This window comes from Nuphar pumila, chromosome 11 (genome assembly GCF_984573655.1).
Source record: "Nuphar pumila chromosome 11, dmNupPumi1.hap1.1, whole genome shotgun sequence".
Classification (NCBI taxonomy): Eukaryota; Viridiplantae; Streptophyta; class Magnoliopsida; order Nymphaeales; family Nymphaeaceae; genus Nuphar; species Nuphar pumila.
This window is the reverse complement of record NC_143259.1, coordinates 114,437,113-114,498,060: the sequence shown is the minus strand read 5'-3', so window position 1 is coordinate 114,498,060 and position 60,948 is coordinate 114,437,113. Positions and strand designations below refer to the sequence as shown.

At 36.6% G+C, this 60,948-nt stretch overlaps 2 protein-coding genes and 1 non-coding gene across 11 annotated transcripts; 1 reads left to right on the top strand and 2 right to left on the bottom strand.

Annotated features, from left to right (window-relative positions):
- Positions 1 to 767: 767 nt before the first annotated feature.
- LOC149822947 (uncharacterized) lies at positions 768 to 31,162 on the top strand. 9 transcript variants are annotated; one of them, XR_016425847.1, is made up of 9 exons: positions 768 to 1,112; positions 7,454 to 7,632; positions 7,867 to 8,150; positions 8,397 to 8,475; positions 8,588 to 8,739; positions 8,965 to 9,046; positions 15,710 to 15,786; positions 27,768 to 28,381; positions 28,529 to 31,162. XR_016425847.1 is itself a non-coding variant. In XM_089980440.1 (9 exons), the coding sequence occupies exons 4-9, from the start codon at positions 7,947 to 7,949 to the stop codon at positions 28,173 to 28,175; spliced, it is 1,002 nt and encodes a 333-aa protein (XP_089836566.1). In that variant the 5' UTR covers positions 768 to 920; positions 986 to 1,112; positions 7,454 to 7,632; positions 7,867 to 7,946; the 3' UTR covers positions 28,176 to 31,162. The 9 variants fall into 9 exon arrangements, 8 of the variants coding, with proteins under 8 accessions (XP_089836566.1, XP_089836569.1, XP_089836570.1 ...); XM_089980440.1 differs by having other exon boundaries at positions 768 to 920; positions 986 to 1,112; positions 27,768 to 31,162; XM_089980443.1 differs by having other exon boundaries at positions 768 to 920; positions 7,468 to 7,632; positions 27,768 to 31,162.
- On the bottom strand, positions 30,550 to 32,189 carry LOC149822946 (chlorophyll a-b binding protein 13, chloroplastic). Its single transcript, XM_089980445.1, has 3 exons — positions 32,008 to 32,189; positions 31,733 to 31,894; positions 30,550 to 31,160 (listed from the first exon to the last, which is right to left on the bottom strand). Exons 1-3 carry the CDS (start codon positions 32,134 to 32,136, stop codon positions 30,651 to 30,653), a joined length of 801 nt encoding a protein of 266 aa, XP_089836571.1. The 5' UTR covers positions 32,137 to 32,189; the 3' UTR covers positions 30,550 to 30,650.
- A 2,318-nt stretch (positions 32,190 to 34,507) lies between these two features.
- Positions 34,508 to 34,581, bottom strand: TRNAI-AAU (transfer RNA isoleucine (anticodon AAU)). Its single transcript has one exon. It is a non-coding gene; the product is annotated as a tRNA-Ile (tRNA).
- Positions 34,582 to 60,948: the final 26,367 nt, after the last annotated feature.

The following is a 60,948-nucleotide window of genomic DNA, read 5'->3' as shown; positions in this document are numbered from 1 at the left end:
TATGTTTTCAACATATTATACTTGTTAGAATTGAAATGCCTTTCTACCAGATTAAGAATAGTTCTAACTCCGTTTTATGAGTGATATAGGTAATGAACCTACGGTGCAAGATACAGAGTAGGGCAACATCAAGATTCAGAGTTTATCCCGACATCATTAGACATTTCATTTACAAATCCAATTTATCTAGTACTTCTTTACTAAGCAGTATTGTTTGTAATAACTAACTTGTTTTGGTTTGCTTAAATAAAATATTTTGGTGGATAATGAATGATTGCCTATGCACTCGTGACCCGCCCATCATCTTCTAAAATCAATAATTAACTGTCATTTATTTTTGTTACTAAAATCATTTTTAAATTTTGCTGAAAAAAAATAATCTATGAAATTTAGACAAAATTTTATTTTGAAAATCTGAGACATTACACCTTGTTCCCCTCCTCCTAGCTCCACTACCATCCCATCCCTACTGTACTTTTTAGTCGGCAAGAGGGACCTAGGATTATGTCACGAAGACGACTCATGTTCCACACACACATTTGATTTTTTTTTTGAAAAATAATATAATCAATAAAAGTTGTTTATATTTTAAGATATAAAAATATTTTTATTAAAATATTATTACAAAGGTATTAACATAATACTAAAAATATAAAATAACGTCTGTGGATGTTAGAAACGCGTCAACACGTCATAGCGTGTCCGACTCGTGTGACTCACTACAAAACAGACCCTGTGTTTTTACACTTATCCACGGAAGCGGAGATTCTTTTTCTTCGGAAATACTGAAAGGAAGAACAGTTTTTTTTCTTTTCTTTCTAGGGAAAACGGAAAGAGAACGATCGGTTTATTCGTTGGCCATGGACTATGATCCACGGAGAGTCGATTCTTTCAGGAAGAGGCTCAGCTTGCAAAAAGAGGTAAAAGTTTTCCTCTTAATTGGTGCATTTTGGAGGAAACCGTTTCTGATGATTTCTCCGTCGAGTGATGATCGATCAGAAATCCAGAATATTCGTGAAACTGAATTGTCGTTTAGAGAGTTAAATTACGAAATGTTTTGCTCGAAAACATTGAATTTCTGAAGCTTTTTACTCATCCGCTTGCAAATAGAGGTAAGTTTTTTCCTGTTAATTGATGCACTATTGGATTTCGCCTTTTTTTTCTTTAATGCTCTTGTGTAGGAATCCGTTTCTGATGATTTTTCCATCGAGTGATGATTGATTGGAAACTCAGTGAATTCGTGGAATTGAATTGTCGTTTAGAGAGTTCATTTTGGAAGTCTTTTACTCGAAAACGTTGAATTTCTGAAGTAGTTTTTAAATAACCGAGTGCCGTGCTTCTGATGTTAGATAAGAACATTGTTCGTTCGCGTTTTGTTTTATTTTTTCTTAGAATTTTCTGTTTCTTTTTAGCGTTATTTATCTGGTTCATGGTTTGTCTTTTTTCTTTTCTTTTCATTGAGCCGATGCAAGTATACATGATGTAGACAGAGCGATGAACGATTTATTTTTATTGCGAAATGACTCGAGTTTTGATAATATGTAAACTGACTTAGGATTGCTGTTGTATTTCACTTGGGGTTGGAAATTTTGGGAAATGAAGGAACTAAGCAGTGTCATAATAATCGAAGTTTTGTGGGACCCTTGACATCATGCCAACATGCATAAAGAATTGCCTTCATCTTCACTAGATATCTTGAAGTGCGTAACCATTAGGCTAGAATGCAGAAAACGTGGATCATAAGTACCAAACTGTTTCCAAACTGCTCACAACATGCATAAAATACCAACTGTTGCACATCAGCAGTATGGCAATACCCATGATGCACACAAACACACACAAGCATGAAGACATAGGCATGATCTTGTGCATGAGTATCTAAGCCAGCCACGCCCTAATGGATATGTCACATAGATACTCCTTTTTGACTGCCGTTCAGTATCCCCTTGTATACTAGTTACATTGGAAACTTCATAAAAATGGCCGTATCTCCGTATCTTCAGCTGTGTCGATGTGACACAGCAGCCATGGCAATGCTGGAAACTAGTGGGATGGGCATTGTCTTCAGGCAGTGGCGGAGCCAGAAGTTTTTCGTTGGGTGGGCAGACTTCGGGTATCGGGAACAATGCTATGGTCTTGAAGGACGATCCATTTATTCGGACCAGTGGTTGAGCCGGAAATTTTTTGCTGGAGGAACAATCGTTCATGGAGAGATAAAACTTAAATAAGCCTTTGAATTAAAATAACAAATGTTACAAACACAAACAACTAAATTTATGAACATAATAAGATAAATCCTTAAATTGTACTTTTAAACTAAAATAAAGATTGTTTACTTAAGAAATACAAACAACTAAATTCATGAAAATTTTACAATTGGCATCTTCTATTTTTCATATTTTTAAAACACTTCATAATTGCATCATCACTGATGATATCAAATGTCTCCTTCTCTATGTAAGTAACCAAAGCATCATTGATCCATTCATCTCCCATTCTATTACGTGGATGACTTTTGATATTGTTCATAGCTGAAAATGCTCTTTCAACACTTGTTGTTGCAACTGGCAAAATTAATGCCAACTTAATCAATAGATACACATGAGAAAATACAATGTGCTTTTGAGTTGCTACCATCATCTCTGCTAGCTCTGCTAAAGATTTTAAACTTGAAAACTGATCACTGTTTCACATTTCTGCAATATATATATATCCAATTGATTTTCAAGTCTAATTATGTTTACTCTAGAAAAGTCCTTAGGGTAAAGCTCAGCAAGATGAATCAACTTATCTTTATCAAAAGCAGAAAAAGAATTCTTTGGACTCAAGCATGACATTGAAAGGAGGAACTCTGTATTTGCTTCAGTGAAACGATCATTCAACTCTTGAAGTTGCAAATCAATAATAGCATAAAACACATCAATAGGATAATGATGCAATGTGGTGATCTTTTCAACCTTACGTCTTGGTCGTCCTTGAGGTGTATATGAGTCCCCTAGATCAGGAATTAGAATATCAAATCTCTTACAAAATATGAACACTTTGTTTATAAGAGAGTCCCATCCATTGTCTCTCAGACCTTGAAGACACTGTTTTGATGTAGTGACTAAACTCATGGCATTCACAATGTTTTGATATTTTCGCTGAAGTGCTTGTGAAAGGTCATCAGTTATTCCCAAAACTTTACACATCAAATGTAAGCAAAAAACAAATTTAAAATCTTGCAACTGATATAAAATAATTGCATTTGAATTTTTCCTTCAATATGTATCTTCTGCAATGAAATCTAACACTTGAATAACAGAAGAATACATACTGAGTAAATTAACCAAAGCAGCGTAATGAGAAACCCACCGAGTATCACCAGGTCGTTTGAAACTTATTTCTTGATTTAATCCTCGTCCTGTTTCAAGTTCACCTAATGCAAGTGCTTCAACAATTCGCATAAATTCTGCTTCTCGAATAAGCTCAGATCTCTTTCATGAAGTGGAAAAAAAAGTTGACAATCTGCCTAATATATTGAAAAACACATCAAACAATGAATTTTTTTAGCAACACCAACTAATGCCAATTGAAGTTGACATGCAAAACAATGAATATAATATGCAGATGCATTTTCATGTAATATAAGACTTTTCAATCCATTAAACTCCCCTCTCATATTACTTGCTCCATCATAACCCTGTCTACGCAAACTTGATATGCTTAATTTATTCTTACAAAATGCTTCTTTAACTGCTTGTTTGAGTGACATAGAACTTGTTTTAAGAACATGCACAAGAGTAAGAAATCGCTCAACCACTCGACCTTTTTCATTAACAAACCATAAAACAATAGCCATCTGTTCTTTAGTTGATACATCATGAGAATCATAAAGTAAAATAGAAAAAAAAGTATCTCCAAGTTCCATGATAATAGCATTTGTGGTTTGTATAAAAGCAGCTTTGACAATATCCTTTTGTATATCAGGAGATATCAATTTGTTATTTTCTGGAGCACTTTTTAATACAACTTTATTTATATCATCATTGATCTTTGCAAATATCTTCAACAACTCAATAAAATTTTCTCTATTAAGAGATTCTTCAGCTTCATCATGCCCTCGAAATACCAATCCTTGACTTAACAAGTATCTGATTACATTAACAGTTGCCCAAAGGCGAAGTCTATATTCATCTTTCTGTCGAACATTTTGTTTATAAAGTATAACATCAATATGTTGTTTTTGTTGCATCAAATTTTGACACTTCATTCGTGCTGAATTATGAAAACTGCTAGAGCTTCCAACATGTTTATCAAACCTCTTCTTGTCTTTCCAGTTATCAAATCCTTCAGATATGAATGCCTCTGCACTAATCTTCTCTGTGCTTTTTGGCCTGAAAAGATAACACTGCAAACTATATGCTTTATACTTGTACTATACTCCAACCAATCCTTATATTCATCATACCAAGCTGGAATGAACCTTCATTTTTGGTGGTTTAGTTGAAACGTACAATCTCGAGGTTGACAAGGACCTTAGATCATATGTGCTCTACGAACATTATCTTGGATATTAGGATGATAACTAGAAATAGCAAGACGAAATGCATGGTCCGCAGGTAACTCTGATTCATCAATTTCTGTTTTGCTTATTTTCTGATTTGATTCTCCTTTTCGAGTTACAGAAGATTTATCAAAGATTGGCCTTTTCATTATAAACTTATTCATTCCTATGCAACGAAAAAAAATAAGACAATGTTCTATAAGCCAAATCTCATTGTAAAAAAAGGATCGAGCAAAATGAAAATGACAATCTTTTATGAGGCTAGTGATATGCCGCTATGCTTAAAACGTTAGTAATATGCCGCTAAAAGAATAAATGCACAAGCATAAGCCAAGCCTTAACCCGTAATCGTATGATCATACGAAGGGTCTCGGTTCCCCGCTTGCAGGCAGCAGAGGCTCCTTGCCTGCAAGCTGCAGAGACAGGGGCAGAGACACCGCATCCTGCTTGCAAGGGTGCCAGGGGCAGGAGCCTCACCCTTGCCTGACAAAGAGCAACAAAGGCAGGGAGCAAGGGCTCCCTGCTTGCCAGGATAAGGAAGGTAGGGGAGGGAGAAGGGACTCCCTGCCGAGCCTGCCACAACAGAACAGGGGGGCGCAACCCCCCCTGCTGGAAAGGCAGGGGCTCCACCCCTGCCGGCAACAAGAACAAGAACATCAAGGAGGTAGGGGGGGTGGGGGTGGGGGGGGGGTGGGGTGGGGGTGGGGGGTGGGGGGGGGGGGGTGGGGGGTGGGGAGGGGTTCACCCCCTGCTGGGAACCAGGAAGAGGGCAGGGGAGGCTTCGCCCCCTGCTGGAAAAACATCAAGGAGGCAAAGGGCAGAGCCCACTGTCGGAAAACATAAGAGGGAAGGGGGGGCCTCGCCCCTCGTCGGGAAACAAGGGGACAGGGGGGCGGAGCCCCTTGTCGGGAAACAACACAAGGCAGGGGGAGCGAAGCCCCCTGCCGAACAACATCAAGAGGTAGGGCCCCCCAAAGCCCCTGCCGACCAAACCCGCCAGCAGGCCGTGCCCTGCCGAAAAATGGAGCGACAGGCAGGGGCTTCAGCCCCTGCCGATCGACTAGAAAAGCAAGAGAGAGGGGGGTGGGGAGGTTACCTGCGACGACTGACGGCTGACGATGGTCGTTGGCGAAAGGAAGATGACGAAGGAGGAGGAAGGTCTGACACCGGCGGCTCGCGTTGCCGGAACTTGCAGCAGAGAGGGAGAAGCTCAGAGGGGGGCACCGCAGGTTCACCGAAGGGAGGCCGGCGGCGCAGTCGCCGGTGGCTGCAGAGCACGGGGGAGGAGCGCCGACGAATGTGGTTGCCGGTGACAGATGCAGAACGGAGGGGCGAAGCAGAGGAGAGAGGGAAAGTGGCGAGGGTTTTACCCCTCGCCCCTTTCGGCCTGCGTCTTTTAAAGACGCAGAAAGATGCAGGCTCTCGAATGATCGAGAGCCCGGGTCTGGCTCGGATCCGATCCGGGTCCGACTTAAGGGAACACCCTCGACACGTGTCTGACACGTGTCCGGATTTTTTTTTCCGACTCGGTTTCTAATTCTGGGGTGGGCGACTGCCCACCCCCAGTGTCTTCAGGGGTGACACTCCCTCTGTTGATACTCAGCCTTGTTATGTCCACAAACCGATGACAACTTGCCTTTTTGCATGGATTCCCTTGGTATCAACACATGGATCAATATGGACCCTGTTTGACCAAGCAAAGCCCTTCCTCTGAACAGCATATTGGCCAATACAGTGCTGGATGGTACCAGAAAATGCTAATGTATCATCTCTGTGACACAATCAAGTGTATGAGTCGATATTACCTTTTGACACAAACACATATGTACACGTACACATGTTTGTGTATTGCATGCATGTGTCAATGTGTGTGTATGTGTACGTAGGTGTGCTTGTGTCTTCATGTGCTTGAGGATGTTGGTGCGTGCATGTGCATGTACATGGGTGTGGCTATGAATGTGTGTATGGATGCATGCATACTTGTTTTCTGTTCTTTATAGTTTCAAATCATGGGTTTTCATAAATCTGAAAGTCAATAAAGTGAGCTTATCTGTTGGGTCATTGTTATATACCTGATTACACGATAGAAAACTATGCATATGTATACACACATACAGATCTTTTCATTAGGTATCGAAGGATTTTCATGATGTTTATCTGGTGAGGCTGTACTTATCTTGGTTGTCCCTCTTCAAAAGACTGATATTATTATTCAAAAATGGAAAGGAGGGGATTGGACATCTCAAAAATCACCAAGATCTTGTATGAGACCAAGACATTGAGCCAATTATGGAGTTACCTAAGGACTCCCACGAGTGTGTATGTTTGTCCTTTTATGGACGTTAAAAGTTCACCACCCTTTTTGCCCCTCCCAAAATTTGAAGACATTATCAGTGGTATTATGCATTAATTGGCACTAAGAATGACATTTTAGTAAATTTATAAGAGAATCAGTTAAATATATCTTGAAATCCCAAAGTGCAATTAATACTTGTCTTTAATTCTTTCAAAGAATTTATGCAGAAAGCCTTGGTAGTAACCATTAATGTATATAACTGATCTGTATTTCTGCAGGGAAAAAAGATATGGTGACATTTATTGATCTTCATGAAGGATGTGGAATTTATATATGTATATTGTGCTTCTGTCAAAAATCCAATACAGATATAAACAAAAAAAAAGTTTATAATTTGATGTCTCATTTTCATGTTGCAAAAGAAGGTTTGTAACATCACTAATCACATACTGATGTTAGGTCATTCGAGAGGAATGGGTGGGTTAGATGGGCTAAAGATGATATTATTAAATGTGACTAATGATGCAAGCATACTTAAGTTGCAAGCTTTGCTGAATTATTTATGCATATACTTTAGGGATTATTGTGTTTAGTTGATTCATCTTTTGAAGAGCAATGATGCTAGGTCCTCAAGTGGATGGAGGACTTCTCAAATAAATTGCAAAAGAGAGCTGATGAGGTTACTGCAGAAGTACATGGGCTGCTGGAGCGGACAACAAATGTGGAAGTAGATTTGAAGAACACTTTCAATTATTTTCGCAGTCTCTCAAGTGTTCAGTTTGTTGAAAATGTAAGTATTAAATTCATGGTTGGAACATGTCATGATTTCTTATTCAATCATCTCTCTGTTATGTTGAAATTTGAACCAAAAGATTGATACTTCAGTGGCTCAATTTTCAGAATTACACTATTTGTTTGAAAAGTGAATTGATATGAGTACCACAAATAGTTGTATTTATATATCATTCTTGCTTCATGCTGTGGTTCCGCTTCCTGACCATTTTGTTTTGTTTCTACTGCAAAGTATTGAAGGGACTCAAATTGATTGCACAATATTCCATGCAGTGCATATGGTGCTTACAGATTTCCTTATAGAGAGTTTGAATGCAGAAGGTATATGATGGAGATGACATACTGGGTCCATCGATGGAAGAACCTTCAAATTCTGTCTATAAGGGACTTCCTGCTCAGAGCTATGAATTAGACATATTACCAAGATACAAGGAGGCCCTGTCAATGGGATTGGATTCCTATAAAGAACACTTGCAAAGAGCAAGTGAAAACTCATCAACAAGCTCTGTTTTCAGAGTAAGTCTTGTAGTCTCCATATGACGCGACTTCACAGATTGCAAGGCTCCTTTTGATGGCATTTAATTTTTTAAGTAAAGCAATTATATCACTCATGGGTGTGTTTATTTCAACATATCAACATATGAACTTTAGGCAGTTTGGTTGTTTTGTCTAAAAGATGGGGAGGGATCCCTTCAGTGGATTTTAAAATGTGTTAGGTTGATTACTTCTATATATTTTCATAAATTGTGTTTATTTTTACAGGGCGGGTCAACATATACTGAACTCCCTCATATATTTGGCTCAGAGGAGTATGTACATGATAACAGTTGTGGCTTAGCAGGTTGTGTTGCTTTAAATTGTGTAATGGTGATAAACAGAATCACATATAGATCCTTCATTTGTCACAAGGCAGTTAGATGACTTCTTCAGTCTGTTGGCTTATTTGTATTCAGATGATTTGGTAATGGAGGTTGAAAAGCTTGATTTCAATCACAGTCTAAAATTTAAGTCTGCGGGATCATCAGGTGCAACTGCAAGGGATTCTACTTCCAGAGTTATGTTTAATGATGATTTATTTTTCAGTGAACAACATGCAGCTGAGAAGGCAAGCAAAGATGTTGTCAGACACACTTTTACCTCTGTCAACTACTGTTTTTCCCACTCCTTGTCTTGGTGTCCATTGTAATTGAACAGTTTTCTATTGTATTTCTGTAGCTCAATAGTTTTCTTTTCTTCTGATTTAAGCTTTTGGTCAATTATTCATATTCCATTTTGAGTTTTTCTTGACTAGTTTTATGCCCCCTATTCTTATTTTTTCACTCATCAACAGGAAGAATCAGGGCCCATAGTTTCTGCTGCATTAGATTTCAAAGCAATGCTTGAGGCTGCACTTCTCAGTCCTTACAAATTCTGTATGCAATCTCTCTCTCTCTCTCTCTCTCTCTCTCCTGCCCATCCAAAATAAAAAATGCTCAAGAGAAAAACCTGGATTGTATGTTCTTAAGTTCTGGATTTTTGTGACTACAACTTGCTTATATTACCTAGTAACAACATTGATGGTGATAGAAATAACAGATCTATGAAGTCTATATTAGACTTGTAGATGGATGTGCATCTCACCGATGGAAGCTTTTATGTGATTCAAAAGAAAATTGTATTTTGCAAATAAAAATTGTTTTGCTATTTAAACCAATCAAGTATTGTACCTTGCTAAAAACATCTAAATGACTACATTATTGCTTGATTGTTGGTTTGCTTTTTTCTTGATCCTTTTCTTTTAGCTTTTAATTATCTGCCATTTATTGTGATTACAATTGATTATTATGATAATTTAGCATTTGCTCAAACATATTTTGATCAGAGCCCCAGTGTCAGTTTGTCATAACTATAGTTGTCTTAAGATAGCGAAATTTGTGACTGGTAAGTTTCTCACCTGCATGAAAGGTGTAACGATCTAGGTCCTGTTAAAATGTAAAACTGTACATATATGTATATATAATAATATTATATTATTATATATATATAAATACATTTTTCATTTCTTTCTTTTCTGTAATTTTTTTCCTTTATTTTTATTTTTTGTCTTTATGTCATCTAGTTCAGTTTGAACTAGAATGACTGTTGCTAGTCAAGTCCTGTCCAGACTTGACTAGCAATAGAGCTGTTGGACTGACACATTCCAACAGCTCTATTGAGTCCTCTTTCAGCTGTGTATATAAAGGGGTGCAACCCCTCTTGTATTTTATTCCAATGCTTCTTAAGCAATTGGTTTTTCATATCAATAAAGAATACATTTTTATTTTTATTTTCTTTCCAGTTATACCCTTTTTAAGGGTTATGCTTTAGTGTCATTCTTGACACTTGCCCTTGTTAATCTAAGCTCGTGTTTCGAAGATCCCCATTTCATTTCATGGTATCAGAGCCGCGGAAGTACTAAATCTTGAGGAAAAGCTACCTCGGTTTTCGTGCCCGTTTGCAAAAGTGTTCGCCCCTTGAAGAGAAGTGTTTTATCACTTCATTGGAGAAGATTTCACATCTTGTTGTATTGTTTTTTTTCTTTCTTTTTCATTTTCCTTCTTGTTTCTCTTCTATCCCTATTCTTTCTCTCCTTGTAATCGATGGATGACAATGATAAAGTCACCATCATGCCTATGAAACTAAGCGATACGAACTATGTAACATGGGCTTCAATCATGAAGCACCATATATGGGGAAAAGGCTTATGGGGGATTGTGGATGGTTCCGATTCGGAACCTAAGCTATCTCTTACTAAAAATGAGGGAGATAAAGAGGTCCCTCTATCGGAAGAAGAGAAAATCAAGGCTATTGCCTCATACGAGAAGAAATGGAAAGAATGAAGAATATCTCATGCGAAGATAATGTCATGGCTTATCAATAGCGTTGACATTAAAAAATGCTCAAATCTTGCCAAATTTGATCATGCCGATAAGGCATGGGAATACCTTAAGAATATGTATTCCCTTAAAGATATTGCACACGTGTGCAACCTCCAAGAAAAAGTTCGAATGATGACACAAGGAGACAAAACTATTCGTGAATATTACAATGGGTTGTCTGAACTTTGGGAAGAACTTTCCCTTTTAGAACCAAAGTGGCATTGTGTCGAAGACATCGAGCTTCGTCAGAAACAACTCGATGCTGAACATTTTTACCAGTTTATCACTGGATTAAGGTCGGAATTTGAAACCACTAAATCGACCCTACTTCACCGGGGAAAAATTCCTTCTATTGTTGAAACTATTGAAGAGTTAACAATGGAAGAAAATCGTCTCCGGAAAGGTTCTTTAAAAATTGAAGATGATTCCGTTTTAGCCGTGTCTAGACCAGGGAATCATGTTCGATCATATAGGCCTCCTCACTTTAACCGACAAAATGGTGACTATGATAAGAAGAAAGTTATTTGTCATCACTGTCATGAACCGGGACACTACAGGCCACAATGTCCCAAACTTAAGGAGCTGAGAGAAAAAAGAGACGCAATTGCTGGATCGGAGCCTAAAGATCAGGATGCACCAGTTTCTCTGGCCCAACTAATGGAGATTCTTCAGCCTCTCATCAAAGGTGCCTCTTCCTCATCTGAAGCTTCAACCTGCGCAACAGCCTAATCTTTTTCTGATCTAGGTAAAATTTCTTGGCTTCTTGACTCTGGTGCATCTTTTCATATGACCCCAAATAATCAAAGTCTATCCAAATGTGTTAAAAATAAAACAAGTGTGTCAAAGGTCTTTACTGCTGATGGGACTTCTCTTGAAATAGAAGGAATAGGAAATTTTGAAAAAAATTATAAAACAATTTTTTTTTTATTCCAGAAATTAGACATGTTCCCAAATTAAATTTAAATCTTTTATCTGTATCTCAAATTTCTGATTATGGGTGTAATATTTCTTTTTCTTCTCATGGTTGTTGGGTACAGGATCGCCAGTCAGGCAAGCTGATTGGGGAAGGCCATAGAGAGGGATGACTCTATTACATGGATTTTTTGGAAATGCCGAAGAAAGTTTTTTGTTATAATTATAATATTCAAAAAATAGAGTTGGAACTGTGGCATAAGAGACTTGGTCACCCACATATAGCCAAAATCCAACATTTTCCAAATCTAGGGAAATTTTGTAACTCTAAATCATTTGATTGTAAAGATTGTATTCTCGGCAAAATGAAAAGATTACCATTTCAGAACAGAACCTTTTTCTCTTCAAGACCACTTGAATTAATACACTCGGATGTTTGGGGTCCTGCGCCAGTAATTTCTAAAGGAGGATTTGTTTACTATGTTATTTTTGTCGATGATTTCTCCCGACATACGTGGATGTACTTTCTTAAACATAAGTCTGAAGTATTTTCATACTTTCAAACTTTTCATAATATGGTTAAAAACAAGTTTCAAAATGATATTACTATTTTTCGCACAGATTCAGGGGGAGAGTTTTTATCCACAGATTTTCAAAATTATCTTAAATTGCATGGCATCACACATCAAAGATCTTGTCCTTATACACCTCAACAAAATGGACATCGCCATATTATAGAAACCACTAGGACTTTATTAATAACAAATCAAGTCCCGAAAGACTTTTGGGCAGAAGCTGCCTTAACTGCCACCTATCTCATTAATATGATGCCATCTTCTTCGTTACAAAATATCACTCCCATTGAAAAACTTATGAACATTTCTCCAGACTACTCTAGACTAAGAATATTTGGGTGCAAATGTTTTATATTTACTGACAAAAATGATAAACTTTCCCCTCGTGCGATTCCCTGTGCCTTTTTAGGATATGCTGAAAACCAGAAAGGTTATAGATGTTTTGACTTCAAAAATAATAAACTATATGTATCTAGAAATGTTTCCTTTCTTGAAAAGGAGAGCTTCTTTGATTTTAGAAAATTAAAAGACGTCACTGAGTACTCCTTTTTGCTAGATCTAACATCAACATCTGATGAATATGACCTTGACTGTAACTTTGATGATGATCAAAGAATTATTGATCTTAATGTTGAAAATAAAGAAGTTCATAGAGATACTAGTATTCAATATTCCAGACGACAAGAGTCTAATCCTCCATGTGCACTTGAGAAATATTCTAACATTCCAACTAGACAATCATCCCGAATCTCGAGGCCTCCAGGAAAGTTTGTATTATACGAGTCTTTCTCACCCACATATAGGGCAGTTATTGCATTAATTCACTCATATGAAGAACCATCCACATATTTTCAAGCAAAAAATGATATCAAATGGATAGAAGCCATGAAAGCTGAATTAGATGCACTTGAAAAGGTTTCTACATGGAATATTCAAGATCTTCCTCCAGGGAAGAAAACTATAGGATGTCGATGGGTTTATAAAATTAAAACCAAGAGTGATGGTACTCTTGAAAGATATAAAACCCGTTTAGTAGCCAAAGGTTATGCCCAAGAATATGAGATTGATTATGAAGAAACCTTTGCTCCGGTGGCTCGTATGACTACTGTCCGAACCTTAATTGCCTTAGCTTCTATCAAAAAATGGTCTATTTTTCAAATGGATGTCAAAAATGCTTTTTTGAATGGAAAGCTACTTGAAGAAGTATATATGGAACCCCCTCCTGGTCTAAGTATTCATGAGGGTAAAGTCCTTCGCTCAGAAAAAGCTCTTTATGGACTTAAACAAGCACCAAAAGCTTGGTATGATAGGTTTAGTCGTGTTATGATTGATATTGGTTTTCAATTCTGTTTAACTGACACTGCTTTGTTTATTAAGAATTCTGATGCAGGGATCATTGTGCTTCTTCTCTATGTGGATGATATGATCATCACCGGAAGCGATAAACAAGGAGTTGAAACAATCAAAACACTTCTTAAATCTCATTTTGAAATGACTGATTTGGGCTTGTTGAGATATTTTTTAGGCATTGAAGTTGCTTATTCTCCTATAGGATATTTATTATCTCAGACTAAATTTGCTTTTGATATTGTTATCAGGTCTGGTATTACTGATGATAAGAAAGTTGACACTCCAGAAGTTGTTAATGTTAAAATGAAGATTGATGATGGAGAACTTCTTGCAGACCCTACTCCTTACAGACAGCTTGTCGGGGCACTTTCCTATCTATCCATTACCCGACCAGATATAGCACATGCTGTTCATACAACAAGTCAATTTCAACATGCTCCTACTTCTGTTCATATGGGAGCAGTCATGCGTATTATCAGATACATCAAGTCCTCTCTTTCACGAGGAGTTTTCCATATACTGATGCTGATTGGGGAGGTGATCCCAATAACAGACACTCAACCACTGGCTTTTGTGTCTTTTTAGGAGAATCATTGATCTCGTGGAGGTGTAAAAAGCAGCAGAAGGTATCTCTCTCATCCACCGAAGCTGAATACAAAGCCATGACAACCACGACCATGGAAGTAGTTTGTCTCCGACGACTGCTTGCTGATATGGGAGCTGAAGCAACAAAGGCTTCACAAATGTGTTGTGACAACAAAAGTGTTGTGACAACAAAAGTGCGATCTACATTGCCAGTAACAGAACATTCCACGAACGCACCAAACACATCGAAATGGATTGTCACTACGTCAGAGAGGAATATCTACACGGGATAATTGATCTGCCATATGTCACTTCAGAATATCAGTTAGCAGACTTCTTTACAAAGCCTCTCGCTGCTCCCCGATTTCACTTTCTCTTAGACAAACTTTCGCTTATTGTACCGTAAGTTTGAGGGGGAGTGTTAAAATGTAAAACTGTACATATATGTATATATAATAATATTATATTATTATATATATATATATAAATACATTTTTCATTTCTTTCTTTTTTGTAATTTTTTTCCTTTATTTTTATTTTTTGTCTTTATGTCATCTAGTTCAGTTTGAACTAGAATGACTGTTGCTAGTCAAGTCCTGTCCAGACTTGACTAGCAATAGAGCTGTTGGACTGACACATTCCAACAACTCTAAATAGAGTCCTCTTTCAGCTGTGTATATAAAGGGGTGCAATCCCTCTTGTATTTTATTCCAATGCTTCTTAAGCAATTGGTTTTTCATATCAATAAAGAATACATTTTTATTTTTATTTTCTTTCCAATTATACCCTTTTTAAGGGTTATGCTTTAGTGTCATTCTTGACACTTGCCCTTGTTAATCTAAGCTCGTGTTTCGAAGATCCCCATTTCATTTCAGGTCCCGCCTCTGAGAGAAGCTTGGTGAAATAGACATGTTTGTGAAATTGCAAACTACCTGCATGTGGACAGAAAGACCTTAGTAAGTGTTACTATTCTCTAGGATTGGCTCTGAGCCTTTTCTGTGCAACTTACATGGAAGGTGGAAAAGGCCTTTTTTTCAGGGTGCACAAGCCATCAGTAAGACACCAGCCTGGAAAAGTTAGAGTTCTAACCGGAACCTGCAGACCAAGAGATAACCCTAGGCAGACAATTTCTATGGGGTGTAAGCCTCTCAAAAGGTAATGGAGGTGTCTAAAATTTTCCTTGTCCTGATGGAGAATGGACAAAAATTTACTTCAAACTATTGAAACTATTTGAGTGTGAAATTTATTTGGTGGTGAATGCAACGGATGTTCAAAAGTCTAATTTTAGGAGGCCAAATTGTTGGGCTACTTACCTCTTTTTTGCTCCCATCATCCAACAACATCACAGTGATTAGAAGCCTATCCTTAAATAGCCTTGAAAATGCAGAACTGAAATGAACGGACCTAATGTGATACAACTTTTTTTTTAATTTTCTTTCATAAAAAATTGTTGAGTCAAATTGTAGGTAAATATGTTAATGTCAACTTTCTATATGTAAAAAATTTTAGATATGTGATTAACATAGCACAGTGGTTCCACTTTTATCCAATCCAGTATTCTTTTCTATGTAGCATTTGTTACACAGACTTGGTAATTAGGGTTGGAGATCTTTGTCCTGTCACGGATGCTAGGTGATGTTCATTTGAAATGGCCTTCAGTTATTTAATTTCAAGGGTAATTTTTGTTCATGTCCTTCACTTGTTAAGGTAGTTATGTGTATTTCTGATTGATATTTGCTACCTTGATGTCAAGCAGATGATGAGGATTATGCATCTCAGTCTGTTGTTGATGAAGGTTATAGTGACAGTGTTACACATACACATCTGCACCAGGTTTGTTATTTCTCTAATTTTATATGAAAGATTATGATGGCACAATACACAAGAAATCATTTTAGTATTATTTACTAGAGGCATGTTTAGATGTTTAAGTCAACCGAAACTCTAGTGGCAGGTGATAGATTGCATTTCATCTTTTAAATGATGTATGTAGAAACTTTGATGGCTTGAAATATATTGCACTAGATATTTTCAATAATGTACACGGATTCATTTCTGCAGTTCATTATGTTGCATCTTTAAAAGTTATCTAGCTTCATTTTTTTCTCCTTTATTCTGTCCATGCACATTTTCATTATGTTGAGTAAATGCAATGTTCTTGTGAGAATCAAAATGGCAAAGAACCTCCCGTTTTCTAATTGCAATGCTATTATGTTGTTATTGCTAACATCATCAAGAGATCATCAAATTGTATGTAGCACAAGTCTGCTGGTTCATTAGAAAATTGTGTTTATGAAATATCCTTGGTATAATTAGAACTATGAAAGCCTTACCAGAAATAATAAAGTTAAAACATTTAAAGAACATCTTTAATAATAACATCACAACTTTTTATTTTGTAGACTATTATCCCTGAGGTTCCTAACTTTTCTAGTGTAGGTGTATGTCACAAAGATTCGTGTACACGAGGCACGAGTTCAACTTGCAAGTTCAATTTTTTTTCAGAAAATAGGACACATGCACATATTTTTTAAAATTTTTAATCAATAAAAGACCATTTTGATAATTTAATAGTAAAAATGTTTTTTTATAAAAAAGAAAAATATAAATATTATTAAAATTATTAAAATAATGCCATACATGTTGGTGTCCGTGTCAGTGTGTCCGAGCGTGTCACGAGGGGCACACACTCAAAATGGCTTGTCCCTGTGCCATAGGTGTAGGTTTTGTTTGCTTTCTTAGTGTTTGTAGAATGTTGGGCTTGATTATACCTTTGAGATTTTTCTTGAGTGCCTATGGACTATTTATCATAGGTTTTATTTTCAGATTTATGCCATCTTTCTGTTATCGTTGGTCCCGTTCTTCTACAGTCCTACAATGAAAGTCACTAACCGGCTGTACTGTATTTATTTTATATCCTTGAGAGTTGGAAAATTTTCAAATATAGATGGACAATTTGAATGTGGTGAAGCGTTACAAAGTAGTGGAATGTTGAAGCCCAAACTGTTTCTGGAAAGAGAGAAGGCTTTTACAATAAACACACTTTCAATCAAGTAGAATACTTGATTGAATCATCAACCCACCCACACAAGGGTCAAATAAGTTTGTTATTGCATAGAGACACTCATAAAAATGAGTTAAAGAAATACAAGGCCAAAAGGGCCTATTTCTAATACAATGAGGGGCCAAAGGGGGCAGCCCGTGTAGCCGTTGGGGCAGCTCCAACAGCCACATGGAGCTGTTCCTTTCATGACAAAAGTCAAAAAACAAAAAAAAGTTAAAAATACAAGAAAAGGTAAAATACAAAAAGCAATAAAATGTCAGCCCCTAATGGGCTGACGCCTATTCAATGAAAAGACTGAAATACCCCTGATGGGTATTTTGGTTTACATAGTTATATATATATAGTTTAACATATCTTAACACCCCCCCCCTCAAACTCATGGTGGGACAACCGAGAGTTTGTAAGTAGGAACTGAAATCGAGTTGACAGAAGCACTTTAGTGAAGAAGTCCACTAGTTGGTACTATGAGGGAACGTAAGGCAATGTGATGGTCTTCTTCAGAAATTCTTCACGGACATAGTGGCAATCCATTTCAATATGTTTTATCCTCTCATGAAATGTATGATTGCTTGCAATGTAGACTGCGCTCTTGTTGGCACAACATAGTCTGAAGGGTTCTGCAATGTGAATTCCTTGATCTTCTATAATGTCGCACACAATGAACAACAAGGTCTCCGTGAATCTTTCTGCTTTGATACCAATTTATCACGGGTATCGAATTTTTTTGCAAACCCGCGATGCGCTAGACTGCCCAGTCTGGCCAGCCTAACGGCCAAAGGTCGTGCACCAACACTTTTCCTCGCGCGCAGCTACCTAGCGGAAGCTGATCAATTGCATCTTCAAATGCTTATTCTATTTAGTCTATGCCACTTAGTGCATAGCCGTCCCATACCAGTTATCACTTCCGAAAAGGGCACAAACTTGCCTTAGCCTTGCGTGCCATGAAGTGTATTGCGACTTCATGCGTACGTTAAAACAAAACCTCGTCACTGAAGAAATAAGACCTTGTGGCCTCCTGTCCAAAGACCAGTTGATGATTGAACACCATAGCGAAGAGCACCACCCAGACTCATTCGCCGGTGTCTAGGCGAATCACCACACGCACCCCCGTGCATCCAACCGCTACGCGTGGGACACTCTTGCAAGTTGAGAGGTCCTTAACCAAATCTTCAAAGGCAACATCCTCTGATCCGCTGGCACTGCTTAATCAAACAACGCTCTACGTTCGTGCTGACACACAATGATGCACTAACGATGATATCGTTGCTTATCGTGTGTTGTGCTTGTTAAAATATTATGTCTCTTTTAACTGTAAACTGAAATACCCATCAGGGGTATTTCAGTCCTTTTACTCAATAGGTGTCAGCCACCCTAATGAGCTAACATTTTTACTTTTTCTTTTTTTATTTACTTTTGCTTTTTACACTTTTTTTTTCTTTTTGACTGTTGTGAAAGGGACAACTCCATATAGCTGTTGGAGCTGCCCCAACAGTCACAAATGTGACCGTTGGGTGCAGCTCCAACAGTCATATTGAGCTGCACCTGTGGCTTCTTTTTGCATTATAAATAGGCCTTAGTGGCCCTTGTAAACATATTCTTTTTTGTGAGTGCATATGCAATATTGTAAAGCCCCTCTTGGGAACTTATGAATTGAAGTTCATTTTGTTTCATGCTGTTGTGCATGTGTATCCGTGCCTTCGTGCACTTGTGAGTGTTCTCCTTTGTGCCTTTGTGCACTCTTTGTATTTCTTGTATTGTGGTGTTACACACAATCTCTTTTTGTAGAGATTTTCACATGGTATCAGAGCAAGGTTGTTTGGAGAAAAAAATTGGTGTGATTCTTCTCAATATCAAGTGCATCGAAAAGCGTGCCTTCAACTTTTTGGTGATTGGAGTGGAGGCTCTTCTTCATTCAATATTTTAGAAGATTACTACAACAAGAAAGATTTAAAATCTTATTGTGGTACGTATTCTTTTCTTTCTTCTTTCCTCTCTAATGGGTGAGAAAGACTTCCATTTTTCTCTTGGTTTCAAGCTAAATGGCTCAAATTATCATGTGTGGGCCGGAAATATGGAAGCTCACATCAAAGGGAAAGGGCTTTGGGGTTACATTCAAGGCTCGATTCCAGAACTCGAGCCTAAAATTACTTTGGTTAAAGAAGGGGAAATCAAAATCCTTGAGGGAGATGAAAGAACTAATGCTCTTGAAGAATATAGTAGGAAACATGAGGAATGAGAAATGAAGAATTTCAAGATCTTGTCTTGGATTTTCTCTTCCGTTGAGACAAGAATTAACGCCAACATCATAAAGTTTAAAAAGGCTTCTCAAGCGTGGGAGTATCTTGAGAAGATGTATACTTCTAGGGACTTGTCCCATAAGTATTATCTTCAAAAGAGAGCGTTAACTCTTGTTCAAGGTGATATGTCTATAAGAGAGTATTTTGCGGAACTCTCTTCAATTTGGGATGAGTTTGCCATGCTTGAACCCAAGTGGAGTGGAGAAGCCATAGAGCTTCGTCATAAGCAATTAGAAGAAGACCGATTCTTCAATTTTTTGAATGGGCTAAGGCCCGAGTTTGAGCAAATAAGATCTTCTCTCCTATCTTCTTTTACCTCTCCTTCTCTTGAAGATGTCTTAACTAAATTAAGTGGAGAGGAAACCCGTATGGGCATTAGCAAGCAAAATTCTAGTGTGCTTGCAATGTCCACAAATCAAGAAGAATGTGATGGTGTTAATGCTGTTTCTAGACCCGGTAACAATTTAAGAACATATAGACCTCCTCATTTTAAGAATCAAAATCAAGGAGGAAGAAGAGATTATAGCAAAATCTCGTGTCACTTTTGCAAAGAACCGGGTCATATCAAACCGGTTTGCCCAAAATGGAAGAAACTTCTAGCAATGGCAACTACATCTCAACCATCCAAAGAAGAATCTTCAAAAGAAGCTCTATCTCTCAATCAAATTGTGGAGGCTCTTCAACTTCTTCTAAAGGGAGCTATTTCCGGTGCCGCCGTATCCACCTCTTCTCCTCCAGGTAAAACTTCTTGGCTCTTAGATTCGGGTGCATCCTTTCATATGACCCCAAACATTTCATCTCTTTCCGAGTATTCTAAAAATGTGTCACCTTCTTTTGTTTCGACCGCGGATGGTACTTCTCTAGTTATTAAGGGAATTGGAAATTTTAAAACCCAAAACTTCTTTATTCCAAAAATTAGACTTATACCAAAATTAAATTTAAACTTGCTTTCCGTTTCTCAACTCACGGACCTTGGGTGTAACATTTAATTCTCATCTAATAAATGTTTAATACAGGATCACCGGTCCGGGAGATTGATTGGGGAAGGCTCTAGGAAAGGAGACTTGTACTATGTGGACTTTCTTCAAATTCCTAAAAACACCTTTTGTAATGTGGCCCAACATAAAAACATAAATGTTTGGCATAAGAGACTTGGTCATCCCAACATTACCAAGTTATCCTATCTACATTTTATTAAAGATCTTTGTAAAAATACTTTATCTTGTAATGATTGTATTTTTGGAAAAATGAGAAGTATACCTTTTGAACCAAGAACTATGTTTAGTACTAAACCTTTTGAAATTATTCACTCGGATGTTTGGGGACCGGCACCTGTCATATCCAAAGGTGGTTTTGCTTACTATGTGATTTTTGTAGATGATTTCTCACGATATTGTTGGATACATTTTCTCAAACATAAGCATGAAGTTTTTTCATGTTTTAAAACATATCATATGATGATTAAAAATCAATTTAATAGTAATTTAAAGATATTTAGGACCGATTCCGGAGGTGAATATCTCTCTAATGAGTTTAAAAAATATCTTGAGGATTGTGACATTGTCCATCAAAGATCGTGTCCTAAGACCCCACAACAAAATGGTTTGGCCGAAAGAAAGCATAGGCATATCATTGAAACCACTAGAACCCTTCTCATTTCCCAAAATATTCCTAAAAATTTTTGGGCCGAAGCGACTCTTGCTTCCGTCTATTTTATCAACCGACTTCCATCCAAAAATTTAGATAAAATTTCTCCCTTTGAGATTCTATATGAAAAAGAACCTGATTATAATAGGTTGAGAGTTTTTGGTTGTAAGTGCTTTGTTCTTACCGATAAAAATGATAAACTCTCACCAAAAGCCATTCCTTGTGCTTTCCTTGGCTATTCGGAAACTCAAAAAGGATTTCGATGTTATGACTCTAAGAATGATAAATTATATGTTTCAAGGAATGTAACTTTTTTGGAAAATGATAGTGGTTTTGAAAAAAATGAATCTCATTTAGAAAATGCCGATTACTCCTTTTTTTTTGACCTTTTATCTAAGGATGATGATATCTCTAGTGATGATGAATCAACATATAATAGTGAAAATGAAATGGTTGTGATCAACAATAACTCTAACCCTTCTACCCCTCAAGAAGAAAATGTATCTAGAGAACCCATCACTTATTCGCATAGAGATAGAAGCACCTTTAGGAGTGCTATTGAACTATATAGTGAACCTAGGGAGACTATTTCCACTCATGATTCTCATCCTAGGAGAACTTAAAGAACTAGAAGGACTCCCTCTAGATTCATATCTTTTGATTCTTTCTCTCCTAAATATCGAGTTTGTTTGAGTGCCATTCACTCTTATTTTGAACCAAAATTTTTTGGAGAAGCCAAACAATGTACTGAATGGAGAGAAGCCATGGAGAGTGAACTCAAAGCTTTTAAGAAAGCTAACACTTGGGAATTTCAATCTCTTCCCAATGGCAAGAAAACTATAGGATGTCGATGGGTGTTCAAGGTCAGGACTAAGAGTGATTGTTCTCTTGAAAGGTATAAGGCTCGTCTTGTAGCTAAAGGGTACAGTCAAGAATATGAGATTGACTATGAAGAGACATTTGCTCCAGTAGCTCGTATGGTTACTGTCAGATGTCTTATCACCATTGCTTCAATTCGAAAATGGAATATTTACCAAATGGATGTCAAAAATGCCTTTTTAAATGAAGATCTTAATGAAGAAGTTTACATGGATGCTCCACCTGGTATGGAAATCCCTAAAAATAAAGTTCTTCGTCTTCGTAAAGCTCTTTATAGACTGAAACAAGCACCCAAGGCTTGGCACGATAGGTTTAACAATGTAATGACTGAAAATGGTTTCACTTCATGCTATACTGACACTGCATTGTTTGTTAAGAAATCTGATGCAGGGATTGTTATATTATTGTTATATGTTGATGATATGTTAATAACAGGTGATGATATCAAAGGAATCAAGAGCATTAAATCTATTTTGACTTCAAAATTTGAAATGTCAGACTTAGGATTTCTGACATATTTTTTGGGAATTGAGGTTGCCTATTCTCAGAGAGGCTATTTTTTGTCTCAAACTAAACTTGCTTGTGAGATTCTTGATAGATCAAGAATCACAGATGACAAGGTCTGCGAAACTCCTGAAATAGTAGGTTCGAAGATGAAGATTGATGATGGAATTCTCTTAAAAGATCCCACACCTTACCGGCAACTGGTTGGATCCCTAACGTATCTCAGCATTACCAGGCCTGATATTTCTCATGCAGTATATGTTGCTAGTCAATTTCAACATGCACCTACTACAGTCCATATGAGCGCCATCCTTCGCATCATCAGATACATAAAGGGTACAGTAAACAAGGGAGTATTTCTATCTTCTACGTCTGAATTAAGTTTAATTGCTTATACTGACTCTGATTGGGGAGGTGACACAAATAACTGTCACTCCACCACTGGTTTATGTATTTTTTTAGGTGAATCATTAATCTCTTGGAGATGCAAGAAGCAACAAAAAGTATCGCTTTCATCCACCGAAGCTGAGTATGGAGCCATGACATCTACTACCATGGAGATTGTTTGGATTCGCAACTTGTTGGAAGATATGAATATTCAAGTTCAAGGGCCCACAAAATTATGTTGTGATAATAAAAGTGCAATCTACATTGCCAAAAATCACACATTTCATGAGCGCACGAAGCATATCGAGATGGACTGCCACTATGTTCGTGAAGAATATTTAAGAAAAACCATTGACCTTCCTTATGTTACATAAGAATATCAACTGACAGACTTCTTCACTAAGGCGCTGTGTTCTCCAAGATTTAACTTCCTTCTTGGCAAACTTTCGGTCGTGACACCCTAAGTTTGAGGGGCAGTGTTAAAATATTATGTCTCTTTTAACTGTAAACTGAAATACCCATCAGGGGTATTTCAGTCCTTTTACTCAATAGGTGTCAGCCACCCTAATGAACTAACATTTTTACTTTTTCTTTTTTATTTACTTTTGCTTTTTACACTTTTTTTTCTTTTTGACTATTGTGAAAGGGATAGCTCCATATAGCTGTTGGAGCTGCCCCAACAGTCACAAATGTGACCGTTGGGTGCAGCTCCAACAGTCATATTGAGCTGCACCTGTGGCTTCTTTTTGCATTATAAATAGGCCTTAGTGGCCCTTGTAAACATATTCTTTTTTGTGAGTGCATATGCAATATTGTAAAGCCCCTCTTGGAAACTTATGAATTGAAGTTCATTTTGTTTCATGCTGTTCTGCATGTGTATCCGTGCCTTCGTGCACTTGTGAGTGTTCTCCTTTGTGCCTTTGTGCACTCTTTGTATTTCTTGTATTGTGGTGTTACACACAATCTCTTTTTTTAGAGATTTTCACAGTGCTATCACCCCACGTCACCGATCAAGTCAACGCATGCCAGACATTCCTGTACTCGATGCATTTTCTACTCAGTAAAGCTCTGCACTGCGCATGCCCCATTCCGAAAGCTCGGTCCGGGACATTCTCCCCCACCCAAACCTTGTCGTCCTCGACAATTCCGGTGCAGTTTAGAACATAGTTTTGACTGATATGCCAGTTTTCCTTTATAATTATCTTTGGTTTACTTCTTTTCTTCACCCTTCTCAACTTGTTCTGGTTTTCATCCACCATCGCCGCAACCTTTAACACGCCAAGTCTCATTTCTTAATGCGCCTCCGATCATTTAAACAGTGGTCTTCCGCTTCATCAACATCGAACATCATTTGCTCATGAGACCTCAGTGTAGTCCCATACACAAGCAAGTCATACTCGCCAGCACGACAAACTTGTCATCTTCAAGCTCATGACTGGGGTACCTTCCAACCCCAGCAAGGGCAATTCCAAGCTCTTCATGGTCCTCGTAGAGAAAGACGACCACCAACACGTGTCGCATGGATATCAACTCCCTGAAGAACCAACTTGCGATTTTCTAACGGTCCAAACTAGTCATCAAGTGGAGGACGCCTACTTGCGTATCACCCCAAAGCGGTCCTTCAAAGCGTCTTCTTGAGCACTCGTCTAATCGGCTTTCCGGACTGAAAATCCTGTATTAGACAATCATTAGATGAAAACAATACTTTGCAACAATGGTCTGTAATTTGAGAAACTGATAAAGGATTTAAATTTAATTTTGGTACTACTCTAATATTTGGTATGTGAAATATTGGATGTTTTTGAAAAATCTCAAAACTTTTGATTTTCAAGGATGTTCCATCGGCAGTTGAAACATAAAAATCATTTGGGTTAAACCTACATTCAGACAATATGGACTCATTTGGTGTCTTATGAAAAGAAGCACCGGAGTCAAGGATCCAAGAGGTCTTACCATGGTCACCACTTGTAGATATTGCCGTTCCCGAAAAAGAAGAAGCTTGAGCTTTAAGCATGGGTTGCATCGCCTCTATTAGTTGAGCAAAAATGACATTGTCCACAAGATGTAGAACTCCGTAAAAACCAAATTAAAATGAAGTATTTCTACCAATTTATTAATGCGCTTAAACCCGAATTTGAAGGAACCAAGTCGGCTCTCCTTCATAGAGGAGGTATACCATCTATAGTGGAAACTCTTGAAGAATTGACTATGGAGGAAAATAGATTGAAAAAGCCTTCCGCTTTAAAAGATGAAGAATCTGTGCTTGCTATGTCAAAGCCCGATAATTATACGAGAAGCTACAAACCTCTTCATTTTGTAAAAAATGAGAATGGAAGAAACTCCAACAACTATGAAAGGAATGAAAAGAAGGGTGATCATGAATACAAAAAAGGTGGAAAAATAATTTATTATCATTGTTACGAACCGGGACATATCAAACCTTTTTGTCCTAAAAGAAAGAAGAATGATTATAAAGAAGACAAAAGAGTTGCTTCGGTTGAAAGGAGTGATATAGACGACTTTAAATGCATTCTCAATTTTTGTAAGTATGAGTTTAAGCGTTTTTTCAGTACCGTCCACCAAACCCCATAGTCCTTTTTCTCATCTTTTGTGTTTCACTATGGATGCTTACATCATATAGTTTGTATCATTTAGGCGTACCAGAATGGAGACTATTACTTCCCTCTTATTCTCCATTTCTTTACAATGTGAAGAGAAAAGATAGAGATAAAAGATAAGAGGAGAAAAGAGAAAGAAAAAGTAATACAAGATTTGCTTGAGAGATAATGCGCTTCCCGATGCAACAATCCACGATTCGTTGTATCCGCCAAGCTCACGATCCTCCTCTTGATATTATCATGATCTTTCCTCTAAAAAATTGCTTTTGGACCACCAAAGCTCTGATACCATGTAATGAAATGGATCCGGTCCAATAAACACACTTTCAATCAAGTAGAATACTTGATTGAATCATCAACCCACCTACACAAGGGTCAAATAAGTTTGTTATTGCATAGAGACACTCATAAAAATGAGTTAAAGAAATACAAGGCCAAAAGGGCCTATTTATAATACAATGAGGGGCCCGCCCCATGTAGCCGTTGGGGCTGCACCCAACTGTCACATTTGTGACTGATGGGCAGCTCCAACAGCCACATGGAGCTGTCCCTTTCATGACAAAAGTCAAACAACAAAAAAAAAGATAAAATACAAGAAAAAGTAAAATACAAAAAGAAATAAAATGTCAGCCCCTAATGGGCTGACACCTATTCAATGAAAAGACCGAAATATCCCTGATGGGTATTTCAGTTTACATAGTTATATATATATATAAATATATATAGCTTTACATATCTTAACATTTTTCATCATATCTATTCAAAATTAGGGATTTCTTACCTTCCATACAACTTGATCCTTAATGAGGATATGTCTTTGGATTTCCCTGACTATTATTAGGATTCATTCTAGTCTCTGGATACTCTGGAATAATTACTACTCTTCCACATCATTATCTATAGTCAACTAAGAAAAGTGTTGGGTGATTGAACGGACAGATATTAGTGAAAGATTCAAGAATAATGATGAGAGAACATAGACCGTAGGAATAATAAAGCAGTTGAACAATGGAATAGCATGTCATGACATGGTATTGGTATCATAAGAGTATGGTCATGCTAGAGTGCAAAAGAAGACAATTATGTGAGATTTTCTAGACATAGGAGCACCCCATCCAAGAGCAAATTTAAGAGAATTAGTACTTTGATTAGTGTGACTCAACACAGGCAAGCACATTTAACAGAATGGAACTAAAATAATATAAGATACGAAAAACAAGAAGAATAAACTACGAAAAGTAGGGAGAGAAGAAAATATAAAGATTTGGATGCTGTAAAATGTGTGTGTTTGTGTGTGCACGTGTATACATGTATATTTTGGGTGGGGATTAGGGGAAGGAGAACGGGAAAGTAGCAGGAAGGAGAAGTACTATCATTATTCTGGTTGACTATAATGTTGAGAAAAGTAGTTATATTTATGGCTAGTGGTTCTATGGTGCTGATTGCTTTATTTCTCATGAGAATAGTCCCTTTTACCCTTTGGAAAATTTTGAGTATATTATAGTAGCTGCAAAGCAGGACACGAGGCACTATTTTAGAACATTGTCATATTCCATGGATTATTCCTCTTACATGTTATGGAAAATCATTCTTTATTGCTGTTGAGTTACAATATGGCTCTTTTACTTGTGTCCTCAAAAGTGTTTGAACTTTTTGAATTCCATCTCTAGTTGCAGATCATAGCTTATGAGCACATTACTTTTAACATTGACAACAACAACAACAACAACAACAACTACGCCTTCATCCCAAAACAATTGGGGTCAGCGATATGAACCAAAAAAGAAATTCATTTTGGGTCTTCCACATGAATCCTTTTCCTCCAATCATTTCTATCCAACGCCATGTCCTCGGTGAGGTTCAAAGCATTCATATCCTTTCCTATCATCTCCATCCAAGTCTTCCTAGGCCTACCCCGACCTCTTTTAACTAATATATTTTCCCATTTCTCCAACCTTCTAACTGGAGCATCATTAGGCCTTCGCCGAATATGTCCAAACCACCGTAAACGATTCTCTCGCATCTTATTTTCAATGGGTGCAACACCTACCTTCTTACGTATCTCTTCGTTCCGAATCTTATCTTTTATTGTATTTCCACACATCCATCTAAGCATCCGCATCTCAGCTACACTCATTTTTTGAATATGATGTCTCTTGGCAGCCCAACATTCCGTACCATATAGTAAAGCGGGTCTAATAGTCGTCCTATAAAACTTTCCCTTCAACCGCAATGGCATTCTACGATCGCACAGCACTCCAATAGCACTTTTCCATTTCATCCACCCAACCTTTATCCTATGATTTACATCTCCATCAATTTCTCCATAATTTTGAATGATGGATCCCAAATATTTGAAATAATCATTCACCGGTATATCTTACTTTTAACATTGACAAGATGCTGTTATTTCTGTAGGATGGGGAAAAAGCTGCTGCATCAATCTTGACTGCTACTGCTGATAACAAAAATCTAGTTATCATTGAGGAAAAGGACATATCTGTAACAGGGGAAGGTGTTCCTCTCCTTCGAGATCCAAACGTTCATTCGAACATTCCTTTTGCTACATTAATCTCTGGAGGATTATTTGATTCTGAAGAAACGCCACCACCTTCAAGTCAAGAACAGTCTATCAATGGTTGTTCCTCCATTGCTCAAGTAAATACGGAAGGCCTTAGTAAATTTCAAACTGAAGAATCTGAATGCACTGAAGTGGAAGAAACATCAGTGTGTGCATTTTCTGGAACAGGGGCTGTAGAGTCTATCTTGCTAGAAAACCCTGATGGACATGATGAAGTTGAAGGTTCTCAAGGGCTTGTTCATTGAAAGGCTGTGTAGGACAATCCTGATGCTAAAACTGACCATCATGAGAAAGAATCTGATGAGAATTTATCTTAGTTGATGCGATCACTGAAGTTGAAACTGGGCAAGAAGTTTGTGCATCTGATTGGTTGGCCACTCAAGTCCCTAGAAGCATTTCTAACTGAAATTCAAGGGAGCTTCCATCTTAATTCACTCCAGCTGTGCTTTTGGTATGCTGTACAGTTTAATGCTTTATTTGCTTTGAAAGGGGAATTTTGATGATGGTGATGGTAATTGTGCTGATCCTTCAAGAGTATTTCCTGCTCTTAGAGCAAATCATGCATGTACTCAAAGGCAAAATCTTGATGAAATTGCAGTTCTTGGTGCCTCCAGACTCGTAAAATTGGTACTTGAGTTTTGCTCTTCGTATGGCATGGGATCAGTTCGCGAGTGACAAGACAAAATTTTCTGGTTTTTCATATTAGTGCATGCATACCATCCTCAGCTGCAATGAAGAATTCTGATAGTTCATACATCATCTTCTGTTCAGCATATGGACCAGACATTCCTGTCTGGTGATTCACCTGTGCAATTAAAAAATCGGGACACATGATTCATGCAACCCAGTTAGGATGCCATGTGTCCAACAGGTGTACATGTATCATTAACCTATATTTTGATTATCTTCAATAGCTTTGAGTGCTAGTGATTGCCCCCATGTTTTTCAAGATATGGGAAGGAGGTGTCTTATTATTTGCTGAAGATATATGTTATTAAAGATGCTATCATGAAACATGTGCGCTTCTCAGACTGCAATAGCTTCTTGAAAATGGCTGAACCATGTGGTATGTTAATTGACTGGACTTCAGATATTAGTAGGCTGAACTGGCGTCAGTAGACTGCATTCCATTTCATCTAACAGCTCATCAAGCCCAACAATCCGAAAGACCAGTTCATCTAACAGCTAATCAAGAATCTGAGAGACTAAGTACTAGTTTCTTGATGAGAAAAAAGATTCGTTCCACTCTGCAAGTGGAAACAACAGTAATTGCATCACTGGTATACTGAAACATCCAGAAGACGTCCACGATCAGAGATATCTTTTACTGACAGATACACTTTTGTGATTGTATAGTTACCTTTAGTGCTGATTATTAATTTCTTTTTTTGGTTGGTATTGCCATTACCAAGTATTTTTTGGGTGCATGATGTTTAACTAGATGCCCCTCGAAGTATAGACATGTTTGAGCTCACATCCTTCAAGTACTTTCCCATCTTTTGAACTTGTAATGCCTCACATCTGCCCACCTTTGATCCTGTTTTTAGCTTTTGTGCATAGCCCAGTAATATGCATATGTTCTTGCTTAGGTTATCACCACTTTTTTCTGCTCTTATCTTTTTCATGGTTAACTGAACAACTGGTATATTTGTAGTTACCCTTGGAATGTCTCACCATTGCTGCAATTTGTAGTAGGACATAACTTCACCTTGCTTCCCTCGGATCCAACTTTTAGCCTTTTTGTATACTTTTCATTTTAATATTACTTTTATATTAGCCTTTATCTTTTTCATGGTTAACTGGTATTTGATAGTTTCATATTTGTGCCACAATCTATTGTGTCAAGAGCAAGTTTTCCTTTGCTTTCAAGCTTTTTGATCTCATCTTACACTCATGTTGAGGATAGCTCATTCTGGAATTACTGTAAATAAAATCCATCAAATGTCATTTCATGTAGCTGTTATTTTTTTATTTTTATAATCCTTTTCTTGGATGTCATATGCATGATAACCTAGGTATCTAATCAAAATCATGTTTTTTTTCATGTTTCGTCCCGTGGAAGGAATAATTTTAGCTTACTAAGCATAATTACCGTGAGAGGGAAAACTACCACATGTTTTAACAATGTTAAAACAATGGGTGAAGACATCTCAAGTAGGAATCTGGTCGTCCAATTGATCTGTTTCTGTGGCATGGCTGGATTTGAAGTCCCTTGCGAACTATTTCTTTTTGATCTGCTACTGTTGGAATGCATCTTACATGCTTGCCGTAATTCCAACACGACAATTAGCTAATCTTTCTCTCTGTTAGTTAATTTTCTTTTCTAGTTCAATACATTATTTCCATGACCTTCTATGAATGTTCCTCTATTTTCTTCTAAATTTATGTCTAGGACATTCAAACTTGTTTTGCTATATGAATTAATACAAAGGAAGCCATCCTTACTCTAGCTTTGAACGCATTTTGCAAAACCATTTTCATCCATGAAAGCTCCACTTCAGTTATTGCAGTGGCAGTTTGAACATGCCAGTACCATGAGGCGGCATCTTTGTTTGGGAAGGTACCAAACACCATTGCTGTTGGTAGTTCAGTTCAAGAAATCTACTGCAAACATTACCATCAGAGCAAGACTAGCTATCTGATTATTACAGTCTCAAATAATTTGATGCCCATACATATCAACAAATTCACATTCTTAAAGATGCAAGGTTTTATCAAGTTTAAGAGCCAGGAACAAATTTGGTAGCATAGACCCAAGCATTGTTAGCAACTGGGTTGTCAAGGTGGTCCAGGAGGTTTTCAAGCGGACCTTTTCCGGTAACAATGGCCTGAACAAAGAAGCCAAACATGGAGAACATGGCTAATCGGCCATTCTTGATTTCTTTCACTTTGAGCTCAGAAAAGGTGACAGGGTCATCAGCAAGACCAAGAGGGTCGAAGTATTGGCCACCAGGGTACAGATTGTTGCCTTCTCCTACACCAGGGAGACCATTGATGCGGAATCCCTCGACAAGGCCCATGAGGATGACTTGGAAGCCAAGCACTGCTAGAATGCTCTGAGCATGAACAAGGTTTGGGTTGCCCAAGTAGTCAAGGCCACCTTCAGAGAAGATCTGAGCTCCTGCTTTGAACCACACTGGCTCTTTGAACTGCACCTTCACCCACTTCTGCAGGACCTCAGGTGTGATGCAGCCCAATGCGCCGAGCATTGCCCACCTACCATGGATCACCTGTGATAGTAGCAGCATTGTCAGTGAAAGCTATTGTTTGCTTCATTTTGTAGGACATATTAACTCTTTATTTCTCATTTTTTTCCTGTGATCTTAATTATGAACTCTTAAAAAATCATGGTCTTCACTCAGGGTCTCAAACAGAAGTGAGGATGGGATCATGTCAACTGTATCTGAAGGATCAGTATGATCACCAAGTTAAAATATTTTCTAAGTTTAGTGAAAAAAAAATACTTGCTTTCTCAATTTCTTGCGTAGGATAATAGTGCCATCTCTGATAACCAGTACAAAGATGAAAATTGCTTGCCCGTTTGTTTACTTGCATTCAATATTGAAAAGAAAAATGAAGTGTTTGGCTGCAGTGACTACATGCTGAAATTTTAAACTCATGGCTAGACAAGGTCCTCTTCCACTGGGAAACAAGCACAAAGATTTTGAGACTCTGGTTAATTTCATTTGGGAGACAAAGGATTGGGGTTAAGTGATTTTCACTTCAGCTACTTGTCTGAATGTCTGTTGAAATAATTGAAAAAGGAAACGGCAGATTTTGGTCACTGTGACATTCATTTTACCTCCAGAGCTCTGTTCTTAGCAAAGGCTTCTGGGTCTGCAGATAATCCGGCTGTGTCCCATCCGTAGTCCCCAGGGAACTCTCCAGTCAAGTAAGATGGTGTCTGTGCTGAGAAGGGACCCAGGTACTTCACTCTGTCTGGACCATACCACAGCTCATTTCCCTATTTGCAAACCAAGCAAACAGAATCTTTGAGAGAGAGAGAGAGAGAGAGAGAGAGAGAGAGAGAGAGAGAGAGAGAGAGAGAGAGAGAGAGAGAGAGAGAGAGAGACTTACCATTGTGAATTTTCCATTTCCAAAGGAAACAAGGTCTCTGAGAGATTTGGCATTCGAGCTTCTGGCTTGGCCTAGAAATGGGGTCTTCACAATGGTCCCAGACCTGGCAGAGGCTAAAGTGGAGGCCATTTTTGTTGCTCCCTTTCTCTCTGCCTTTGCTTCTCCTCTCTTCCTGCAGACTCTGGTGGTGGTATGGAGTTCACAAGTTGAAGCAAATAAAAAGCAGGCAGAGATGTTCAGGAAATTTGAGTGGTTGTAAGAGATAAAGTTTTTTTTCTGGGCTGGGATTGGTGGGTATACATTTCCACCAATGGGAGAACATTAAAGGATTTAGTCCATATCCTTTTATCCTCATGTTATCTTTTATTCCAATCAGCAGTCACGTGCCATGCAAGTGCATCATGGTGTTCTTGCATGTGCCCTAATACATAGGGATGTCAATGGATTGGGTCTACATTGGATATCCAATGGACCACGGGCCAATTATTATTATTATTTTTGGCTAGGCCAATGGAAGCCCGGTTGGTAAAACCATTGACGACCCCCTACCCACCGACGGCACCCAGCTTCGACCTTGCGGCAAAGGACGCCCCCCTATGGGTTTCAAATTCATGACGTCTCGACCGTCAACTTAGTAACATTCACAAGTCACCCCTATCAGAGGAGTGGAGCCCTCGTGGGCTCAGGCAGATTATTATTTAGTATTTTTTTAAAGGAAAAATATTATTTAGTATTTACCTTGGATGCATAAACCCATTTTCAGAACTAGCTAGTTAAAACTGTGGGGGTTCTCACATCAGAAATCCAGTAAAATTTCATCCTGGTTAATTTCTTCAACCTTGTTTTTATGTCAAATTATGCCAAGTTAAGGTTATGGCAATGGATTTGGTTGGCGCTTCATGAGGGTAGAAATCTGATCCAAGCTTGATTTATTTTTCTTTCAAACAGGGATCATTATGGTCCAGGTATCTCATTTGAGACTGATTAGTTACACTGGATTACGTAGGATTTCGTGTTGCGCAGGTCTGACCTGATCTCAACTATAATTAGCAACTTGTGAAATGATAATAATTCATTAAATAATGAATTCATGATTAAAAATGTTTTGTCATTGAAAAGATAGATGATAAAAGAAAGACTTAAAAAAATAGAGTAAAAAGTTAACAAATAATACATACAGGTTTAATTCAGCATTAAATGTATAAAATGAGGTCAAACAAATGCATATGTATGATACTTGAAAATCAAGTTAGGTTATAAGAACTACTGGACAGAAATCCAAAACTCATTGTGATTGGAGTAAGAGATAAAGTAAAACGGAACCATGTTAAGTTTTTTTAAAAGAAAAATTTTAGATATTATTTCTTGGGTTCTAAATGTTCCTCTCAAAAGATATTTTCCCCCCATTGTGAAGGAGACAGTTTTTTTAGTTATTTTCGTTTCTCAAAATTTTATTGACAAATGTGCATTTTAAACTGAAATATGGCCAAAGTTCATGAACTGTGTTTATTATTTCTTGTTAGGTAAAATAAGAATTTATATTTGGTACAATCAATTGTACCTACAATCTAGATTGAATTTCATGATGTGAGTTGTTTTGACAGAATCTAAACTCATAGACGTATTCAACATGCTCAATTGAGTAGAAATCAACTTTTTTTTTGATAGGCAAGTTGGGGTAAGGCAGAGACCCCTACCAGATATCTCTTAAGCCCCATGTGGCAGAGGGATTCAAACCTGAGCCTTCAGCTTGGCACAGGACCCTGCTTATTACATGGGATACCACCTTGGTGGTAGAAATTGACTCTTTGATCATGTTTTTTCAATGAATAAACATGTTTTTATGAATGGAGAAAAATTGATACCTTAATAGTCATTGATTTTTGGATCGCCCCAAAAACCTATATACAGGTCGGATTCCGGCAATCCAAAAGCCAGTTCCCACTAAACAAAACATGTAGATCACATCTATAGTGTTAGATCCACACAAGTGGGTTCTTCCTCATTTGCTAAGTCGATTGCAGGTGCAATCGACTGTAGCAAATCTTAACGCCGTATATGAACGATGTTTTTGAAAAACTGAATATTCTAATAAGACACCAAAACAATATTTTGCTGTAATTTTTATTGTTTTCTCTTTTTGGCATGCAACGAACAAATTAGGTTTCTATATGGCGGTCCAACTGAATTTAAAATTTGCTATGGCTGAATAGTTTATTTCTTTATTTATTTTTAATTCCTAATTCATTCTTTATGGCAACATCGACATAATACGAGTACCATGGATAACTTGTTAGAATACGAAAATAGTAAAAGAGCTTGATTCTGAATGGACTTATTTTTAAATTTTAATAATGCTAATTTACTAAAAATGGCAAAATACGCCTTAATTCTGGCTTCAGCTAAAAAAAACCAAAAAAAAAAATGAAAAATAGACGTCATACTAGAAACCGCTAGTTAGGACATGATAAATAAAAAAAAAGAATCAAAAAATTAATATTGGCCCATGCAGGTTTCGAACCTGCGACCTTCGCGTTATTAGCACGACGCTCTAACCAACTGAGCTAATAGGCCACTTGTTAGTGATTTTCATATCAATTATAAATAACTTATACAGACGGTTTCAGCCATGAAAGACGTGGCATTAGTTTAATTAATTAATCTTGAAGAACATTTTTGTTTTGAAAGGCAAGCTGGGGTTATGCAGACCCTTACCATATATCTCTTAATCCCCATACGGCAGAGGGATTCGAACCTGGGTCTTCAACTTGGCACACGACCCCGCTAACCACCTCGGTGGTTAATCCTGAAGAACTTGGTGGTTCTTTAATTCTTTTTAGTTTTAGTGCGTGATTATTGTTTAAGGTTTGTAAGGATTATGGGTTTGAACCAATTAGCTACGGTTTTTTATGACAAGGAACCCTCATGGAACGAAAACCCAAGGTGGGACCCCACGACCACCTTGCCTTACATGGCCCACCTCTGAAAGCTATGGACACACCCATGCGCCAGCGGGTTTGATCTAGTGCCTTCACCTCACAACTATGTTTATGAGGTTATTATCTAGTTCTTCTTTTTATGCCACAATTTAAAGTGTCGCTTTCATAGCCAATTTGGATTTTTTTTTTAAATTATTTTTGAAAATTGGATTTAAATGTGCATGTAATTCAATATAATGCATTGCATATAGGGGTGGGCAACCAGCCCGATGGGCCAAGCCAACCCGGCCTGCCATGGGCCGGGTTTGGGCCAAGGTTTTAGGTATGTGCCTATTAGGTAACGGGCCGAAACCCGGCCCGTTATAGATGTGGGCCAGTCTTTTGGGCTTGAGTTATTTATTAATTTTTAATAATATAAAAATAAAAAATTAACTATTGCATAGTAACTTTGTAACTATTTACCTAATTAGTTACATTAATTTTATAAAAATTAGAAGGATAATTAATTGGGTGCATGAAAAGTTAGTAACTTGTTAATTATTACTATTTATATATGGATTTGGGTGGACCCGACCCGCTTCACAATGGCCCAATGGTCCAATGGGTTGCTCTTCAAACCCGAGCATGTTAAGAACCGGGCCAAAACCCGGCCCGTTAGTAAACAGGGCCGTCTTCAGGCTTGGCCAAACTCTAAACGGGCCCGGGCTAGGTCGAGCCAGCCCGATGCCCATCCCTAATTGCATATTTTTAGGAATGGATCTAGTCATAACCCAATTTGGTTTCATTGGCCCGCCAATGTTGGATTTAGAGTCAATCTCATTTTTTTTATATTTACACGGACAAACCGCTCATGGGATCATAGACCTAGCCGGCTCTATCTGCCGTACTTACAGTCATGGTCCTGGCAGCGTAAAACTCCGTTCCTCCAGGGAGTCACCACGCTTCAGCTTGCGCAAGGGGTGCGCCCCATGGGATTTGAACCTAGACCGCCTGCCAAGCGGCATAGGCTCCATCCCACTACTCCAAACCCCTTTGGGGCCACAGTCAATATCATTCCAACCAAGTTTAACAAATATTGGCAATATTTTGAACATCATGGTTTTAATTCTTTTAGTTTTAGTACATGATTATTGTTTAAGGTTTGTAAGGATTATGGGTTTGAACCAATTAACTACGGTTTTTTATAACAAGGAACCCTCACGAAAAGCAAACCCAGGGTGAGGCCCTACGACCACCTTGCCTTGCATGGCCCACCTCTGAAAGATATGGACGCACCCATGCGCCAACCCTGCCTTCACCTCACAACTATGTTTATGAGGTTACTATCTGGTTCTTCTCTTAATGCTAATGTTTGAAGTCGCCTTCAAAGCCCATTTGGATTTTTTTTTTAAATTATTTTTGAAATTTGGATTTAAATGTGCATGTAATTCAATATAATGCATTGCGTAGAGGGGTGGGCAACGGGCTAGGCAACCCGATGGGCCAGGTTTGGGCCAAGGTTTTAGGCTCGTGCCTATTAGGTACCGGGCCAAAACTCAGCCCGTTATATATGTGGGCCGGTCCGCGGGCTACTTATCTGTCCCGATGGGCCTGAATTATTTATTAATTTTAATAATATAAAAATAAACAATTAACTATTGCATAGTAACTTTGTAACTATTACTATTTACCTAATTAGTTACATTAATTTTATGAAAACTAGAAAGACAATTAATTGGTTGCATGAAAAGTTAGTAACTTGTTAATTATTACTATTTATAAATGGATTTGGGCTTGGCTGGGGGGGGGGGGGGGGACCTGACCCTCTCCACATTGGCCCATTGGGCAAATGGGCCGGGCCATGCACAGTCTTCAAACCCGAGCACATTAAGAACCGGGCCAAAACATGGCCCGTAAGTAAACAGGATGGGCCATGTCCGGGCCGGGCCAAACTCTAAACGGGCTCAGGCCAGTCCGAGCCGGCCCGATGTCCACTCCTAGTTGCATATTTTTAGGAATGGATCTAGGCATAACCCAATTCGGTTTCATTGGCCCACCAATGTTGGATTTAGAGTCAATCTCATTTTTTTGATATTTACACGGAGAAACCCCCCACCGGATCAGAGACCTAGCCACGCTGTTTCTGCCTGCCATACATACATTCATTTTCCTGACAGCGTAAAACTCCGTGAGCTCACTCCTTTCCTCTAGGAAGTCACCACGCTTCGGCTTACGGCAAGGGGTGCACCCCATGAGATTTGAACCTAGACCGTCTGCCAATCAGCATAGGCCCCATCCCACTACGCAAAACCCCTTTGGGGCCAGAGTCAATCTCATTCCAACCCAGTTTAACAAATATTGACAATATTTTGAACATCATTGGGTTTTGACTTTTAACTCAATATTTCAGAAGCCAATATAATCTAAAGAAACAACTGATTTTCAATATCACGTATTTTAGAAAATGTTGCAAATTTATCACAATATTAATAAAATAGATTTTTTATATTTGTTGTATACCATTTATTATATATTTTTATATATACCATTACTTGATTTTTTCTAGACAAGACAATTTTTTTTTAATTTATCACGAGATTTTCCTTGCTAAGAAAGTCCTGCTACCGAGATTGGACCCGTAGAGCTGATAAAAGCTTATCGGTCCAAGTTAGCTGGGTCGTCATACCTGGATCCAAAGCTTCTATCCGAGACTTGGACCTGACCCAAGATCCAGTGAAGGTTTGCTCCATTTGCATTTTACAAGAAGAATTGCAAAAAAGAAAGAAAGAAAAGAAGATATCCTATTAATTACTAGGGTTTGGATCATTGACCCAGACTTAAGCTAGACAAGCATAGACCTCGACACGGACCGGGTAAGTGTATCTCTGCATGAGACCTGGATTCATAATAATCTTGATCCATACCAACCCCTTCTCATTGACTGAAAATTGACGAGCTTGGCATCCACAAGACATACCAGGTCACATATAAATCGGGTCGAGTTTAGCCCCACATTGAATCCAATGTCACAAATCTCTGCTCTTTCAGCCTATCAAAAGAAAAGAAAAGAAAAACAAGGGCATGAACAACTGAGCAATATCGACACCCTTTTTTGATTTCCTAAAGGCAAGCTGTGGTTAAACAAACCCCTACCAGTTGTATTCTTTTGTTTTTTGAAACTGCCGCCAGGATAAAAAACCTAACCGTGCTGGTTGTGCCTGCCATACTTACGATCACTACCCTACCAGTTATATATATCATGATATTATCAATTATTTTTACTTTTTATTTATTTTTTACATTTTAAATATATTTTTCCTTTTTCTTTTACATATTTTACTTATTTATTTTATTATTTATGTGTCTAAACATGAATTTTTCTTACTTATTTTTGTTATTTTTTATTTTTTAAGTCTCAATTTTTTTTCTGAGATTTATGACCAAACCGATAATATCACAAGAAATAACCTCTATGAGATATAGCTGATACCGATATTTATGACTATGCCCTCAACCTGAGATGAGGAGTCTCTAAACCAACCAACTTGAACAAAATTGCCATGGTGGTCTCTGATTGAGTAGCCAATGTGCCACTGTTGGCAGAACACAGTAGCTACATCGACTTTCAGCCACCCTACATTCGGTGCAGTCCATGTATCCAAGTGATGCTAATTCTTGGTATTTTGAGAGTCTAAGGGTATGCTCGGGTGCCTCAACTCGCATGGGATTTGAAATAAGAATGATTTCAAATCATTCTGATTACATTCCCTCCCATGAGATTTGATTTTAAATCTCACAGGTTGCCATAATTCTGAATATGAATGATTCAAAATCACAAGCTGCCTTTAGGCTTTTAGAATCGCCTTGAGAAAGCGATTCTGTGGGAGCAAACAGAACTTACACTAAATGTTGAATTCTTGGCTGCACCATTTCATGCGCTGATAGGACCACCTGATTAAAGTTGCTTCCCTTGCTCACGAGTTTATCATTTAAGGTAATTTCATTTCTCAGATTTCAGATTTGCCAACTTGAACAAAAAATAGTGTATCGATTCCCCGAGGCTTGGTGAGGTTGATCATGGTGTGTCTCTCTATATCGTCCTTCTCGGTCCTTATCAATGGAAAGCCGGGCGGCCAGTTCAGGGCAGGGAGAAGGATCAAGTAAGGAGGTCATAGACCCTCACGGTGCCCCGAGCAGGTTGTATGTTACCCCCTGAACACGGGGCCGCGTGTTCAGGGGTCCGAATGAGTGCCACGTGGCACTCATTCGGCTGGTTATGTACAGAGGAAGGAATATTGCAAAACCCAAGATCTTCCTCCGTACATAACCAGCCGAATGAGTGCCACGTGGCACTCATTCGGACCCCTGAACACGTGGCCCCGTGTTCCAGGGGGAACATACACCACCCTCTCCACGGTGCCTAGTGAGAGAAGAAAAAAAAGAAAGCTACAATTCCTGTAAAATTAATGATTTTACTTAGGGCATGTTTGAAAGTGAGAAAGATGCAGAAAAAGTGATGCAAAATGAAAATTTAGTGTGAATTTTTTGACCTGAAAGAGACTTTTTCGTTGAGAGAGTTGTTCTAAAAAGTACACTTTTTTGATAAAAAATTTTGTCTAGCCAAAGGAAACATTCCTCCATGGGTGGGTGGAGGAAAGTTTCATACCAAAAGAATTTATTTTTATACTCCCCACTACCCATTTCACCACTACTACCCACCATCTCACCAACAATTGTAACGACCCCAACTCATCCCAGTTGAAAAGTGAGATTTTTTTTTAAAACAATTGCGGAAACCAAAACTCAAGAATCCGGGGCCTCACAAACTTAACAACTTCCAAACTATAAGGAATCTATGCATTGAACCATCCAAACAAAATAACTTTATTAATAAAAAAATCGACATCTGAGAACAAAAGTAAATTAAAATTTAAAATCATAAAGCCACACAGTCCAAGAATAATAGAAGTAAGTTACATAGTCTCGTAGGCTCCCTGTGGCAGTCGTCCTTATCACTGAGCTTCAGATCCTGTGAAAAATATACGAAGTACTGGGTAAGAATCAAAGATTTTTTGTATGAATTCTTCTAAAAATCTAAATAAGCAAGAAAAACATAAATCAAATTCATGCAATTTTTTGGAGAAACATAACTACAACAATCATGTACTTCAACTACCATTCAAGCATTTAAAAGCAATTATTATGCAATAACAATATCTCACATGAAACAGAACAAGTAAGAATCCATGAACTAATGCAGAACAATAAATATGTATGATTCCAATGCACATGCATGAACAATTTATTAAGTTATTATTAGAATTCTCTTTTGCATGCATATCCCTATTAAATGCACATAAGTTTAATTTTACTTTTCATTAAAACCTGAAGATACTCAAAACGAGCACCATAAATTCTTGAAGTTCAAGATAGGTTCTTAGTTGTAGCTTAACACATAATTTGTATTTTATTACTAGGTTTCACACTTGTTCCACGACCAATATCAGAAATCAACACCATTCATCGGATCATTAAAAATCAACATCTAATGCCGTGACACCAGAGAAATCAACATCCACTGATACAACTTTATTGATATACTAATAACAACAACTATTTTTACAACAACACCCCCAGGCAAAGTAGCGAAAAACTACTTAAAACCGTACCCTGGAGGCGAACTACCATATCGGGTTCAAAGGCACAATCACACACAGAGTTTTAGTATTCTCACAGTTTCTTCAAAACTATCATCCATAATTCTCATACTGTGGAAGGGATATCGAGAAAGAAAAACATTAATTACATTGTTTATCTTTTTTATCTTTTTATCAAAAATCAAATTCTTTACAAAAAAATTTATTTTGCAAATCAACATGCAAAACACAACACGTGACCTTGGCCCATTACAATATTCAATAGTTTAATTAATTTATAAAGTCAATAATTTTAAAATAAATTTTGCAATGCATATACATAAATTTTAGAGCAACATATGCTCGTGACCCACATGGTTCACATCTGACCACTGATGCATCTTATGCAAAAATTCTTAGTGAACATGTAACCACACAATTATTCACACATGTTCACAATGCACATTCATTCATAGACAACAAGAATGTATATATAAAACAATTTGTATATGCATATGAACACTTGCTTGCAACATACATTTTTCTTTCATGATTCATCTCATGCACATGATCATGTTATTGCAATATTAAAATAACTTCAGAAATTATGTGTCCATGATATGCACATTTATGCCAACATAATATTTAATTTCATGAGCATACATAACCAATAAACACTGTTGCCAATTCGAGCATGCTCGAGATACAGAACATAACTACCAAGCCAAAGCTATGATGCCACTAGCGTGCTATTGGCAGCATGTTTCTCATGCATAAACTTACAACCAATGGTAGTAGATAGCAGGCAATATTACACATAAATGTGCAACTTTGTTCTATCCTATAACAACCCACCAAAATCATAAATAGAATATCTCTCACAACATTAGAATAACTCATTTGGCAGCATTAAGAAAAAATAAAAATTCATCCAAACCATGACAACATAAAGGAAAATACAATTCCAATATTAGAATAACTCATTTGATTCATATAGACAGTTCCTTAAACAAATCAGAATTTAAGTATGTCATAAGACAACATTCAAAGCAATTTTAATTAACCTAATGACATCAAATACAAATCTGATATGAAAGCAATCATGACAACCTTCAAATAGCTTTAATATAACATGTTAAAAATGCTGAAAAAATCTATTATTCATCTTAATAGAAAATTGGGTTTTCCTTTCTTTTAACAGTCAAGGGTTTAAGCGTATGCACATAGGCCTTAGTGGCAAATTTAAAACACAGTAAATTGGCACACTAGGACATGAGACATGGCTGGTTTGGATCGTGTTTGATCCCAAACCAGACCTCGATGGGTCATATATATATATATATATATATATATATATATATATATATATATATATATATATATATATATATATATATATATATATATATATATATAAACACCTTGCTGATAGCACTACTGCTAGCTAGATTTTGCAACAATGGTTCCTTGATTCTTATTGTTCTAGAGATCCTCTTAAGAGTAAATATTTTGAAATCTTGTAGTAGTTGTTCTTTGTAATTCATTTATTTGTTCTTTGTAAATCTCAGCTAGTCAACGATTTCTTCAACACATGTGCATACGTTTTAATGGCAATATTTTTTTTCTCATTTGAAACACTATCTACTAACAGTTCTGATAAAAACATTTATAAACATAATGTCTGGAACAACAGTCTGAAACTACGACAAGTCTAATCCTAAAATTAGACCTTAATGAGCCTGTTCGGTTTTCCACATGCATATATATACTTGACCAGATCTGCGCACCAAAAAAAATTTGCATATCTGTCCAGATCTGTTCACTTGCACGGTGGGACAGATCTGTTCATATGCATGGTGGGACAAATCTATCCAGTTCAATCCACATGCACAGTGGAACAGATCTGTCCACAAGGACAAGAGACAAGTCTGTCCAGATCTGTCTATATAAATAGTAGAACCGATTTAGCATGAAATCAAGAAATCTAATACATGCCATGACGGGAATAAATGGCTGATTTAGCATTATATATATATATATATATATATATATATATATATATATATATATATACATAATCAAGGTAATGTTGTGTGTATATATATATATACATATTTTTACATTCTAAATCAATTTTTTTCCTTTCTTTCTTTTTCTTTTTCACCAAAAACATTACATAAACCTAATTTAGGCTATTTCTCTCTGTTTGAATCGATAGAAGAACCCGTACCTTAATTGAGAAATGAAAAAGAACCAGAAGTATACATCGAACAATCTGAACGAAAGGAGATCCTCTCTTTCTTCTTTTCTTCCTTCATCTTTTCCTCTCTTCTTTTTTTTTCTTTTTCCTTCTTCCTTCTTTCTCTCCCTCTCTCTTAAGAAAATGAAATATAGAGAGAGGGGCAAGTTAGACCATTTTATATATATTTTTTAATTTATATATTTTTTTTGATCTTATAGAGAGGGTGTGATGTCACTTCTAGAGTTTCTCACCCATTTGGCTTGTAGATAGAGTTCTACCAGTATAGAACTCTATCTTTAACCTCTTTTATACTTTTTAACAAATTTATTACTTTATTGTTTTTACTTTTTACTTTATGTGGGCTCTTATAGAATCTTTTAATAATTAATTAATTATTATTTATTAAATAATAAAATTGTAAAAAGTTTTAGAAGATATCTCACCCTTTTGGGAGTTTTTTTAACTTAAAAATTCACTCAATTAAACTTTTATATTGAATTTAAAACTTTAAATTCATTGGACTTGGATTTTTGGATCTAAATCCAAATTTATATCCAATATCCATATGGATCTCAGTCTGAACCATATCCTAATTAATATGGGTCTTGGATTGGGTCCAGATCCATATATATTAACTTGGGTCAAATGAATCAGATCGGATTTGATCCGATCCGATCCGATCCGATCCAGAATCAGTCACATTAAGGCGGGTCATTTTAAAAAAAAATATGATTTTTGGGCCAACCATAGTTTGAATTCAGAAAATCAAAATATCAATGCTTTCAGAATTTCAAGACGCATCTAATGATATAAATTTTGCCTCCGAATTTTGCTTGAATTTTACTTGAATTTTGCTTGATTTTAAAGGTCAAAAGTAAAAAGTTTTACCAAATCTTAATTGGCACGTTTAGGTCTTATCAATGGGTCCTGGGCCATGCCCAAACTCAATTGATGCCATATAAAATTGAAGATTTTTATCAACTTTACGAAACACTTAGCCAAATTTTATGAAGTCTCATAATTTAATATTATAGAAAAATACATGATATTACACCACCTATCTCGCCTTCGACAATATTTTTTTATATTTTCTCACTTTTTTTTCTCATGCTACACAAACAAGCAAAAAAATTTCTTTTGAAAAACTTCTCACTTTGTTTTTCTCAGGTTACGGTAAAAGAGGATAACCTGCGCTGATTGCGGTAAATAAGGGTAATTTGTGCTGGTTGCAGTAAATCAATCATGTATCACCCCAACTCCCAAGCATCTACCCATGTCATGACTGTTACCCATAAAGTTGGAAGGCAAGGAGCAAGGGGGTGGTTAAAAATACAGATGGCATCCATTCAACAAAAACAATATCCATGATAGAATAACTTCCATCATGGGATGCTAAACTTAAGGGAATAACTCTATAAAAGAGAGAAGTTACGTCAGTTCAAGAGAAGAGAAAATGAGGGGATAGAGAAAAGGAAAAATCAAATTCAAGAAAGCCCAAGAAGGCACGAGGATTTGATCGACATCACAAGCCCTCATCTTCTTCTCCCTTTATCTCTTTTTTTTTCCTTCTCACTTGTAATCTAAGCTCTAGGAATAAGAAGCTATTGTAAAGGTGAAGAGATCCCGAAATAAAGTTTCAAGTTTTCATATCTCAATTTGAGTGTTAAAAAAAATCAATTCTCCAGTTTGGCATGCCCGGTGGGACCTTTGCTTGCTTCTCATCTTCCTCTAAGATCTGCAACAATGGTGGGAAGAAACAAGAGTCAAAAAATTAAGTTGGTGCTAGCAAGCCAATCAAATGTCACCAACACTTCGCCTACTTCTGCATATAAGAGCCCTTTTACTAGAAGCAAAGTCAGAGTCACGTCAACGTCCTTCGATAGCTTGGAAGGGTTAGCCTTGAAATTTGAGGCATCTCCAAAGAGAAAATGCTGAAAAGTATTTCCATTGCAGTGAAAAATGAGATGCCAAAAGGCTTTCCTATGCAAAGGAAGCCAAAAGACTCCTCTTTTTCACCAAAGAATGAGACATCGAAAGGTTGTCCTATGAAAAGGATGTTGAAAGGCTCATCTTTTTTACCAAAGAATGAGATGCCGAAAGGCTCTCCTATGCAAAGGATGCTGAAAGACTCCCCTTTTTCACCAAAGAACAGGATGTTAAAAGGCTCTCCTACGCAAAATCTGTCAAAAGGTGCCTATTTTTCACCAAAAAATGAGATGTCGAGAGGCTCTCCTATGCAAAGGATGCTGAAAGACTCCCCTTTTTCACCAAAGAACAGGATGTTAAAAGGCTATCCTACGCAAAATCTGTCAAAAGGTGCCTATTTTTCACCAAAAAATGAGATGTCGAGAGGCTCTCCTATGCAAAAGATGTCAAAAGACTCCTATTTTTCACAAAAAATGAGATGTTGAAAGGCTCTCCCATGCAAAAGATTTCGAAAGACTCCTTTCTATTATCTAAAAATGAGATGTCGAAAGACTCTCTACAAAGTTGATGCCAAAGCGCTCCTACATATTTTCAAAGGAAAGGATATCGAAAGGTTTCCCTTACGTTCAAGAAAAGATACATAAAAGTCCTTTCCTTAACATGAAAGAAGAAGATGATTAGACTTTGGTGGTTCCCAAAAAATTACGTTCCTTAAAAAAGATATTTATGAAAAATACATCTGGTGTTATGTCTCCTATGGAGATGCAAGAAGAAAAACCAACATCTGTGCTGGTAAAGGTGACATCACCAACCAACCAAACCCCTTTAACACTTGTACCAACACAGAGAGCATCACTGGTTGGAAAGATGATATCACCAACCAGCCAAAACTTACCCGTACAAAAAAGGTGATGTCATGGGCAAAAAAAGTGACATCACTTAAAACAAATGTGACATCACCAACCAGCCAAGGCTCTACAACACTTTTGCTAGAAAAAGTGACCACCTAAAGCAAATGTTACATCATCAACCAACCAAGGCTCTATAAGGTGAAAAGTGACATCACCTAAAACAAATATGACATCACCAACCAAAAAAAGTTCTCCAAGAAGAAAAGTGACATCACTTAAAGAAAATGTAACATCACCAACCAACTAAAGTTCTTCAGGAGGAAAAGTGACATCACTCAAAGCAGATGTGACATCACCAACCAACCAAAGTTCTCCAGGAAGAAAAGTGACATCACCCAAAGCAAATTTGACATCACCTACTAACCAAAGTTCTCCAGGAGAAAAAGTGACATCATCCAAAGCAAAGGTGACATCACCAACCAACCAAGTCTCTGCATCATTTTGCTAGAAAAAGTGACATCACCTAAAGCAAAGGTGACATCACCAACCAACCAAGTCTCTGCAGTGCTTGTGCTAGAAAAAGTGACATCACCAACCAGCCAAACTTCATCAGCACCTGTGTCAGCATATATGAGATCATCAGTTGAAAATATGATGTCATTTACCAGCCAAAGCCAAGTAACTCCTGGCTGGAGAATGATGACATCATCAATCACTTACGTACAAAGTATTGACATCACCTACTTCCCAAAGTTTCTCAACGCCTGCATAACTAGAGGTACCATGTAAGGTTGCATTAACTAGCAAAAGTTACCATTCTATGCCTTATTTTACTCCTAGCCAACCATGTAAAAAAGGATTTTGGAAAAATACTCTTAGATCTGAATATTCAAACCCACTATTTGAAAAAGATCCAATCTCACTTCCAAATAGTCCAATGATAGTGTCTGTTATGATGGCTGAAGCAAAACAAATATTGACCCCAAAAGAGCAATTGACATTACTTAGAAAAAAATTAGAAGAGAAAGAACTTAAAATAAATGCTTTACTTAGCAAAGTGATGGAAAAAGAAGGAACATTAAATCCTCTTCATGCATCATCATCAGTATCACAATCCAAAGGAGGATCCTTCCTTACAGAGGAAAAGTTCTTAGAAGAGTTTAATAGAAAATTTGAGCAATTTAAGGTAACAAGGAATTCTGGACCTTCTCAAAGTTATTTTAAACCATATCCAGAACATGTGGATAAGGTCCCTTATCCTCTAAATTATATATCAACCCCCAGTCTTTAAGAGATTTAATGGGTTGAAGTGTCAAAGAGAACACTTAGCCAATTTCATAGCCCAATGCGAGGACACAGGAAATAACAAAGATTATTGTTTAAAACAATTTGTCTTGTCCTTGGAAGGACCTGCATTTACTTGGTATAGCCATTTAAGTCCACACTCAGTAATAAGTCAGAAAGAAATGCATGATAAATTCTTGGCTAGGTTTTATAGTCAACAAAGAATCATCACTATTTCTGATTTAGTGAAAACTAAGCAAAGACCAGATGAACCAGTCATGAACTTTATATCTATATGGAGGGATATGGTTGTCTATTGCAAAGAGCAATTGATAGAAGCATGAGTTGTAAAGATGTGTATAAAAAACTTACAACCATCTATCTCACGTTACATGATGTCAATAGAACTAAAAATATTTAATCAACTCCTCAGACATTGCTCAAAACATTGAAAGGACCTATGACAGGTCTAAGATAAATATTGATGAAAAGAGAAAAAATACTCATAATAAGGGTAATGCATATTACAATGTGGTTGAAACGGTGTCGAATCTCAAACCAAAGGTTAATAAACCTAAGAATAAAAAGAGTAAAGACACCAAAGATGATGGTAATAAGAAAGGTAGTAAAGAGGGTAAGGTCAAGACTTTCTTGGAAGAGAAGTTAAAGAAGTACTCTTTTAATGATGATGTAGAAGAGATTTTGGAGTACATGTTATAAATAGAAATAGTTCAACTTTCAGAGTGCAAGAGAGATCAAGGAAAGCGAAACAGATAAATAGTCCTAAGTACTGCAAATATCATCATGTTACTAGTCACAAGACATAAGATTTCTTTGTTCTAAAGGACTTTATTCAAGACAAGAACAATAAAGAAAAGCTAAGCTTGGAAAGATGGGCACCATCCAAAGAGGAAGTATTGACAAATATGACCACCATACAATTTGGTTCACTTCCTCCAATAGACTTGTCATAAGATGTACTGGCTCAACCAATTCTGCCTCTTGATGCCCAAACAACTCCCCTCTCTGAGCCTCAAATAATAATAGAACCAAATTCTCTAGTAACATAACAAGTTCAAATAAACAAAGATTGTTGTTGGGATTTTAACTTATACTATGAGAGTTCTAGTACTACTTCATATACAGAGGATGAGTTGGCTAATGGGTATGGCGACAATCCAAGGTATATAACACGTGCCCAAAAGTCACAAGACTAAGAGTGTGTTTGTGCTTGGATTAAAGAAAGTCAAAAACAAAATTCTGAACCCATTGTACTTACAGGGTGGGGAGAAGAATTTGAAGTTGAAGTGGTACCTCACAATGTAACGATTGAAGAAATTCAAGCAAAAGATGAAGGGTCAAAATCTATCACACTATGCAATCATATCGATATGATTGAAGTAAAAGCTATGAAACTGAGGTCAAGCAAGCAATTGTCAAAAAGAGAAACATCTACTCATCAACCAGTTCAAGAAGGCAAAACCGAAGGGGGCATCCACCTATAGTTCATGAAAATGATGAAGCACCTGTCAAATATAATGTAACCACTCATCTAAAAAAGATACCGACATTATTAAGTGTATATGATGCCCTCATGTTATCTTCTGAGATACGTCAATCGTTAATACAAGCACTTAGTCAACCAGAGTGCTATATGACAGAAATTAAGGAAAATGGTGACGAACCTGTTAGAGAGATATTAAGTTGGTTTGCTTGTCTATCATTTTCTAAAAAAGATTTCCAAAATGTTAAGAAACCCCACAATCGACCTTTGTTTGTCACAGGAATAGTTGAATCATAAAGGATTTCCCGAATCATGATTGATTTTAGATCCGGAGTAAACTTCATCTTTTTAAAAGCCTTATCAGATCTTGGATTTTCTATGGGGCAACTGATGAGATCCAAACTCGTGATACAAGGGTTTAATCAAGATGATAAAAAATTCCTTGGGGCTATTAAACTTAAATTAACCATTGGAGAGCTATCCTGAATGGTTAAATTTCATGTCATTGATGCTACCACATCATATAATGCACTTTTAGGAAGACCATAGATACATGATAATGGAGTGGTGGCATCTTCACTACATCATTGTTTCAAATTCCTTAAAAATGGAGTCTTAAAAGCAGAGAAGGTTGATCCTAACCCATTTTTTGGAATTAAAACAGACTTTGCTGATGCAAAGTTTTATGAAATTGCCTCCTCATTGATAAAAGAAACATCATTATCTAAAAATGCAAGGAGTGCAATTTGTCCATTGACTGATATGGATCAAGAAATGGTCCAGTCTCCAGCAATAATGATCCTTTCAAGAAGAAAGAAAGATAAGGTGATTTGCTTTCTAAAAGAAAAAAACATTGCAATAAGAGATATATAATGCCCCCAAAAGAAAGAAGAGCCTCAGCAAGTCAAAATCCCTACTAAAAAATATAGTCAAAATGCTAGAAAGATTATGCAAAAGATGGGATATGACCTTGATAACCCTCAAGGCTTAAAGGCTGGAGGAATAATTGAGCATGTAGAGCCCTATCTTAGACCTAGAGAAAAAGAAATCCTAACCAAAGATGGAGTCTTAAATCGAAAAGGTAAAATGGGAATAGGGTATCAACATACTATCATGTTGGAAAAGAAATATGGAGTACATCACATCTCTGCAGATGATATAAAGGAGGATAAAGAGTTTATTCAAGAACAACTAGCACCTCCTAGCATCGAAGATGGAACAAAGACAACAATTGATGAATTACAAGAAGTAAACCTTGACACAAAAGAAGATCCAAAGATTACCTTTATAAGTGCATCTCTAACAGAAACAAAAGTGGAACAATATATTGCATTACTAAAGAAATTTTAAGATGTGCTTGCGTGGTCTTATCAAGATATGCCAGGATTAGATGCAAATGTTGCAATGCATCAATTATCAGTTTCACTAGGTAAAAAGTCAATCAAACAAACACAATGAAGAATGCAACCAGAACTCACTGAGTAAGTCAAAATTGAAATTAGAAAGTTGATTGCAGTAGATTTTATCCGTGAAGTCAAATATCCTATTTGGTTGGCAAATATTGTGTATGTAAGAAAGAAAAATGACAAAATTAGGATTTGTGTTGACTTCAGGGATCTAAATGCTACATGCCCAAAGGATGACTTTTCAGTTTCAATTACTGAATTACTTCTGATACATAATAATTGACATTTGAGGAGCATCTCAAGTTTCCTCTGAGCCCCATCTGTTGCTCACAAGCAAGGTTGTAAGTATCGTATCGTTACCTGTATCGGTTGGGCCCAAAGTAACACAATATCGTATCATAATTTTTTAATAAAAAATTCAAAAAATTATATCACATGAAACAATGCTGAATTGTATAAAATACAACCATAAAATCACTTATGAAGCATTTATGTCGCTATGAGTGACATCATCTAAAAAAGTTTAAAAAAACTCAAAAAAATATAAAAAAAAATCAGAAAAAATTAGCAAAATTTTTAAAAAATTTATATCATATGAAACAATGATGAATTGCACAAAAATACAACTATAAAATCACATATGAAGCATTTATGTCTCTATAAGTTGCATAAGGCATCATCAAACATCAACTATCTCACAAGAACAATGCAAAATATTAAATATCTTGCAATTAAGAACATGCCACAAGACTCATACTTTAATCTTACATAAACAAAAATATTATGACAATAGTTACACTCGATTTTTAATCAATTTTTACTCATTACTTGAGTACCCTATTACCATGCCGGATCATCTTATGCATCTTTGTTGGAGGAGGGTGGAACCTGATTTTTACCTTGATATAAATCTTTAATTTTCGCAGATCCAACTTCGTGGTAAGTTGCCGGGGGGGGGGGTTGTAGATTTTTTTTTTTGAGAGTAGCTTTGTAATTTTACTCATAATAAATATTTTTTACCTTAACCCATTTTATTGAATAAAAAAATAGTGAAAATGCACTTTTTTTTACCTTAACCCATTTCTTTGGGTGAAAAAATGGTGAAAATGCATTTCTAATAGCCTCTAGACAAATGCAAAAGTCGACCCTCAAAAGGTATTTAAAACCTAAAGTGAAAAAAAAAACTTTCAATCTTTTTAAAGTGTGGGTGTATCATACTATCTATCATATCGTTTAACCCAAAAGTAACGATACATATCATACAATATGGTACGTACACACTGCTCACAAGTACTTAAAACTCTTGGGAATTTACAGTTGTTGTAGGGGAAAAATGTGGATATATCCTTTTAGTCATAGGTTAAGCCATCTCTTGAGAAAGAGTTTTGTCACTCTTCTGTTGTTTCTGGCTTAGCTTCCAATCTTCAGATGGACTTAGAAACTTTTCTTGGGATAGAGTCAAGTCTTTTGCTCGGGCTTTTTTTTGCATGTTTTACATGTGTATGCACTCTGAATTTATATTGAAATTTGATCATTCGTTTCTAAGTTTATTTCTTAGATGTTGATTTTAAAACTTCAGAGCTTTGTCTTCTGTTGGAACATTTGACCCTTTTTAACCAGCTTCTTTGATGCCCTTTGCAGAATGTAGCTAAAGGAACACACTAGAGATTGCTTGAAACCGCCTTATGTAGATTGCTTCATTAACATTTGGAAATAAAGCATCTGTCTTGGCACGGCATCTAGAAGAGTATCTTGGTTGCAAATCCTTCCAGTTTTTGAAAGTTTTTAGTTTTTTCTTGACTTTTGGCTATGGACATAAAAATTTAGAGTTTTGGTTGTAGATGCATTTTATGATCCAAGTCTCAATGGATAATTTTTCTTTTTAAGTCTGTGTTGGATATTCAGCTCCTTGCATTTTCACTGAATTGATGCATGTACCACTAGGGGTGGCAATCGGGTCGGGTCGGCGGGTCAGAATACCTCAACACAAACACGACCTGTTTATTAAACGGGTCGGATGTGGCAAACACGAACATGACCCATTTATTAATCGGGTAACCCGACACGACACGGTTAACCCATTTATTGGGTCGACATGACACGATTACATGACATGGCAACCCCATTTATTAAACGGGTCGACCCGCTAACATAGACACGATAACCTAGACACGATAACCGCACAGGCACATACCACCACACGACGACCCATGCTCTCTCTCTCTCTCTCTATATATATATATGTGTGTGTGTGTGTGTGTTATTGGCTAAACTTGTAAGAAACCCCTAGTAAAAAAAACAATATTTTTATTTGTCAATTTTTTACACATTTGACCCTCCAAATGTGATCTATGCTGAACACATCTATGAGACCAGAATAACTAAAAAACACCAAAAAGGTGGTAAAAGCCCTTTGGTATATTTCATTTACCATGTTTGCGTCACTCACTCACACACACACACACACACACACACACATATATATATATATATATATATATATATATATATATATATATATATATATATATATATGCTTAATGGAGATTTTTAGGTTTTTTTGTTTTATTTTTAATTTCTGACCGTACATATGTGATCTATGTACTTGATTTTATAGGGATCAGCTTCTTGAAGTGTTTGATTCCAGCACATGGGTGAGTTTTTATAAGGTTCAAAAAATCAACGGTCCAAAATCTTTATAAAATTTTGAGGTTCAAAATATCATTTATTCATCAAAAACACATGATCCAAGTGTGGATTAAATCAACCATGCCCAACACATTTATGGGGTTATAACTGAAAAAAAAAAACATTAAAAGAGCAAAAAAACCCATTAAATACCTACCCATTTCTCTCACTCCAAGCTAAATGGGGTTTCCAGGGCTTTTCCATTATATTTTTAAATTCTAATCACACAAATGTGATCTACATACTTGATTTACAAGGACTAGCTCTTGTTGCGTTCAATTCCAAGACTCAGGTGGGTTTTTATAAGGTTCAAAAAATCAATGGTCCAAAATATTTATAAATTTTCAAGGCTCCAAATATCAATTTCTCATCAAATACACATGATCCAGGTGTAATATATATATATATATATATATATATATATATAGATAGATAGATAGAGTAATGGGTTGGTGCTAAACCACATGCTAAATGGATTTTTTGGGTTTTTTTATTTCATTTTTAAATTTTGACCTTACAAATGTGATCTATGTACTTGATTTTATAGGGATCAGCTATTGAAGCGTTTGATTTCGAGACATGAGTTTTTATAAAGTTCGAAAATCAACTGTCCAAAATCTTTGTAAATTTTTTAGGCTCCAAACATCATTTTTTTCATCGGAAACACATGATCCAAGTGTGGATTCCTAGTAAATCGACCATGCCCAACAGATTTACAGGGCCGGAACCACATAAAAAGCAACGGAGAAGCTGAAAAACTTATATAGACGGTTTAGCACCAAATGGGTGTAGCACAGACACATAGGTGTGCACCTACCAGCGCAATCATATTGGGTTTCCATCGCGACCTTGGACAGCCAGTGCAAAAAACTCACTCAAAAGCGTTGTTAAAACAATTAAAAAAAGGATATCTGTGTCCTTTAAGTGTTTTACCAATGCTTTTGAGCACTGCTAAAGCCTAAAAAGCGAAAAAAAACACTGTTTTTCAGTGTTTTTTCTCATTTTTTTGAGCTGCCAGACAGTATGATTACGCTGGTAGTTGCGCACCTATCACACACACACACTCTCTCTCTATATTGTGCATGTGTGTATATGATGATATGGTGAATATATTTAAATATATGGAACATGAGTTATGGGCTGACTTTTGGTATAGTTTATTTTTGCTCAAGCCACTTCCATAGGACACTATGGGGATTGCATGTCTAGGGAACACAACACGTGTAAGTAACACGTTTTAAAATTTTTTATGTATTCTTAGTAATAAATTTTTTCTCTATTTAGCAGGGAAAATGGATGCATTTTGTCTTGGACTTTATATCTGAGGTTCCCAGTCCATCGCTTTTCTTTCTGTATACACCATTTTTCTATCTTCCTGAATTTAGTGATCTAATTGATGAACGCATCTAAGCTATACAAATTGTACCCATGTAACTTAAACAAAAATATCCAAATATTGGGCAGAAAAGATTAAATCGCCCACTAATTTGGTGACTTCTGGTTTTTTTGACCATTAGAGAAATTGACAAACCTTTCTTTTTTTTTTACCTAAAAGAAAAAAAACCCATCACTGACCGCACATTGGCTGACCTTCTGTTGGTAAAATGCTGGAGGTCCCCCCTGCCCACAGGACAGGAGAGTGCACTCAACTGGCAAGAGACAACCTCCAACTTTCAAACCGTGGTTGTACCACATCAAGTGACACGCCCTTAGACACGAAGGCTGTAGACCGCAAAGATACTTGGGCAACTCAAGATATTTCAGCTGCTAAGAAATTAGTAAACTCTTTAGGTGATGTACCTTGTGCATGGGAATAATCAATAGTAGAGAGAGAGAGAGAGAGAGAGAGAGAGAGAGAGAGAGAGAGAGAGAGTTGCAACTTCACTTAAAAAGATGCTAGATTGCTGATGATAATTTTATTATTTGTTTTTTTGAGAAATTTTATTATTTGTTGTTATCTAATTACATCATGAATTATCATAATGCAATATCAATAGTATCTTTACAAATAATTGGTAGGAAAAACATATTCTTATAAATCTATAATATGACTAAAAACTGAATGGTTTTTCACCATCAAAACCAAAAGTGATGGAACTCTTAAAAAGTATAAAGCCCGTTAAGTGGCCAAAGGATATGCCCAAAAGAACAACATCGATTATGAAGAAACATTTGCCCCTGTTGCTCGTATAACCACTGTCAGAACTTTAATAGCTTGACCTCCATTAAAAAATGACCCATATTTCCCATGGATGTCAAAAATGTTTTTCTCAATGTAAATCTAATTAAAGAAATGTACATGAAAGATCTATCTGGTATTAGTATCCCTAAGAGTAAAGTTCTTCATTTAAAAAAAGTTTTTTATAGTCTTAAACAGACACCAAAAACCTAGTATAACATATTTAATCGTATTATAGTTTATATAAGTTTCCAATCTTGTTTGACTGACACTGTTTTATTTATTAAGAATTCTGATGCAGATATTATTGTCTCTCTTCTCTATGTGAATGATATAATCATCACTGAAGACGACAAACAAGGAGTTGCAAACATCTGACTTAGGTTTATTAAGATATTTTTTAGGAATTGAAGTTGCTTATTTTTCTCGTAGGTTTTAATTTTTCAGTCTAAATTTGCCTTTGATATTATTTTGAGGTCTAAAATTATAGATAACAAAAAAGTACACTCCAGAGGTTGTCAACATCAAAATGAGGATTGATAATAGAGAACCTCTTGATGATCTCACTCTTTACAAACAACTTATTAGAGCACTTTCATATCTCTCTATTACGTATTAGTTACAACAAGGTGAGAAGAAAGAAAGGTGTGGAATAAGAAGAAAATGGAGGAAAAAGGAATGGCGTCAATAGAGCTGCTTGGAAAATCCGAGCAAACCCAAAGGAGGAAGAAGGTGGGGCGTATGGGTGGCTGAAGAAGAAAGGGATGGAATGAGATTCAGGCTGGGGGCACACTTCCCAAGGCAAAGACGCCTATTAGGGTTTTAAAATTGTTTTTATAGACAAAGCCCAATTTTTGGCATTTTCCAAAAGAGAGATTAAAATAAAAATATTTGTTGGGCGCCTCTTCTGAGGGGGTTTTCTGCAAATCTTTTCCAAATTCAACATGCTCTATTTAAGAGATTATGTGAAGGTCACAAATGAAAAGTCTTCATTCCTTCACATTGGGAAATCCATGCACTGAAAATCTCATGCATGTCTTGCAGATTAGATGCATTCTGTAAATCTTTCTATTGATTTTTCCATTGCCTAAAAGATCAATTTATAACTAAAACACGGATCATGCCACTGCCACCAAGAAGGAACCACAACTTCATATATCGTCAATTATCAATTGTTAAGTTCCTAAAACAACAAACTCTACAAAACAAAAAATAAAAAGATCAAAATCTCTTGATCCTTCTACTAAATAATAGATTTCTTGTTTTGTTTCTTGGTTTTATCTCTATATAAGCCTCCACAAATTCAATACATAGTCAATGACCTCCTTATCCAACCTAAGAAAGAGACCAAAGCATAGTTGCTAGTATAGAAAGCAAAAGTGGGAAGCAAGACATATTTATAATTTTATAGAACGGAAAGCGCGGGATGACTTAGAAGCAATCTGAGAATTGTCTTATAAGCAAGAAAGAAAGCGAACTGAAAGCAACTTAGGAATCAAACCGAAAGCAAATAAGGATTCAAAGGGGGAACAAAGAAAAAAACAACATAGGATTCGAGTGAAAAACGAATAAGAATAGAAGGAAAATGATAATGTAATTATATTTTTTAATTTATTAAAATATAAGATTTATGTTATCATTGACAAAATAGAACATGAGTAGATAACATATATGCAAGCAAATCTATTAATCTCAAAACTGAATCATATATGCAAGTGAAAGCATTTAACAAATGCATATTATTGTAAGTATTTAATAAATAACATCAAGAAAAAAATCATAATTTATATTCCTATTGTAATCATTTAAAAAATGCATTATGTTGCAAGCATTTAATAAATAATACATCAAGAAAAATTCATAATTCATATTCTTGTTACTACCATTTAACAAATACATCATGTTGCAAGCATTTAATAAACAATACATCAAGAAAAATTCATAATTCATATTTCTATTACAACCATTTAACAAATGCATATTTTTGCAAGCATATAATAAATAATACATCAAGAAAACTAATAAATTTGATTAAGGTACCTTTTTTCAGGAAATAAATCAAATGACTTATTATTTAAGGTTGTGATTTATGCAAGATAGAAAAGCCAATAAATTAAAAGATTACATGGAGGCATTTAAATTTTTAAATGCACAAAACAAATTATGCATTTAAGGCTTTAGAAACTAAAAAACATAATTTAATTTCAAGCATTTCAAAGTTTAAAGTATAAATTTTAAACTCTAAAATTAACATAATTCACTACTTCACTTCAATATTCAACCTTCAAATTTCAAATTACCAAAATCAAACCAACAAAATATTACAACTCCATGACAAAAAAGTCACCGCCAAATAGTCAAAGAAACATAAGAGTTACAAAGTCTGACACTTCAACTATATAATCAAGATTTAAGAGTTCATTTCATAATCAATAATAGGTTATCTTTCTCTTACACTTTAAGTCAACAACATGCAGACAGAAAGAGTGCAATCACATTGTACTTGATTCTTCCTCCTCCCATCAGACCACCATGCCATACTTTAGACGTAACCATCCTAACCCTTTTATATAAGTGTTGCAACCTATGTTCTCTTGTCATCTCTGCTCCATCTGTTATCTTTCTCTTCCCCTTTAAGTCAACCACATGCAGACAAAAAGTGTGCAATCACATTACACTTGATTCTCCTTCATCTTTTAAGACTACCATGTCATACTTTGGACGTAACCATCCTGACCCTTCTATATAAGTGTTGCAACCATTGCTCTCTTGCCATCTTTGCTTCATCCTGCATTCTTTCATGCTCTCAGCTTGCCTAAAGATCATATTTATGTCCTTGCATATTATGTTCAGATGGTATAACTAGCATAGAAGGCCACAATGATCAATCGGGAGAAGAAAGCAACATAGTTGATGGATAAACACCTTCTGAACATTTTGCCTTTTTCAAAAAACGTTTTGTTTCACACATTAGTGTCAACTAACCTGAGTAACCTAACCTCATTTATTTTCCTTTCTTATAGTAACTTAATTATTTGTTCTACTGACCAAACCTCTCTCTTTCTCTCAAGTCTGTACCCGAATGTTATTTTTCTTTGTTGCTTGACTTATTTGTATTATTCTCTTCTGAGTAGTCTACTAGTTGGAGCACAATAAGTTGTAGATGAAGCCATAAGCCTGGAGATGTTTGAGGAGTTTCTACCAGTCATGACAAGAGAAAAAGAAGAAAGCAAAATATCAACTTGTACGAGAAAATTAAAAAGTTGCATGCCAATAGGTAAGTGCATTAATATGTATTTGACTCTCCTAGCAAGTTTCTTCGACTTTCTCAATGTTCATCAAAAGTCTGCTGAATATTAACTTACGCCATTTTTTTTTTCTCGTTGTTGCAGAGTTGATAACTTGATGTTAATATCTCAAGTCGATGTCATATTTGTAAGGCACTTTCAGCTCCATGATACCTATCGGTGCTTCTACCCAAATGACTAAGAGCATATGCACTTTTGATGCATCACATTTTTCATGTTTCTTGTGTGTTGTGTTTTTTTTGTGTGTGTTGTATCGCTAACTCATGCACATCCTTAACAAGTTTTGTCTGTGTCGTGTTTTCATATTTGTGTCTTTGACTATATATATATATATATATTTGCTTGAATGTTAATGGTGATGAACAAGTTTGCTTTCCACTCGCATATTTTTTTTACTCTTTGGAGTCGTTGATGGTCTAGACAAACATGTGCAAGTGCATAATTCTCCAACTTGATGTTCCGGATGTTATCCAAGTATCATGTGAAGAAAATGCAAATTTTTATATTTGTATACACCATCAATGACTCCAAAGAGTAAAAAAAAATATGTGAGCGAAAAACAAACTTATGCATCACCATTAACATTCAATCTGGAAAAAAATATACAATTAAAGACACAAACATTAAAACACGACACATACAAGACTTGATAACAGTGTACATGAGTTAGCGAGCACATGCAAGACACCTACAAGAAAATGCGTGCACACACAACACACATAAAGGAAACCACAAAGCACACAAGAAACAAAAACAAAAACAAAAACAAATGATACATCAAGAGCATATATGCTCTTAGTTATTAGGGTAAAAGCAACGATAGGCATTGCGAAGCCGACCGTACCGTGCAAATATATCATCTACTTAAGATCTTAACATCAGATTATCGACTCCCCAATAACGAGAAAAAAAGAACGTAAGTTAATATTTAACAGACCCGTGATGAATATTAAGAAAGTTGTAGAAACTTATCAGGAGAGCCGAATACATATGCATGCACTTACCTATTAACATGCATCTTTTTTATTTTTTCATAAAAGTTGATTGATATGTTACTTCATTCTCTTTCTCCTGCCATGACTTGCAAGAACTCCTCAAACATCTTCAGGCTTTTAGCTTCATCTGCATCTTCTTGTTGTGCTCCAACTAGTGGATTGTTAAATAAAGAATAATACAAACCAGTTAGGCAACAAAGAAAAAATAATGATCAACTACAAATTTGAGAGAGAGAAGTTTGGTCAATAGGGCAGATAATTAAGTGACTATAAGGATGAAAAATAGAGAAGATTGGGTTACTCATGTTGGTTAACACTAAAGTGTGAAGCAAAACCCCTCACAAATAGGACAGAGTGTCTAGAAAGTGCTTGTCCACCAACTATGTTGCTTTCTTCTTCCGATTGATTATCGTGACCTTCCATGTTAGATACACCATAAAAACAAAATGAGCAAAAGCAAAAATACAATCTCTAGGCAAGTTGAGAGTAAAAAAGAAAGAATGATGAAGCAGAAATAACAAGAGAGCAGTAGTTGCAACACTTATATAGAAGGACCAAGATGGTCGGTGACGTCCAAAGTGTGATATGGTGGTCTGACAAGAGGAGGGAGGATCAAATGTAATATGATTGCACACTTTTTGTGTGCTACTGCACCTGACCACCCACCATCATCCTGCACTGGAATTCAATGGACTATCTTAGAACAGATGCTACAATGTTAATACCGACATGCAGACAGACAACAACCTTGATAAACAGAAACATTCTCGACAGATGACTATGGGAATCCACCAGTAGAACACAAACACAAGATTGTTCAATATCAGATAGTAACTATGTCACAATATACATAAGGATCTGCCTAACCCCAGCTTGCCTTTCAAAAAACCAAACAAACTATGTCACAATATACTCCACTTGTATTCCCATATTATAGAGTTTCCACATTAAAACAGGTGTTCCTTTGTTTCTTTAGAGGCCACTATCCAGGAGCAGAGATCTCTTAACTGCCAAATAATCAGGGGAGGAAAAGATGGTCACAGAGTTTCATACCCAAAAGGAAACAATTGCATCCAGTAACCAACCAAGCTGCCCCGTCATAGAGAGATACGTCAACCCAATTGTCAGAATGAGATTACCCACAACCCTAGCGTTCTCATTACTCCCCTCTCCCCCCCACCATTAAACCCAAAACCCCCTCTTCCTCAGCACCCCATCACCATGGAAGAGAGACTACTTCCCTGTGAAGGCCCTCCAATTTCCATGGTGGGTGTCGGTGAAAACGCTCCCCCCTCCTTGTTTTAGAGAGAGAAGCCAAGAGCCGAGTGCAGTAACGGCTAGTTTTCTTGGTGGGATCGAACCGGCCGTTTGTAGCAGGGAAATGGAGGGAGATTTGGAGCGTGCTCATGGCAAACTCACTGTTTCAGAGATACAGAAACGCATAGTGGTGTTAAATAATTGCAGGATCAAAACCCAATGGTATAGTTGTCTAACTGGTAGGGTTTGTCTAACTGGTAGGGTCTGCCTAACCCCAGCTTGCCAATAAAAAAAATATCGCAGTTTTATCGTGATGTTTTTTAAAGCAGACAAAATTCTGAAAAATAATGATTTTTTTTCAAGAGACCAACTTTTTGAAAGTGCCTTGATTTTAACGTGACAGCAAAAAAACTTTTAATTTTTCTAGTTTTTTAAAAATTATCTTTATGTTTTTTATATTTTGTATATTTTCGTATATTTTTAAGTTTAATATACACTTTTCTTTTAAATTTTTATCAGAAGACTTATTTTTTTTATTTATAACCAGATCTTCTTTGTCAGTGAAACCCTAATAATGATATTTGTGACATTGCTTGAATTTTTTAAACATAAAAGAGGTCATATTTTAACCAAATTTGATCTTATAGATGTATTCAACATGGTCAAAATAATAACCTTAGTGAAGTTCAGATGCAGTGGAAGCACTGCATAGACGCAAACTGAGGGTTTTGGGTGTACACAGTGATG

What these genes read in the sequence shown, in the direction of transcription:
- LOC149822946 (XM_089980445.1), bottom strand. Translation starts at nt 32,136, where the DNA reads ATGGCCTCCACTTTAGCCTCTGCCAGGTCTGGGACCATTGTGAAGACC. An exon ending in GAAATGGAAAATTCACAATG is followed by an intron (nt 31,895 to 32,007) that starts GTAAGTCTCTCT and finishes GTTTGCAAATAG; the next exon opens with GGAAATGAGCTGTGGTATGG. An exon ending in CTAAGAACAGAGCTCTGGAG is followed by an intron (nt 31,161 to 31,732) that starts GTAAAATGAATG and finishes CTACTATCACAG; the next exon opens with GTGATCCATGGTAGGTGGGC.
- LOC149822947 (XM_089980443.1), top strand. Translation starts at nt 7,947, where the DNA reads ATGCAGAAGGTATATGATGGAGATGACATACTGGGTCCATCGATGGAA. An exon ending in CAACAAGCTCTGTTTTCAGA is followed by an intron (nt 8,151 to 8,396) that starts GTAAGTCTTGTA and finishes TTATTTTTACAG; the next exon opens with GGCGGGTCAACATATACTGA. An exon ending in CACATACACATCTGCACCAG is followed by an intron (nt 15,787 to 27,767) that starts GTTTGTTATTTC and finishes TTATTTCTGTAG; the next exon opens with GATGGGGAAAAAGCTGCTGC.